The following is a 72,089-nucleotide window of genomic DNA, read 5'->3' as shown; positions in this document are numbered from 1 at the left end:
TCCCTGCATTTTTAAAGGTATAGTACCCAGGTATCCTTTAATCAAAATTCAATCTTCGGAACTGTAGGAAATTTCGAAATTATTGCGAAATCCCTACAGTCCCCCATCAGATACTAAAACTCACTTATAGTATCCTGTCCAGAAGTGAGCAATAATTTCTGACCCCCCACAAACAACCTTCCCTTATACTTATCTAAATCTATCTTTGATCCCCCGACAGCTCCATCTCCCCTGCCCAGAGAGAATCGTAGTACGGTAGGCATCTATTGACAGAAAACCTAAATTAATTAAATAATCAATACACGGAGGGGTCCAGTGCCCCTGCACCACTTATATTCACAGTAACTCAAGCATGGAGGGGGTCTGACACCCCTGCACCGCTTGTAACATAATTTTAATATGATACAACATCTTTAATGGGATTGTCACCCAGCCAACATATCTGAACAAGGTTTTGTAAATTCTTAATCTTAAATTGAATTTCCGGTAACAGTTTAAATGTTGTGGGCATCCGCCTCCTGCAGACCCCTTCCTTCACGGGCTGGGAGTGCTCCTTCCTTGAGCACTCCTCGACACGCTGGTCCTCTGTGCCTTCCGGAACTCTGAAAAAAAAAAAAAAACATCTCGCCAGGTCCCCTGGCTCGGGGAGGGGAGTGTAATCAGGTCCCGCAACCTCGATCCACAATACAATTTGGGACGGTACCACACTTAAAACTTATACACTAATATTAATTGCAATATAAAAACAAAAATTAACACGTTCTACCTTAATCCTATATACATTACTTGCCCAAAGCTATATACAAGCGCCGCCCATCTCCGGGCGGCCAGCCTAATCCCTGGTTGGGCTGCCACAGGCTGCTTCCTGCGGCGTGGCTGGACTGATTCCAGCTTCTAGTCCCTCACAGCTTATGGCTGCTGGTTGGGGACCTCTGCCTTTTGGCCTCTCCCTGACTCGGGAGTCCGCCCTACTCCACTGGAAAGTGGGTGACCATACTTTCTTGGGCTGGGGTACCCGAAGAGATCTCCTAGGGAGTGTTGCTGGTGGGGCTACCCTGGTGAGCAGACCCTTAGCTCAGGTCACACTCCCTGCTGGCTGGGGACCTCCTCCTTCGGGTCCCTCCCTTCCCAAACCTGGGCTGGGGACAGGCACTCCCTTGCCACTGGCTGCTGGTGGCCAAGAGCCTTCCCCTTCAGGTCTAAAACCTGGTTCAGGCTCCTCCCTGGAATCCCACAAGAGAGGGGGAATCGCTCAGGCCAAGTGCTGGGGAGCTTCTACAATCCCAGCTGCCTGTTCCCCTGCCCCCTGCTTAAACAACCCGCATTGTTTGATATAACTGGCTGCCTGCCAGTAATCCTGTTCAAAATCATGAATAGCTCTTCCCCTAACACAAGCCACAGTGCCTGCCTGTGCAGCTTGTGAGCTTCTACCTGCTGTGGGCTGGGGATTTCTATTCTCAGGTTCACTCCCAGCTGCCTGTTTCCCTGTGGGTCCCATTAAGCTAGATGGGACCCCGTTAGACCGAGGTGAATTGGTCAGTTCTTCCGAGTGGACCACCGTGCTGCAGGCTCCAGCGTCCACCGAATATCTCCCCTGCACCAATCCACCCCCATCTCAACTTAGGGCCTGCTCCCCTCAGCATTTTCGCGGGGACACAGGTCAACAGGCTGCGCTGGCTCTAGTCATTGCTGGGAGTGAGGTGGGGCAGACGGGGTTAAAACACCGGTGGTGGCTGCTACTCTCCCCTGGCCAGTCGGAAGAGACTGTAGGGACTGTAAAAATGACTCAATTGCTGCGGGAGGGAGGTCTGGCCCTGCCTTTTGGGCTGGAGCTGTGGAATCCTTTCCCTTGTCCTTCCAAGGATTTTTACAGTCTTTTCTCCAGTGACCATCTTTCCCGCACCCATAGCAATTTAACCTAGCCTGAGAGGGCTGGTTTTCCTCCTGGTGCCACTCTTTCTTACTCTGGCTCCCAGGTTTAACCTCATGGACTCTTCCCTTGGGTTGGGGAGCCTCAATACCCCTCATGTTCCTGGAGGCTACTGTGAGCTGGCGGATCACCGCTTCTTCGGTGGTCTGGGGGTTTCGGGGGTCAAACCAAGCCATGACCTGGGCTTGGATCTGGGGTAGGCTGTTTGTCATGAGTGTAGGGGTTCACAAAATTCCCCTATTTTCCCTGAAGATCGGGAAATATTGGTCCACATCGTGGATGAAGAATTATGTGTTTTGAATTGCCTCTGGGTTGGATCAATGTTTTTAAAGCATACTCAGAACCATGAAAGACTGCTCTGAGCTGGGCTGCGCATGGACAACACCGGAATCGAGGAAATTCGTGGAAATATTCGCACACATTAAGACAGTGCATTTGATTAAAATTTGTGCCCTTGAGCCTGGTCAATCACAAAGGTTTTAAAATGGCTGTCAGAAAGCATTGGCCCAGGGACAATGGGGCTTAGGAAAGCACCTCACAGTGTCTGTGTAAAGTGGGAGGGGCAAGCTGTGGCAGTTAGGTTCTGTCAATCAGAAGGGAATTTCCCGTGCCTTGCTGACAATCGATGTTTATTTACTTAAGAGATTAAGCCTCAGGCTGCGGTCTAGAGAGATCACAGCGTATTGGCTTCTGTTTACACAGTAGTTTCAACCCATTCAAACCCCCTACACACACAATGAGGCACATTGAAACTGTGGAAAGGACTTTTGATATGCAACAGTTTAGGAATGACTGGGTTTTGAATCACCCAATTCTGAACAATAGGGCAGTTGGATTCCCTTTTGTTTTAGCCCAGGTGAACTCCGGATGTGGGCGGGTACACTTTGGCCCCAGAGTGCAGACACATTAAATCACTCCAACCACTTTGAATCAGCCAATCACAGCCTTTCTTTTGTGTATTGGAACTTTTGGGCGCGAGTTTTGCACACAGACTTTTTCAGCGCCAAACAGAGGAGTTGGCAGGATATAAAAGATAGCTCCTGAGAAGCTCTCTCTCTCTTACTTCGCTGGACCCCAGGTGAGCAGGTTTCTGACTCCTCAGCAAGGCAACCTAGTAAGGAGTTAGGGGGTGGTAATTTAGGGGAAATTGCTAAGATTGTTTAATCAACATTGTAGCCATTAATCCCTCGTTTTTGCCATCTGCCTTCCCCCATTTAAGCAATTTTACTGTAATTACTGTGTTCGTGTGGTATAGTTTAAAATTTGATTATAGTTTCTTTAGTTTGAATAAAGTTTGACTTTCTCACACCCAGACCAGTTGTCCATTTTAATATATCATTAATTATAAGCCCTCCAGTCAGAACTGGGAGGTGGGGTAGCGATTCGAAACCGCTGTTTAAATTGGTTTACAGTGTAGCAGGTGAATTACCATAAACCACGGAAAAGATGCCCCCCTACATGAGACACCGGAGCCAGTGAGTCAATTGGACTGGGTCCAGTGCTGCCCGCCCTGGCATTCCCGGGCATGCACTCCGGTAGACTGGCCACAGCCTGTCTGCGAACGCCTGCGGGGACTCCCCTGGGAGCTGCACTGTTCTTTCCACCTGAGCGAACGGGCTACCATCATTGAGTCCCATGGCCTCCAATACCTCATTCTTGAGACCCTCATAATCCCTCTGCCCCCTTTTGCACTCACCAGATAGGGACTGGTGGAGATCACCTTCCAGGGAAAACAGCAGCATTTTTGCTTGCTCTGCCTCATCGCAGTCATTTACACAAGCTGCTTGCTCTATCTCCCTAAACTGCAGAGAGGGGTCTCCCTTTTTAGTGAGCTTGGGGATGTGGTTAACCATGTCCCTGAGCTGGTGGGTGCCATGCGGCACCAGAAACTGATTCTGGATGGCCCCTGGGTCATCTTCATCAACGGGCAGACCGTACCTCCATTGTCGGAGGGGGTACACTGGTCCTGGTCCCAGCCTATCTAGCGGGGCCTGCTGTGCTTCCTCTACCACCTCATCCTCCACCCACCTTTGCTGCCAGAGCTCCTGAAAGCTCGGGGCCATGGGTGGCGGTCGTGGGACCTCTGATTCCATGACCGACCTTTCCCTGGGTGTTGCCTGTGGGACGGTTTTACTTGGGCTGCCAGTAAAATCCAACTGACCTGCCTTCGGGCTGATCAGACATATCATCCCCTTTGCTCTTTTAAAGCCATATTCAAGCTTTCTATCTCTGCTCTACAGGGGCCATGATCTGCTTCCTCAAACCCTTGCTCGCAGGCCAGCTTATATGCTGCCTTTACCTCCCTAACCTTTCCCTCCTGCTCTTTTATTTCTTGTATGAGGCGAGCGTTCTCCTCCCGCACCCTCATCTCATTGCTCTTGGCCTCTGCAACTAGGCACTTCAGGTACTCTGACTCGTGCCTCGTGTGGCTTTTGCCCTCACTAAACTGAACTACCAGGTGCTCTACCTTGGCCTGGTATTCCTCAACCTCCTTTTCCCTATCCCAACTCTCTGCCCTGGCTTCCCTAAGCCTGCGGGCGACTTCCCCAAGCCTGCGGGAACCTAACCACAAACAAACCAGTGGGATAAAAAGAAACCCAATAACTGCTGCTCTCTCCAGACTCAAACCACTGTCTGCCACATTGCACACCGTGGCCGACGGTCCTGCCGCGGTCGCCATTTTGTAGGAATTAGCACACACGCTAGCGGGGTTGGGGTTATTGTCTCTGGCCAGTCAGAAGCCTCTGAGCTGCTCCAGGGACCCCCGTGCGGTTTTGAAGCACTCCCCTATTCCTGGTTCTGACCGCCGGACTTATTCGGTAGCGATGTAGACAGAAAACGTGACTCGTGGTTTGGGTGCAAAACAGACCAGCATTTATTGAAACAAAAAGAAAGAAACAACTTAAAATAATCGATACAGCACACCTGTGCCTGGTACGGCACTCTTGCTTAACGCAGTACACTTAGTGTCCACTAGAGCGCTCTTTGCTCAGTGCAACACTCCTTTATTTAATAGCACTTTTAATATAGAAACAGCTTGCTCACTACAGCACCTTTGCTTAGTGGCTTTTACTTAAAAAAACAGCACTTTAAAAACTGAACCCTTAGTGTCCACTGAAGCACTTCTCTGCTTAGTGCAACACCCTTTTAATGGCACTTTCAATATAGAAACACCTTGCTCACTACAGCACCTTTGCTTAGTGGCTTTTACTTAAAAACAGCACTTTAATACAGCTACTTAGTGTCCACTGAAGCACCTCCCTGCTTAGTGCAACACCCTTTTAATAGCACTTTCAATATAGAACTCTTAGCGTTCACTACAGCACTTATCTGCTAGTGCAACACTGTTACTTAAATAGGGGAGGAAAGAACAGACACAACGAGGGAAAATCGACTAAAATCACAGTTCTAACAAAATTCCCACTTAATTCCCACACCTATACCTATTCTAAGTTGCCTTGTAATGGGCCAGAAAAATACATGTTCACCAATGAAAACGCCTGCTCCGTGCCCTGCGATCTTTGATCTTCACTGCCCCGAAGTAAAAACACCCCAGTATTTTAAAAGTAAACTGCTGGTGTTCCACTCCTTTAGGCAGGCTCCCACATTGTAGAGGGCACGGAGGTGAGGCCACAGAGAGAGAGAGGCTTCTGAGAAGCTATCTTTTATACACCATTTGGGGCCGAACCCGTCCCGCCCAAATCTGGATGTATCTGGGCTAAACAAAAGGGATCCAAACTGTCCCCATTGTCTGTAATGGGTTTGGATGAATTACCCATTCATTTAAACTGTTTTTATTTCAGTTTAAATGTGTCCTCATTGTCTGTGATGGGCTTTGAATAAAGCTGCAGTTTAAATGTGTCCTTATTGTCTGTGATGGGTTTTGAATAAAGCTGCCGTGGTTTGAAAAAAAGCATGTCTATTTCCTTGATTGCTTGAGTAAACAGAAACAAAAGTCATTGTCCTTGTGGTCGGACTGAAACCGCAGTCTCAAGTGGTTAATCCTTTGTGTAAACATTGTAGCAGTTTCTGTAAACAGATCGATTGTCTGCTGCAGGGAGGGAAACTACCTGAACTGCCATTGATTGGCAGTTTGACTGCTCCATTGAACCTTTTTCACAGACACAGCGGGCTGCCTTGTCAAGTCCTTGTCTTCTGCCATGCGATCTGGTGGCCATTTTGATCCTTGCATTTTTAAAGGTATAGTACCCAGGTATTCTTTAATCAAAATTCAATCTTCGGAACAGTAGGAAATTTTGAAATTATTGTAAAATCCCTACAGCGTTGTCACGTTTAGTTAACATCGCGCCCCCTCAGTAAAGGGCACTGAGAGAACACAGGCTCACACAGCACCCGCACCGCTGGGGATGAGACGGCTGCAGGGAGATCACATTCAACTATACAGGGCGCTGGTGAGACCGCACCTGGAGTACTGTGTACAATTTTGGTCTCCATATTTAAGGAAAGATATACTTGCATTGGAAGCAGTGCAGAGGAGGTTCACTAGGTTGATTCCTGGGATGAAGGGGTTGACGTATGATGAAATGTTGAGCAGGTTGGGCCTATACTCATTGGAGTTTAGAAGAATGAGAGGTGCTCTTATTGAAACATATAAGATTCTGAGGGGGATTGACAGGGTGGATGCTGGGAGGATGTTTCCCCTGGTGGGGGAATCTAGAACTAGGGGGCATAGTTTCAGAATAAGGGGTCGCCCATTTAAGACAGAGATGAGGAGGAATTTCTTCACTCAGAGGGTCGTGAATCTTTGGATTTCTCTACCCCAGAGAGCTATGGAGGCGGAGTCATTGAATATATTCAAGGCGGAGATTGACAGACATTTGAACTACAAGAGAGTCAAGGGGTATGGGGAGAGAGCGGGAAAGTGTTGTCGAGGCCAAGATTAGATCAGCCATGATCTTATTGAATGGCGGAGCAGGCTCGAGGGGCCGATTGGCCTACTCCTGCTCCTATTCCTTATGTTCTTATGTTCTTATATTTAGTTACTGAGGTGATGAAGGAGCCAGGACATGAATAAAGAGCAACAAAGGTAAACAGCACAGAGGAAGGCTGGACAGGAAATAAGAGGGAGAAAAGAGACGGAAACAGGTTTACTTACTTACTTACAGTGAGTTGTTCAGAAGAGATATTTGCCACTAGCAGATTTGAAGTCACAGAATCATTGGAAACTAGGCGGGTGGGGCAGTTAATATGAGGGGAATGCCTTACCCTTTGTCATCCCGCTGTCATGTAGAATTAGAGGTGGAAGGATGAACACTTTTTTGTCAGTGTAGAATGGAAATTAGATGGATGAATACACTGGTGTTAGTGTAGAATGAGCAGAAATCTCCTCCAACTAAATATTGGGATGACCAACCATCAGTCCCCACCATAAACTTTGTTCCCTAGCCAACGACTCCATCCCTCTCCCTGGTCACTGTCTGAGGCTGAACCAAACCTTAGCATCCTATTTGACCCCGAGATGAGCTTCCGACCACATATCTGCTCCATCACCAAGACCGCCTACTTCTATCTCCGAAACATCGTCCGTCTCCGCCCCTGCCTCAGCTTATTTGCTGGTGTTACCTCCAGACGTGACTATTCCAACACACTCCTGTCCGGCCTCCCATCTTTCACCCTCCATAAACTTGAACTCATCCAAAACTCCGCTGCCCGTGTCCTAACTCGCACCAAGTCCCGTTTGCCCATCACCCCTGCGCTCGCTGACCTACATTGGCTCCCAGTCCGGCAATGCTTTGATTTTTAAATTCTCATCCTTGTTTACAAATTCCTCCAAGGCCTCGTCCCTCCCTATCTCTGTAACCTCCTCCAGTCCCGCAACCCCCGAGGTCTCTGGGCTCCTCCAATTCTGGCCTCTCGTGCATCCCTGATTTTAATCGCTCCACCATTGGCGGTCGTGCCTTCAGCTGTCTGGGCCCTAAGCTCTGGAATTCCCTCGCTAAACCTCTCCGCCTCTCTGCCTCTCTCTCCTCCTTTAAGACGCTCCTTAAAACCTACCTCTTTGACCAAGTTTATTGGTCAGCTGTTCTAATGGCCCAGAAATTCGGGTCCCAACGCGTGAGTACGGACGGAGTACTCACGCGTGGACCCGATGGAAGTGCCGGTTTCTTGCATGCACTACGCATGCGCGGGAAACCGGCATTTCCGATCCTCTGAACCAAGGGGTTCAGAGGTCGAACGCGTGCGCGCAGGAGTCTGCACGTGCGCGTTGAACTTCCTTTTTCTTTACAGGTTTGCCCGTGCATGAAGACCTATACTTTTTGCACATCTAAAAACCAGGCGTAAGGACTTCATTTTAAAAGGTAAGTGGTCAATTAATTAAAATTAGAACATTTTTTCCACAGGTTTATTATTTTTAAATACTTTACAGTAAGGTAAGTGTATTTTTAGCCCCGATTTTTTATAAAATTATTTTTTTCAAAAATTTAAATTATTGTTTAAAATAGTTATTTAATGTTATTTATAGTTGATTTAAATAGTGTGATTTTTTTCCCAAATTTATTTTAAGGTTAAGTACTGTTTTGGGCACCCGGAGTTTTCATGAGTTTGACAGTTCTTTCTGTCAAACTCATGAATGGGCTTTTCCCTCCTCCGATTGGTTGCCCGGTGCTCACGTGATCCCAGCGGATGCATCGCACTAAGTACGCCGCTGGGTCACGCAAGCACAGCGCGCCGGGAGCTGGACCGGGCCACAGAGAGGAAATCCACGCAGGCCCAGGCCTCAACTGCCGGCGCGCTAGGTAAGTGTAGGTCGGGAGCTTGCACCCGCGGGAAGCCCCCGACACGAATTTCTGGGCCAATATCTCCTTATGTGGCTCGGTGTCTGGTTACGCCCATGTGAAGCGCCTTGGGACGTTTTACTATGTTAAAGGTGCTATACAAATGCAAGTTGTTGTTGTTGAATTGGAGTTAGAGGGATAAACAGACTGGGGTTAGTGCAGAATTAGAGATGTAAAATATTTTTCGCAGGTTGGTGAATTTATTCTCTTTTTTGGAGCTCTTAAGTAAAACCGGCCCCTGTTTAGGTGGTGAGTGGAATTTCCCTGCATGGCTGTTCTTTCATCTTTCTGTCAAGGATTTGAATCCCGCCCTCCACTGTTGGACGAAAGTCTCCTCTCTCTATGGTGTCCATTACAAGCGTTGTATGCAATAAGCTTGACTAATCCAAGTGGAAATCCAGGTCCTAATGGTGAAGAATCAACCAATGATGACCATTTATGATGGAGACCATTGGCCCACCTGAGTTCCTCCATCTAGAGAAATATACAGCCTCCCATGGCAGCACCTAACTGTTGCTTAGATGGTTCCAGGATCTTTACTTGCGCTTCTCTATCCAGCATCCATTCCATGGTATAGAATTTCCACAGGGCTTCTCCTAATTGCCCGCCATACTTCCATTTCGCTGGGGTTTCCATGGATCTCCCATTGAAGTTATGCTTGACGATTGGATGAACCCCCGCAGAAATTCAACCCCTGAGTCTTTGGGTGAAGAACTTTCTGACGTCAGTCCTAAGTATGCCTTTTACTGGTTTGAACCTATATCCTCCTGTCACAGTTTAATGTAAAGTTCTAGATTTCCATTCTTGTATACCTCGGTGAGGTTCCCTCTCAATCTCCTCCTTTCAAAACTGAAAAGTTTCTCCAGCCTGTCATCCTCTAACACTCTTCTCGAATCTGCCTCCAAGATTTTCAGACGAGACGTTAAACTGAGGCCTTGTCTGCTCTCTCGGGTGGACGTAAAAGATCCCATGGCCCTATTTCGAAGAAGAGCAGGGGAGTTATCCCCGGTGTCCTGTCCAATATTTATCCCTCAATCAACATCACTAAAACAGATTATCTGGTCATTATCACATTGCTGTTTGTGGGAGCTTGCTGTGTGCAAATTGGCTGCCGCATTTCCCACATTACAACAGTGACTACACTCCAAAAGTACTTCATTGGCTGTAAAGCACTTTGAGACGTGAGTGGTCGTGAAAGGCGATATATAAATTCAAGTCTTTCTTTCTTTAGATTTGAATGTTCTTCTTGAGTGACCAGAATTGGACACAGTACTCCAGGTGTGCTCTGACCAGTTCAACCATGACTTTTTTTTTACATAGAAGATACAGCCCAGAAACAGGCCAAATACAAACACAAAATACAGCAGGTGCTGGAAATCATAGAATCATAGAATGGTTACATCACAGAAGGAGGTCATTCGGCCCGTCGAGCCCGTGCCAGCTCTCTGCAAGAGCACTTCAGCTAGTCCCACTCCCCCACCCTTTGCCCGTAGCCCTGCAAATGTTTTCCTTCAGGTACTTATCCAATTCCCTTTTGAAAGCCGTGACTGAGTCTGCCTCCACCACCCTTTCAGGCAGTGCATTCCAGATCTTAACCACTCGCTGAGTAAAAAAGTTTTTCCTCACATCGCCTTTTGGTTCTTCTGCCAATCACCTTAAATCTGTGTCCACTGGTTCTTGACCCTTTTGCCAATGGGAACAGTTTCTCTCTATCTACTCTGTCCAGGCCCCTCATGATTTTGAACACCTCTATCAAATCCCCTCTCAATCTTCTCTGCTCTAAGGAGAAGAACCCCAGCTTCTCCAGTCTATCCACGTAACTGAAGTCCCTCATCTCTGGAATCATTCTCGTAAATCTTTTCTGCACCCTCTCTAAGGCCTTCACATCCTTCCTAAAGTGCAGTGCCCAGAATTGGACACAATACTCCAGTTGAGGCCGAACCAGTGTTTTATAAAGGTTCATCATCATTTTCATACTTTTGTTCTCTGAAATAAAAACAGAAAATGCTGGAAATACTCAGCAGGTCAGGCAGCAGCTTTGGAGAGAGAAACGAGAGTTGACATTTGAGGTTGATTACCTCTCGTCCAAACTGGAAAAAGTTAAGAGTTGTAACAGGTTTTAAGCAAGTGCAGGGGCAGGGAAAGGGGGAAGGGAGGAAAGAACAAAGGGAAGATCTGTGATGGGGTGGAGGGCAGGAGAGATTAAATGACAAAAGGGATGATGGTTCAAGGCAGAAGGAGATGGTAATGGGACAAGTAAAGAAACAAAAGGTGGGTCTAGAAGAGGTGTACAAATGGGCCCAACTAGCCTGTGCTGGTCCACCTACCTCATCTCGGGATTTCAGCATATCTTTCTGTTCCCCTTTATCTCATGTACCTGTCTAGATTCCTTTTGAAAGCATCTAAGCTATTGGCCTCGATCACTTCCTGTGGTACAGGAAACTTTCGATTAACCGGCCCCTAAATAACCGGAAATGTCGGTTAATCGGCAAAATTCAGGAGTAGGTTCAGGTAACTTTTATTACTTGCCTTGCTCCATGTGTTGCTGTGCAAGGGTGTGGCTGCAGCTGTTGCTAAGCTACAGAGACGCTTGCAACTTGTGGACGTTGTTTTGAACCTGTTGCTAAGCAACAGGGTTTGTTGCTTTATGCGGAGCTCTCAGCTCCGTATCTTTTACTATAGCGTTCGGTTATCCGGAATTTTTAATGAACCGGCACCACGTCGGTCCCGTCGGTGCCGGATAAAAGAAAGTTTCCTGTAGCGAGTTTCACATTCTAACCACTCTCTGAGTAAAGAAATTTCTCCTTATTTCCCTATTAGTTATTATCTTGTATTTATGGCCTCTAGTTTTGGATTCTCCCGCAAGTGGAAATATTCTCTGCACATCTACCCTGTCCAACCCAGGCATAATTTTAAAGACCTCTATCAGGTCACCTCGAAATCTTCTCTTTTCTAAAGGAAAAAAGCGCCAACCTGTTCAATCTGTCCCGATAGCTGTAAATCTCAGTTCTGGTACCATCCTTGTTTTTCACTTTTTTCCCTCCAACTTGCACTCTCTTGTTTGGCTATATAGTTCAACTTCACAAGTCGCCCAAAGAAAATTAAACTAACAGGGAAATGAAAGAAAAGTTTTGCGACTGCGATATTTTAAGGCATGGTTTTTACACTTACCAAGAAAACCATATGTGAACATTACGATATGGGAGAAGGTTACAGTCAAATCTTTACGGCAGATGGAAAACTGGGACAGAAATCAACACCTTGTTCTCTCAATGACTATTAAAAAACCTTTGAAAAAAATAGGTGTTAAGTCATGTTTATTTTTTTCACAGCTGAACTTCAAAACTTGACTTTCCTTTCTTTACCGATTCTCCATCTTACATTTATTTTCATTTCATGCCCCTTCTAGATCCCCATGGCAGGACGATTCAGAGGATAAGGCGGGCGAGCTCCTTCCAGGCCCCTGTTCGGGGCTGGTGACTGTAACACATTCTCCTAACTCCGTTCCCTAGCCACTGACTCCACCCCTCTCCCTAACATCTGTCCGAGGCTGAACCACACTGTTCACAACCTTGGTGTCATATTTGACCCTGAAATGAACTTCCGACCACATATCTGCAACATAACAAAGACCGCCTACTTCCACCTCCGTAACATCGCCTGTCTCCGCCCTTTCCTCACCTCATCCGCTGCTGAATCCCTCATCCATGCCTTTGTTACCTCTACACTTGACGATTCCAACACACTCTTGGCTGGCCTCCCACATTCCACCCTACGTAAACTTGAGGTCATCTAAAACTCGGCTGCCTGTGTCCTAACTCGCACCAAGTCCCGTTCGTCCATCACCCCTATGCTCGCTGACCTACATTGGCTCCTGGTTAAGCAGCGCCTCGATTTCAAAATTCTCATCCTTGTTTTCAAATCCCTCCACGGCCTCACCCCTCCTGATCTCTGTAATCTCCTTCAGCCCGACAACTCCCCGAGGTATCTGCGCTCCTCTAATTCTGCCCTCTTGAGCATCCCTGATTATAATCGCTCAACCATTGGTGGCTGTGCCTTCTGTTGCTGAGGCCCTAAGCTCTGGAATTCCCTGCCTAAACCACTCTGCCTCGTTACCTCTCTTTCCTCCTTTAAGACCCTCCTTAAAACCTACCTCTTTGACCAAGCTTTTGGTCACCTGCCCTAATTTATCCTTATGTGGCTCGGTGTCAAATTATATTTCTTAAAATACTCCTGTGCAGCACCTTGGGACGTTTTACTACATTAAAGGCACTATATAAATACAAGTTGTTGTTGATAACTACGTAAAACTAATTTTAACTTTGCTTTTTTTCCCCCTCTCTAAATCTCTCCTTGCTTTGATTTTTTTCTCTTTCTTTCATGATCTCCTGCCCTTTGAGGCCCAGCCAACCTGGGGTTCATTGACATTCAAAACCACACATGGTTAAATGTCATCTCAACCCTTTGACGTGCTACTGCCTTATAACATGCTACCAAAAACGTGTTATCCTATTTTCTCGGTGACTTGTTTATATAATGTACATGGGACAATAAAATAGCTGATTCAGTCGTGAGGTCTTATTGAGATGAAAGGAGTTGGAAGGAAAGTTTACAAACAGCAACAGGATTCTGGGATTGAATTAGTGTTGAAGGAATTGACAAATTCCTATGAATAATTGAGATTGACACGGGAGAACAATCAAACAGGTCTTTACTCAACGGAGAAGCCACGAGGACTGCCTGGGCAGTCACGTGGTTTGCGACGTGACATCATCGCGTTTGCCCGCATTTTCCCGCGCTCTTAAAGGGGCCACGCCCCGTACATGCAAACTCTATATACAAAACACAGTAATGTCTAACACAATGGTACAGGTTTAGGTTGGTGTTAGAACATCGTTAAAGGGAATTATATACAGTTAGCCAGAGCCATTCAGTGGTTCTGCCACAGTGTCTGCATTATTTTAACTTTCATGTAGTGCTACCAAAGGAAGCAGCACCTTACACTCACATCTATTGTTGTCTCCTTCTGTGAATCCTTAGAACCCCAATCCCACTCCAGAGACTTGACTCCAGGCTGACACACCAGTGCCAATCCTGAAGGAGCGCTGCACTGTTGGAGGAGCCGTGTTTCAAATGAGACATTGAACCATGGTTATGTTTGCCTGCTCGGGTGGATGTAAAAGATCCCACGACACTATTCGGCAAAGAGCAGGGGGAGTTCTCCCCCGGTGTCCTGGCCAACATTTATCCTCAACCAACATCACTAAAACAGATTATTTGGCCATTATCACATCGCTGTTTATGGAATCTTGCTGTGCACAAAATTGGTGCTCATGTTTGCTTACATTACAACATTAACTACACGTACTTAATTGGCTGCAAAATACTTTGGGAAACTCTGAGGATGTGAAAGGCATTCTATAAATATATGTGTTGGCTGTGGCTCAGTGGGCAGCACTCTCTAGGTGGGAGGGGTTAGGAGTGAGTCAGGTGTGACTGGTTGCCTAATTGCAGCTGGGTGTTGGAGGGAGTTTTGTAAAAAGTTGGTGGAGGGTTTTGTTTTCAGGTTTTAGGGCCTTTTTGGCCCACAAAAAACAGCCAGATGGCTGCTGAGGGGTCCGGAGTGCCGGGCCCCTCAGAGGACAATATTCCCGAGAGGAATTTTATTAGGGAAGAAACTGTGGTGGGAAGGGGGAAAAAAAGGTCCAAAGATTTGGGCCGGGACCTCAGGAGGTTTGGTAAAGAAAATACAGTGATGGTGCAATGTGAAGATAAGAAGATTCGAGCCTGGGATATAATCCAGGCGGTTCATGAGGACTGTGGTGAGGGAAGCTGTTTTGCCTGCCGACCAAAACCAAATGTGGGATTTGAGGTGACGGTCAGTGGCCGTGAGGAGGTGGAAAAACTGCTGCTCAGTCTGAAAGTTGGGGAGAAATTTTTGGAGGTGACTCTGCTATATTCAGAGGAGGTGGTGGTTTCATTTTTGAACTTGCCTGTGTACATCGAGGATGAAGTGCTGAGCAAAAAGTTGGAGTCGTGGGACATTAAAATCTGTTCCGAAATAAAGAGGAGGTACTATCCGGGAACACGGGTAGCAGACGGAACCCGGTAAGTAAAGGTGCGGTTCCCAGAGGGGGTGAGGTCTTTGCCTTACAGTATGAAGTTCGAGACACTGGAAGGAGTACAGTACTTTTGTGTGCTGCACGATAACCAAGTAAAGGTGTGTTACTATTGTCTGGGACATGACCATCTCGTAAGAAACTGTCCTGATTTGTATTGTTACAATTGTGGTGAGTCGGGACATATCGCGCGGAGCTGCAAGGCGGAGAGCTGTGGGGTGTGTCGTAAAGGCCCCACCCGCTGTGAGTGTGTGGCAGACGGGAGCGAAATGAGTGATGAGGAGATGGGAGAAGGAGCAGGAGAGGCGTGTGGAACGGCCGGAGGTGTGGTGCAGTCGGAGGACACAGCCGGTAAAATGAAGGAAAAAGGTGCACAGGAAGAGGCAGAGGATGGCGGAGCGGAGATCGAGATGGAGATGGCAGAAAACACGGCGAGTGCTATGGAGGGGAACAAAGACAGCAGCGGGCAGCAAGGGTCGAGTGCAGACTCGAGCCTTAGTGCAGTTCGGCTCCCCCTGGGGAGTCTGGTGTCTGTGGGGGGAGAGGAGGCAGGAGCGGGGTGTGTGGTGGAAGTGAGTGCTCCGGGGAGAGGCGGGGAGTCGGATATTTTGGTGAGCGGGAGGTGGCAGGGCGGGGAGAGGGTGCAAGAGGCAGGAGCCTTAAAGGGACAGCAGAATGGGATCGGCGAGATAGAGACGTCAGAAGGGAACAATTTAGGTGCGCCATTGTCCCATGGAGTGAGGGAACAAGGTGCAAGGGTCAGAGGTAGAGACGTGGCCGAAGGGGGCGGCACAGTGGGAGAAACTGCGATAGCAGGAAGACTCTCAATGGGAGATGAAGTATCTGACGGGGAGCAGGATTATGTATCTGACGGGGAGCAGGCACAGGGGGTTGCAGAAGAGCTTGAGTGTGAGGAATTAGAGGGGGACAGAGACATGGAAGTCGGGGATGGGGTGGCATCATGTGGAAAGGGAAAGGTTAGTGAGGGGCAGAAGGAGGGAGAAAGGGCAGCTCCTGGGTCCAAACTTAAGGCAAGGAAGAGGCTGAAACAGCAGGGAGGGGTCAAACAGGAGGGGAAAAAGAGCCGGAGGCTGCAGGAAAAAGCAACAGCTGCCCGAAAAGTTGAGAAGGAGCATGAGAGGAGGGAAGAGCCAGAGATTAAATGATGGGGAGATTATTGGGCATACTTCCCTTCTTTGGAGCCATGATTACATTGGTCTCGATCAATGTGAATGGACTGAGGGGTGAGAAGAAATTGCAGCAGTTGTTGCAGGGTTTTAAAGGCACGGACTTGTGTCTACAAGAAACCTTTTGGGATGAGGATATTCTAGAAAGATTTCAGAAGGTTTGGAAGGGAGAGGTGTTTGCAAGTTGTGCAAACAATAACCGTAGAGGGGTTGCTGTTTTGGTGAGTCCGTCCATAGAAGAGAATGTTGCCTTGGTGGACAAGTACACTGAGGGGAGATTTTTACAGCTAAGGGTAAAATTGGAGGGATTTAATTGTGATCTTTTTAATGTCTATGCACCGAACGACCATTGCAAGCGTCGCGAGTTTTTTCGGGGGTTATTCACTGAAGTGGCAGAGGTGGAAAATCCTTGTATAGTGGGGGATTTTAATGTATTTTTATCTTGGATGGACATTTCAGCCCAGATGACCTTTAAAGAGGATAACTCCAGAGGGATGATGATAAAAATGATGGCAAATTTAAATTTGAGAGACTTATGGAGGGACCGGAACCCCATAAAAAGGGAGTTCTCCAGAGCAGGTTGGGTGGGTGATGTTTTAAAACAGAGCCGAATAGATTTTGTGTTAATGCGGGAAGGGTTAAGTTCGGAGGTGATGGAGATTTATTATAAAAAAGTATTTTTTAGTGATCACTCGGCTTTGGTTCTTAGAATTAGGAACAGCAGAGTTAAGATTGGTTCAGGGGTGTGGATTTTAAACAATCAATACCTGAAGGAAAGTGCTTATAAAGAAGGGATTATAAAAATAATAAAGAATGCTCGGAAGGAACTTCTGTTCTTGAAAGAAAGAAGAGTTTGGTGGGACAATTTCAAATATGATGTAAAAGTTTTTTCGGTACGTTATGGGAAAAAGAGGGCGGCAGCTAACCGGCATCGAGAAAGAGAATATAAACAAAAGGTTTACGGATGTCTGTAAAGCAGTTGACGGAGGGGATAAGGGAGCTGAGACTAAGTTCCGGGTGCTAAAGGAAGAGTGGGAATTATTGCAAGCTGAAAAATGCAAGGGGGCCATTCTCCGTGCAAAGGCTAGAGATGCATTGGAGGGCGAAAGATGCACTAGATATTTTCTAGAGCAAGAGAAGCTACGACAGAGATTATCGTTAATTGAGGAGTTGAAGGTTGGGGAGAAGATCATTCATGAAAGTGAGGAGATTTTGGAGGCGGCTAGCAGCTTTTATCAAGAGTTATATACAAAAGAAGACATTTCCAAATTGGAGATGGAGAAGGTTACTGCTTTTATTGAAAAGGGTTTAAAGGAGGAGGAGAGAAGCATGTGTGATAAAGAAGTAGGATTAGCGGAAATAAAAATAGCAATAAGTGGAATGAAGGGGGGGAAAAGCCCAGGGTCCGATGGACTAAGTGCAGAATTTTATAAGGAATTTTTCGAGATTTTAAGTCCATTGCTCTTAGGAGTTTTTAAGGAAATTAAAATTGAGGGCAGCCTGGCCCCATCTATGAGGAGAGGGATCATAAGCTTAGCTTATAAAAATAAAGGGGATAGACGGGATCTGAAGAATTGGAGGCCCATCACACTATTAAATGTGTATTATAAGATCTTGGTGAGGGTTATGGCAAATCGTTTGAAGGAGGTGTTACCGGAGATAGTTTGGCCCTCTCAGTCCTATGGAGTCATAGGCCGGGACATCGCAGACTCTGTGGTCTCAATCCGAGATGCGATAGAGCTCGTGGAAGAGAGTGGGAGGGAGGCTTATGTATTAAAGATAGATCAAGAGAAAGCCTTTGATCGGGTCTCTCATGAGTTTTTATTGAAGGTTTTGGAAGCATTTGGTTTCAAGGAAAATTTCATTCAGTGGATAAGGATTTTTTATTCAAACATATTTAGCTGTGTTAAATGTAATGGTTTTTTATCTAAGTATTTTCCGATACAGAGATCAGTGAGACAGGGTTGTCCCCTGTCCCCACTGCTGTACACATTGGTAGCAGAACCATTAGGTTACATGATGAGAAAGAAACAAGGTGTAGTTGGGATTGTGGTCCCCAGTTCTGGGCTGGTGTCGGTGATACACCAATATGCAGATGACACAACCTTAACATTGAGAAATGGGGAGTCAGTGAGGAAAGCTATGGAGGTAGTGGAGGAATATTGTAGAGCTTCAGGTGCCAGAGTGAATTATAGTAAGTCCCAATGCCTGGTTGCAGGGAGGGGTAGGGGGGAATGGTTGGGGGTATGTCCCTTTAAGGTGCTGGAGGTTTTGGAAGTTCTGGGGGTGCATATGGGGTGCAAGAAAGACAGGGAAGAAGTGGATCGATTAAATTGGGAACCGAAGGTTATGAAAATTAAAAAGATTTTGGGAAGATGGGAAAGAAGGTGGTTGAAAGTGCAAGGAAGAGCGACAGTGGTGTCTGCTCTCCTGCTATCTAAGCTATGGTACTTATTGACGGTGGACGATATTCCTGAGTGGGCAGAAAAGTCCATCCGAGAGGCTTGTGTGAGGTTTTTATGGGAAGGGAAACCAGCCTTGGTGGCTTACAATACCATCATTGGACGGAGAAATCAGGGAGGACTCAATTTCCCAGATATTGATTTGAAGAAAAAATCCTTTAGAATCAAATGGGTGAAGAGATTTCTTCAGAAGTCAAATTCAAGTTTTTGGAAGAGTTGTTTTGAGCATTTTTTAAAATGAAGTGGGATAGGAGGGCAGGGGATATTGTATATGGAATACAATAATATGTTTTTGAAATCGATTAACCTTCTCCCTAGGTTTTATAAGGGAGTTGTAGAGACTTGGGCTCAATTTTTTAAAAGTGTGCAGTTTACGCCCAAGGGGGCTGAGGAATTTTTAGAACAGCCCTTATTTTTGAATAGGTGGGTCAACATCGAAGGAGAGGTTTTATTTAATCAAGCTTTTATAAAAGCTGGGATTATATCGGTGAAAGATGTATTATACGAGGTGATTCCAGGTTGGTTGCCGGAAGCGATAGTGAGGGACATGGTGTGGGAGGAGGATCAGGAGGTAGAAGGAAAAGCAATAGGAATCATGTATGAGAAGATTGTGAGGGCAATACCACAGGATTGGATGGAAGAAATAAATGCGGAAATCTCCAAAGGAAGTAAAATGCGTCCTGCTTTTCCAAGCTTTGTACTGGAGAAAGGGGGAGAGTTAGTCCAATTTGACATCTGTAATACTCGAGATTTCTATGAGGTATTCAGAGAATGGAGATTCAAGACACCTGCTGGTCAGGAGTTTTGGCAGAGTATATACCCACAGTTGGACTTCAACAGGATTTGGAAGGGAGTGTGGGTGAATTTTAAATGCCCAGAATGGATTGAACTGGATTTCAAATTGGCTCATAACCGGATTTTTACCATGACGGTCTTGTGCAAGATTGGACGAGTGGAGGCGGCAACTTGCCCAATGTGTGGGACACAGGATGAGACTCTGTCCCATTTACTGGTGTTATGTCCGCAGTTAAATGACTTTAAGTACTATGCTCGACAGTTGTGTGAAGCTTTTTTGCTGGGTGGGGACCGAACAGCGAGAATGGGAATCCCGTGGGACTCAATTTTGAGATGGGGATTGCAGGAGAGTCTGCCAGAGTCTAGCGGAGCGGCAATTAATTTAATGTTCAGTTTGGCTAGATTCGTGATTGTGCAAAGAAGGAATGCTCTGTTTTTTAAGGGTAGGAGAATCAATCTAAAAGAGTATTTTAAATATAAGCTAAAAGACCATTATAAGGCTCTGTGGATGTTTTATTCAGAAAGGAATTTAAGGACAGTATTTTACAACCAATTTTTAAAGTACAATCGATTAATATATGTTACAGGTGATAAATTAAACTTCAGGGTTTGATGTTAAAATGTGGTGGCGGAATGGCTGTGCAGGGCAGTGGAATTGATTTGTATCATACAATGTAATGATCACGATGTTGTAAATGTTCTTAATGTTCAATAAAGTATCATTAAAAAAAATTTTAAAAAGTGGGCAGCACTCTCATCTCTGAATCAGAAGGTTGTGGGTTCAAGTCCCACTCCAGAGATTTGAATATAAAATCTAGGCTGACACTCCAGTGCGGTGCTGAGGGAGTGCTGTACTGTTGATGGTGTTGTCTTTCGGATGAGACAGAAACAGTGACCGGATCGGACAAAGTCAACATGGATTTACAAAAGGTAAATCGTGCTTGACTAATCTACTGGAATTTTTTGAGGATGTAACTGGTAAAATAGATAAGGGAGAACCAGTGGATGTGGTGTATTTGGACTTTCAAAAGGCTTTCGATAAGGTCCCGCATAAGAGATTAGCGTGTAAAGTTAAGGCACATGGGATTGGGGGCAAGGTATTGACTTGGATAGAGAACTGGTTGGCAGACAGAAAGCAAAGAGTTGGAATAAACGGGTCTTTTTCCAAGTGGCAGGCAGTGACTAGTGGGGTACCGCAGGGATCGGTCCTTGGACCCCAGCTATTCACAATATCTATTAATGATCTGGACAAGGGAACTAGATGTAATATCTCCAAATTTGCAGATGACACAAAGCTGGGTAGGCGTGTGTGTTGTGAGGAGGATGCCGAGAAACTCCAGTATGATTTGGACAGGTTGGGTGATTGGGCAGAAGCATGGCAGATGCAATATAACGTGGATAAATGCGAGGTTATCCACTTTGGTGTCAAAAACAAGAAGGCAGATTATTATCTGAATGGCAATAGATTGGGAGAAGGGGAAGTGCAACGAGACCTGGGTGTCCTTGTGCACCAGTCGCTGAAGGTAAGCATGCAGGTGCAGCAGGCGGTTAAGAAAGCAAATGGCCTTCGTAGCGAGAGGGTTTGAGTACAGGAACAAGGATGTCTTGCTGCAGTTGTACAGGGCCTTGGTGAGACCACACCTTGAGTATTGTGTGCAGTTTTGGTCGCCTTATCTGAGGAAGGATGTTCTTGCCATGGAAGGAGTGCAGTGAAGATTCACCAGGCTGATACCTGGGATTGCAGGAATGACATATGAGGAGAGGTTGGGTCGATTGGGCTTGTACTCGCTGGAGTTTAGAAGAATGAGAGGGGATCTCATTGAAACTTATAAAATTCTAACAGGACTAGACAGACTAGATGCAGGAAGGATGTTCCCGATGGTCGGGGAGTCCAGAACCAGGGGTCACAGTCTAAGGATAAGGGGTAAGCCATTTAGGACAGAGATGAGGAGGAATTTCTTCACCCAGAGAGTGGTGAACCTGTGGAATTCTCTTCCACAAAAGGCAGTAGAGGCCAATTCATTAAATATATTCAAGAAGGAGTTAGATATATTTCTTAAGGCTAAAGGGATCAAGGGATATGGGGAGAAGGCAGGGACAGGGTACTGAATTTGGATGATCAGCCATGATCGCATTGAATGGCGGAGCAGGCTCGAGGGGCCGAATGGCCTACTCCTGCTCCTATCTTCTATGTTTCTATGTATGTTAAACTGAGGCCCCGTCTGCTCTCTCAGGTGGATGTAAAAGATCCCATGGCACTATTTCTGAGAAGAGCAGGGGGAGTTATCCCTAGTGTCCTGGCCAATATTTATCCCTCAATCAACATCACTAAAACAGATTATCTGGTTATTATCACATTGCTGTTTGTGGGAGCTTGCTGTGCGCAAATTGGCTGCCACATTTCCTACATATAACAGTGACTGCACTTCAAAACTACTTCATTGGCTGTAAAGCACTTTGGGACGTCCTGAGGTCGTGAAAGGCGCTATATAAATGCAAGTCTTTCTTTCTTAGATTGCTGACCCCATCCAAGGAATTTTCTTTCTTCCTGGGCCGACTGGTTTTGTTAACAATAATACGATTCAAACAGAACAGGCAGGTCGCAGACCACTTGAATCAAATTCAATGACACAGACCCATTTCAACAGGGGTCAATCTACTTACAGCTGAGCAAGACAACTTCATAGCCCCCCAAGATGAGTATATTTCTGTTTCATGCACAGCAAAATATTAAATGCAGGAATATTTCTTAGCACAGAGCTTACGTACCCGGTAACGCCAAAAAAATCAAACAGTTCCTCCCTCCCTAAACCTCTCTACCTCGATACTTCTCTCTCCTCCTTAAAACCTACCTCTTTGACCAAGCTTTTGGTCATCTGTCCTAATATCTCCTTCTGTGGCTGTGTATGAAATTCTTCATTGGAGGGCCGTGTCTAGAGGGACTTCACAGCAGAGAGAGAGAGAGAGAGAAACTGAGCCAAACAGGAATTGACTGAAGAGTTAGAAGAGGCAACTGAAGGCAAGGTCGGTTTTGAAGAAGATTTGGAAGGTGGGAAGAGAGGATGCAAGGTGCTGGGGTGTAGGGAGAGAATTCCAGAGTGCGCAGTCACGATGGCTGCAGGACCTGGCATCGATGGTGGGATGGAGGGAGGGGGGAGTGGCGGGTGGGGGAAATGATGCACTGTAACCTCAACTCAGGAGCATGCTGGGCTATAGGGCTGAGGGAGGTTACAGAGGTAGGGTAGAGCAAGGCTGTGAAGAGATTTGTCGGTGAGAAGGAGGATTTTGAAATCAATGTATTAGGAGATGGGTTCGGTGACGACAGAACTGAGCTTGGCCCTGATACCCTCCACATTCAAAAAGCCTACAAACACTCACTGTCTAGGCTTAGACGTGAAGAATGGTCCTTTGGCTGATGTACTGGAGGGCTGCTAGAATCCAAGAATGCAGAGTGAGTCAGGGAGAGAATGGAAGAAATATTAGACCATTTAAAATAAACTTCACAAGTCTGAGAATGTTTTAGTCCACCCGAGTCACTGGCTGAGATCAGCCTGTTGGGGTCCTTCTAACACCTTGTAGTGCTCGGCACTCACACACGGCTCCTCCTGTGGTTCCTGTTCCGTAGCCGTGATTTCAGTTGCAAATCAAGATGATGAGGAGTGTCTCAGCATGTTAGAAACGTGGGCACACACACGCACAAACACACACTCACACACAAACACACACACAGGCTCACACACACACACAGACTCACACACACACACAGACTCACACACACACACATGCACACACACACACACACGCGCACGCACACGCACACGCGCACACGCGCACACACGTGCACACGCACACACGCACACGCACACACACACGCGCACACACACTCACGCACACGCACGCACACACACACCCACACACACACACACACACAGATACACTCATGCACACGCACATGCACACACGCGCACACACACACAGATACACACAGACACGCACAGACATGCACACACGCACCCACACACAGACACACACACACACACAGATACACTCACGCACACACATGCACACACACACACAGATACACACAGACACGCACACACACACAGACATGCACACACACGCGCACACACACAGATACACACATACACACACACAGACATGCACACACGCACGCATACACATACACGCACACATACACGCGCGCGCGCACACACACACGCGCACACACACGCACAAACACATGCGCACACATACACACGCACACACAGGCACAAACACATGCACACACATACACACTCACGCACATGCACACACACACACACACAGATACACACACACACGCACACACACACAGACATGCACGCACACACACACAGATACACGCACAGACATGCACACAGATACACTCACGCACACGCACATGCACACATGCACACACACACACAGATACACACAGACACGCACACACACACAGACATGCACACACACACACACACACACACACGCACACACACACACACAGAAACACACACTCACACACAAATACTTCCTCATTTCAGCTGCTGTTTTCTGTGTTAGTTGAATGGATATTCAAGATCAAAACAACTGAACAACAGCAACTGGACTGGGCAAAAATCACAACGTGTAAATCTGTGTTTAGAAGGAGTATGAAACATTTTGGAGATGTCCCTGGATAAATGGCTAATTGAAAGACAGATAGATAGATAGATAGAGTCAAACAGAGTGGTACAGAGATAGACAGAAGCAAAGAGAGAGAGGGAGCAAAATGAGTAAAATAGTCAGACAGAAAGAGCAAGGATTTCAAGGAGCACAGAGATCTGCAAACCATCGAGCGTAAGTCTCGGTCTTGAACTTCACCGCAAGACCGCCAAGGCCTCGGAGCCTTTTATAAATGTCTATCTGCAGTCAATACCCAAGGCAACCTCTCCCCTTCTCCCACTTCCTAGATGCTAAGCTCTCAGCAACAGATTGTTCGATATCCTGAGTGAAACAATCAGCAAGGAAAAAGATGTTACTGGCCCCTTGACCTCTTCATTCATCTGGGCACATTCATCTCATTGGAAAAGCTGCTCAAAAGCTAGACATCCTGCAGAACCCATCAATAGTCTTCAAGACCAGTGCGTCATCCAACAAAATAAATAGTTCCGAAGCTGCTGGGTCAAAACCACATGTCAACAGGCCAGAGGAATCTTCGTTGTTCTGAGAAAAGTGCAATAGTTCATTTGGAAAAGTTTCAAAGGGAATTGAATGTAATGATCTCTGTTGTTTTGAGGTCTCTGGAGGATATTGTAGTTCAGCACCTAATGCTGCTGACCCAGTGCTCCAAGCTCTTTAGAGCCAGGATGTAGACGGGCCAGACAACAGAAGGGAGATAGATTCACTTAGAGTCCATGGGGGAAAAATTCGGTTGCTTTGCACCTCCCGTTAGCGACCTAAGAGGGCGCGAACGGGGCGCAAAGCAAATAGCGCCCGGGTGCGGCGCCGCCAACGCCTCCCGCGAAATTCAGCGGGAGGTTAGCAGTGGCGCTAACCATTAGCACCCCGCGACGCTGCGCCACCAGCGATGACTCCATTGTCGTGCGCAGCGCCCCGCTCGCACCCCAGCCGCGATCTTCGTAGCGCCCCCTGACTTACAGCCGGACTCTATGTCTGACAGGGTCAGGGGGGCCTCCCTGCGGCCGGGGAGGCGCTATTTAAAGGCGAGGTACCGGGCGGCCATTTTTGTTGCTGGCCGCTTGCCAGCACCAGCCTCCGCGCCTGTCCCCGGCCTCCTGACCCGCCCCCCCCCCGCGGAGTGCCAGCTGCACTCCATGAGCCCAGCACTTCTCTTGAGTGCCGGGCTCTTTTGCTGGCACTCCGATCCCTGGCGCCCCAGCTGGGCCCCAGGTCACGCTGCGCAAGGTCCCTCCCCTTTAAGAAGGGGCGGAAGGCCTGCAATACCGTGGTGCGACGTGCCGCAGCGTGGCACCATGATATTCCCTCGCAGCGCCCCAAGAGGGAGACGGGGTGCTTCCAGTAGCGCCCCGCTGCCCTCTTGGGGTGCTACCACTCAATTTCAGCCGCGGGGGCGCTAATTTTTCTGGGGCACTAAAAGTTGCGCCCCGGCGAAGTTAGCACCCCAAAGGGGTGCGACTCAATTTCTCCCCCATAGAGTCATAACAGCACAGAAGGAGAAGGAGGCCATTAGGCCCATCGAGTCCGTGTCGGCTCTCTGTAGAGCAATTCAGTCCCATTCCTCCGCTCCATCCCCTTAGCCCTGCAAGTTTATTTCCCTCAAGTGCCTATCCAGTCTCCCCTTGAAAACATTGAGTGTCTCCGCTTCCACCACTTCCGTCAGCTGCGAATTCCAGGTCATCACCACTCGCCGCGTAGAAAGGTTTTTCCTCACATCCTCCCTGTATCTCTTGCCCAAAACCTTAAATCTGTGTCCCCTAATCCTTGTATCATCAACTAGTGGGAACAGCCTTTCCCCGTCTAGCCTCTCCAAACCCGTCATAATCTTGTACACCTCTATCAAATCACCCCTCAACCTCTTTTGCTCCAATGAAAACAAATCCAGCTTCCCCAACTTGTCCTTGTAGCTAAGATCCCCCATCCCTGGAACCATTCTGGTAAATCTCCTCTGCACCCTCTCAAGGGCCTTCACATCCTTCCTAAAGTGTGGTGACAAGAACTGGACGCAATACTCCAGTTGTGGCCTAACCAGCGCTTTATAAAGGTTCAGCATAACCTCTCTACTTTTGTACTCAATACCTCTATTTATGAAACCCAAGATCCCATATGCTTTGTTAACCACTCTCTCAATATGTCCCGCCACCTTCAGGGACCGATGCACATTAACTCTCAGATCCCTCTGTCCCTGCACACTCTTTAAAACTGTGCCATTAAGTGTATAGCACTTGCAAAACAAATTACAGCCCCCTCCCCCCCCCGCCAATATCTTTCTTCACACTATTCATTGAGAGCAGTAAAACGTGGTCTTGTTCAATGCAGAAATAATGCTGGCCTCAGCGGAGGGACTCTTTACCCTGTATTTCACCTGTACGTTGAAAGTTGCTTATCAAATGTAATCAGAGAGCACTCACAGGCTGATGCCGGGAAATAGATTTACTCACAAATGATACAGGCCTGTTAACATTTACTGCAAACCCGGACAGCTCGGCCCCTGACACGGAGAGAGAACCAGCACACCCACGTCTTTTGGTCTCCACATCACGATGTTTTGTTTCCTATTGTGGTCTCTGTGCAGGATCAGCGCCATCTCGATGCTCAGCGTCAGGGAAGGTCAGGTTGAAGTATTTGAGTCATTCTCTGCTCCTTCCTGGGCATTGTTTTAAAAACATTGGCCTTGTAGGGTTCGAAAATCCACAACCACGTTTTACCAAAAATTGGATTGCCCTATACAGTTTAAAACCAACATTTTCGGCCAAGGCAGAGGTCCCGACAAGCAGGCTGGGATATGCCTGGGACATCCGAATACAGGGGACTGTGGCTCAGAGGCGAGCCATAGATGTCGGCCAATCGAAGCAGAGTGCATTCTCAAAGGCCAATCAGGGGACCAAGTCAGACCTGAAGCGAGGAAACCCCCAGCCAATGGGGACCGCCCGGTCCGGGTTTGAATATGTGACTCACCCCTAATCGGGCTATGAATACAAGCCATCATCACCTTAATCAACTCGGACTAGGGACAATAGTCTTGGGATCACTACAGTTAAGAGGTGGCCCAAACTAATCAAGTCCCAGGACTGACACAATGGGGCAGCAGACTTGGAGGAGCCAATGTGCACTCAAAACAATACCCCTGTCTGTTGTGTATGTACCTTTAAGAGAATAACTGGTCTCAGACTGCAGTACCGGCAGTGACCACCCCTGTATAAAAGGTGCTAGTGAGCCTCTGTTGTTTCAGTTTCACTATTGACTTCCATCAGTAAAGACTTGTTTTGTTCAACTCCTGCTGTCCGTGTCTCAATCATTCACGGACGTAATACTGGCGACGAGCAGATACGAACCTACCTACAGTCTGCACCACCTCCTGGGATCCATTCCTACAGCGAAGTGAGCAGAGGTCGAGGCCAGAAAGAAAAGAAAGTAAGAAGCAGTAGAAACGGGCGTCGACCGTGGGCATCCGCCCCTGTGTTTGCGGAGTTGAAGAGTGCTGGAGAAGCTGTCGGAAGCGGGGCCTGGTTCCTGTCGACGGTGCTTCAGCTAATCGGGCTGGTGGCAGGTAGTGCACTGATCTTTCCTGGGCTGCAGCGGTCGCGAACTCGAGCGGGTGGTTTGCAACGGGGCCGAGCAGCGTTGTCGGGAAGAAGAGAGAGAGAGGGTGGAGCACACAGGGCGCGGCCGGTGCTACGAAGCCGGGCTGCGTATAGACCCGCGAAGAGGGAGGCAAGAGTCCCACTGGGTTGTTCCACGACGGGAAAATAATAAAAAAAGAAATATTAAACGCGCGAGAAACCGCGAGGAGCTGCAGGTTGCAACGGGAACCGCGGAAAGCAGCGCTAACAACAGCGGGGAAGAAGGCAAAGCGTGGGAGGCGCCATCTTAATCAGCGGGGAAGAAGGCAAAGCGCGGGAGGTGCCATTTTGTTAAATCGGGGAAGAAGGCAAAGCGCGGGAGGCGCCATTTTAGATTTGCAAGATGCTGAAGACTGGCTGTATCACTGCTTTTGATAATACAATAGAGGACTGGACCACGTATGTGGAAAGAGTCGAGGTATATTTCGAGGCAAACGAAATAGCGGAGGAGAAAAAGGCATCGATATTGCTAAACTTAATGGGCGCTAGAACGTACGGCCTATTGCGGGACCTGATTACTCCAGCCAAACCGAAGGCGAAGAGTTTTAACGAAATTGTTGCTGTCCTACAGGAACACCTAAACCCTGCACCGCTGTTGATAGCAGAAAGATTTAAATTCCACAGGAGAACTCAGCATAAAGATGAGAGCAATGCTGAGTACCTTACGGAACTACGCAAGCTATCAAAGCACTGCCAGTTCGGAGCAGGACTGGCAGATACCCTACGGGACAAATTTGTCTGTGGACTCCGGAGTGAAGGAACACAGAAGAAGTTACTCTCAGAGAAAGAGCTGACGCTAGATAAGGCTTTCAGCATGGCAGTATCGTATGAAGCAGCAGCCAGGGGAGCTGCAGAAATTCAACAAAAACCACAGGAATACGGCACCCACGAAATGACACGGGGATTTGCAAAATGTTATCGCTGCGGCAGAACTAACCATGACCAGAAGGACTGCTGGTCCAAAGACAAAATATGCAGGCAATGCGGGAAGATGGGACACATTGCATGTGTTTGCAGGTCTGGGAAGAAGACCAGCGACAACAAAAAGGCTACTAAGGAACCGTACAAGAAAGTACAAAAGATGACGGACAGTAGTTCCGAAGACCAGATGAGCGATAGTGAATCCGGGAACAGGAGACTAAGCTGTCTCAAACTTCACAATGTAATCGCAAAAGAGGATCACCGAACCATTTGGGTCACCCTCATGATAGCAGGGTCCCAAGTTAAAATGGAATTGGATACAGGATCAGCGCTAACCGTCATGAATCGACGAGACTACGAGCGGCTATTTTCACACATACCCTTGAAAGAGACATCCGTCGTCTTGACGATGTATACAGGGCAAAAAGGATACCCCAGAGGAAAAATAAGGGTGCCTGTCGAATACAACGGCAAGAAAATACGGAAATTGTATCTCTACATACTGCCAAATGGTGGACCACCGTTATTGGGATGGGAATGGATCAGGAAGATAAACTTAGATTGGCACTCCATTCATGCAATGACGGTGGACGGTAAAAAAGATGAAGACGTCACTCCTGGACGATTGTCAACAATCTTAGCTAACGCCAAAGAGGTATTTCAACAAGAACTGGGCACGCTTAAAGGCGTAACCGCCTCGATAAAAATAGAAGAGAATGCAGTTCCCAAGTTTTTCAAAGCAAGACCGGTACCATATGCAATTCGCCCAGCCGTCGAGGCAGAGCTGGAGAATCTGGAGAAGGCAGGCGTGTTGTCTAAGGTCGACTGGAGCGAGTGGGTGACACCCATCGTTCCTGTCATGAAGAAAACGTTAAGCAATAAGTCCGGGGAGCCAAGGAAGATTCGCATCTGTGGGGATTTCAAGGTGACGGTGAACCCAGTCCTTCACACAGTACAATATCCTCTTCCAAGGATAGAAGACATCTTCGCCTCACTGTCTGGAGGGAAGCGTTTTACAAAAATTGACCTAGCACAAGCATATTTGCAGATGGAGGTTGAAGAGTCCTCTAGGAAGTATCTCACGATAAACACTCACAAAGGTCTTTACCAGTATCATCGATTGGTATTCGGAGTAGCATCGGCTCTGGCGATATGGCAAAGAGCGATGGAACAAGTCCTGCAAGGGATTCCGGGGACTCAGTGTTACTTGGACGACATCCTTGTGACAGGTGAAGATGACAGTGAACACCTTAACAACCTAGAACAGGTGCTCACCTGCGGGAACATGGGCTGCGAGCCAACCGCCCCAAGTGCAAATTTTTTAAGAAACAGATATCGTATTGTGGCCACGTGATTGATGAAGAGGGGTTACATAAGCCCCCTGACAAAATTGAAGCGGTTGTTAAGGCCCCAGCGCCTGAAAATGTGTCGCAACTGAGGTCATTCCTCGGATTGGTGAATTACTACCATAAGTTTTTGCCGAATTTGTCGACAATTCTGCACCCACTGAATGCCCTGCTACGAACGGGGGTAGCATGAAAATGGAGCGATGATTGTAAGCGGGCCTTTCAGAAGAGTAAGGACTTAATCACTTCAAGGGAAGTATTGGCTCACTACAACCCAGCACTGCCGATCAGACTGGTGTGTGATGCGTCTCCCTACGGCATTGGGGCGGTACTGTCACATAAATTCCTTGATGGTTTAGAGAGGCCGATAGCTTTTGCGTCACGCTCGTTAACTTCTGCCGAGCGTAACTACGCCCAGATTGACAGGCCCTCAGCCTAGTGTGGGGGGTGAAGAAGTTCAATCACTACCTGCATGGTCAAAAATTTACTCTACCAACCGATCATCAACCTCTTGTCTCCATTTTCAACCCTCAGAAGGGCGTACCGATAATGACAGCACAACGGCTGCAGAGATGGTCCCTTTTCCTAGGGGCACACCAATATGACATCGAGTACAAAGGAACTAAACAGCATGGAAATGCTGATGGATTGTCACGCCTACCGTTGCCGATGGTGGAAGAAGAAGACCTTGCAGTGGATCCAATGGAGTTATTCCACTCGACCATAGTCGAATGTCTCCCTGTGACGAATGCAAACATAGAAAAGGAAACACGGAATGACCCGACACTATCACGGGTCTATGATTTAACGGTGAAGGGATGGCCAGCACATGGCGAACCACTGCTGCCAGCATTCTCGCCGAGAAGAGAACAGCTGTCAGTGTGCAGAGGAACCTTGATGTGTGGATCCAGAGTAGTAATTCCACCTAAGTTGACGGATAGAGTGCTCAATGAGCTTCATGAGGGTCATCTGGGTGGGGTAAAAATGAAGAACTTAGCCAGAGCATTTGTGTGGTGGCCAGGAATCGATAGAGAAATCGAAGAGATGACCAAGAGCTGTGCAGGATGCCAGAAGGTCCAAAACGCCCCACCACAAGCTCCTCTGCATCCATGGGAGTGGCCCTCATCTCCATGGCAAAGGGTGCACATTGATTTTGCTGGTCCCTTCATGGACTCGATGTATTTAATTGCGGTGGATGCACATTCAAAGTGGCCAGAGGTAATAAAAATGTCCTCAACCACCACGGAAAAACTATCACAGTTTTACGAACCATGTTCGCCAGGAATGGGCTGCCTGAACAGATTTGCTCTGACAATGGACCACAGTTTGTGTCTGAAGAGTTCCGGAGGTTCTTAAAGAACAATGGTGTTAAGCATTACACATCTGCCCCATATCATCCAGCCACTAATGGATTGGCCGAGAGGTTTGTCCAAACATTCAAGAAGGCTATCAAGGCAATGTGCAATGAAGATATACCCCTACAACGCAAGGTGGACAACTTCTTGTTTGCCTACCGGAATGCGACACATGCGGTTACCAACCAAACTCCAGCCATGATGTTCTTCAATCGAAGACTACGATGCCGCTTGGATTTGGTTAAGCCAAACGTCCGAAGAGATGTGGAGAACAGGCAGTTTCAGAATATGAATGAAAGGCCGACCAGGAGTTTTAAGATAGGTCAACCAGTTTTGGCCTGGGACTACCGCACTGAGAAATGGCAGCCAGGAACGATTTGTACACGACAAGGACCTCTCATGTATACCGTGGACGTTGGGGAGAGCATTGTAAGACGCCATGCTGACCAGATTCTAGAGTCACTGGAAAACGTCAACTCCACACCACGATCTGATACACCTGGTAATGAAATCGACGTTCCAATTGCAGCTACCGCAGAACCGGTGATATTGGAAGCAGATGAACCAAACAACGACATTGATCCCGACTCAACATTGCCAGAAGAACCTGATACCCCAAAGAGGCGTTATCCAGACAGAATCAGGAAGCCTCCTCAAAGACTGAACTTATAATTGCTTAAACTTAACCAATGTATCTAGCAACTGTAATTGTGATTGTAATTAGTTATCATTTAGCTGTTAAATGAATGTTGTGTACTGTTTATCTAAAAGGGGAGGAATTGTTGTGTATGTACCTTTAAGAGAATAACTGGTCTTAGACTGCAGTACCGGCAGTGACCACCCCTGCATAAAAGGCGCTAGTGAGCCTCTGTTGTTTCAGTTTCACTATTGACTTCCATCAGTAAAGACTTGTTTTGTTCAACTCCTGCTGTCCGTGTCTCAATCATTCACGGACGTAATACTGTCCTCACACCTACCTGTATAAATATGGAACACAAGAAGGACCAACGCTGAGAGAGAACTATTACCAGAAGAACGAACAGGAGAGCGAGTTAAGACGCTGAGGGAAAAGGTGAGCCCGGGAGGGACGAGCTGGGGCGAACTAACATCTAAAGAACTCCAACCACGCTGAGGAGAAGATCCACCATCAGGCCCCAGGCTCAATCGGTATACTGAAGGTTTACTCCGCTACCAGATGGCGCAACATCGCCGCAAGGAGCCGTACCGTATACCGACTCCCGTTCCGGGGACCTCGACAAGAAGGCACCAACGACCGAAGTGGCTGTGGAAGACGGCATTCACTCCAGTCATTTCGGGAACCTTTTCCATCAAGCACAAACCAACCAACAACAACCGACTGAAAGCGCAATCAACAAGGGGGGCACGGTGGCATAGTGGTTAGCACTGTTGCCTCACAGTGCCAGGGACCCGGGTTCAAATCTGGCCTCGGGCGACTGTCTGTGTGGAGTTTGCACATTCTCCCTGTGTCTGCGTGGGTTTCCTCCGGGTGCTCCGGTTTCCTCCCACAGTCAAAAGATGTGCAGGTTAGGTTGATTTGGCTATGATAAATTGACCCTTAGTGTTAGGGGATTAAATACGTGGGGTTACAGGGATAGGGTGGGATATGTGTCGGTGCAGGCTCGATGGGCCGAAATGGTCTCTATCTGCACTGGTGATTCTGTGATTCTGTGAAAACCAAACTTCGAGAAAACCCGACCAGACGCAGCAAGGTCCTCTCCGAGGTTCGGGGTACGGCGAACATAAGAACATAAGAAATAGGAGCAGGAGTAGGCCAATCTACTATCACAGAACCATCTCCTGAATCTAACAGAATTAGACACACGAAATAGGAGCAGGATCAGGCTACACGGCCCCTGGGCCCGCTCCGCTATCCACAGGGCCATGACCGATCCGAACCTAGACTCATGTCCAAATTCCTGCCCGCTCCCCGTAACCCTTAATTCCCTTTACTTCTAGGAAACTGTCTATTTCTGTTTTAAATTTATGTAATGATGTAGCTTCTACAGCTTTTTGGGGCAGCATATTCCATGGACCTACCACCCTCTGAGTGAAGTAGTTCATCCTCATCTCAGTTTTGAAAGAGCAGCCCCTTATTCTAAGCCTATGCCCCCTAGTTCTAGTTTCACCCACCATCGGAAACATCCTCCCCGCATCCACCCGATCCAACCCCTTCACAATCTTATATGTTTCAATAAGATTAGAACCCCGAGGCACAGGTCGAATTCCGACGACGACAGCAACAACAACAACCGCACTCAAAATTCCATCTGTCAAGGGAGGAGGCTGTGAGTATAATCCAAGGGCCTGCAACTGTCAGTCTAGTTTAGGTAGGAAAGTGGGTTGGTGTGATTGGACTTGGCAAAGATAAAATTGTGTAAACATTCTCGTTGTGTCCGTTCTCTCTCATATTTTATTTATCTATATATATAAATCGGTCCTTCTGCCTGTCCTTCTGTCTGTCCTTCTGTCTGTCCTTCTGCCTGTCCTTCTGTCTGTCTGCATGTGTGCGTCTGGGCGGCTATGCGCGCGAAAGTTACAGGGCGTACCTACGCGTGCGTTACGTCGAAAGAAAGCTTACCTTTCCAAAACGGTTTTAAGCGTATTTACATTTCGGCCGGGCTAAAATCGCGCCCGGGGTATCCGAAAAACCTTAACATTCCGCTCATTAGCATCTCATTATCTGCTCATTAGCGACAGAGTGACCTCGAGGTCGACCAGTCGTACGCCGGCTTGCTGCCGCGTGCGGCCGGGCCCTCCTACGGTCGAGTGACGGGACGATTGACCAATCCTACGCTTTGGTCACCTGACAGTCGACCAATCGGTGCGTGTGTGGGCGGGCCTTATCGTTCTGAACCGAGGTGAGTAGCCGCCATCTTGCTTCCATTCTTTTTCCTGCTTTCTGCGTCTTTCTTTTCAAATATACATTTCCACCAAAATAAAATTGAATTTATTAAATTCTTTTAAAATAAATCACTCATTTGTAAATATTTTATCTAACCTGAAGATTCTTTTTCCTACCTTTCCCCGTTTTTTTCTTAGGCCTGAAAGCCTGGGCCTTTCTTGCCCAGCCAGGCCTGAGCTAGGTAATTGGGCTGCTGCTAAGCTCCTCACCCCGCCCCCCCCCCGGTGTCACGTTACCCGGGGCAACGGCGTCAGCCACGAGGGCCAGGGTGCGCGCGCAGCAGGAGCAGGTGAGACTCTGTTCCGCGCTCGGCTCGGGCGGGGCTCTCGAGAGTGCGGATCTCGGCCTTGGTGAGCGGGAAGGGTTACCCTGGCAACGGGAGTGCGGGGCTCTCGGGAGTGCGGGGCGGGCTCGGAGAGCGGGGCTCTCGGGAGTGCGGGGCGGGGCGGCTGGGGCTTCGAGAGCGGGGCTCTCGGGAGTGTGGGGCTCTCGGGAGTGCGGGGCGGGGCGGCGCGGCAGTGTTACCCCGGCAACCGGGCGTGGCCGTGGCCGTCTCTCAGCCTCAAGCCCTCCCTTCCTCCCCCCTTCCCCTCCCCCTCCTTCCCCTCTCCCCTCCCCCCTCCCCCTTCCCCTCCCTCCCCCTCTCCCCCCTCCCGCCCCCTCCCCCCCCGCCCGCCCCCTCCCTCCCTCCCCCTCTTCCCCCCACCCGCCCTCTCTCCCCCCCAGTCGCGCTCTCTCTACCCCCCAGTCGCTCTCTCTCTACCCCCCCAGTCGCTCTCTCTCTTCCCCCCCAGTTGCGCTTTCTCTCTCTCTTTCCCCCCCCCCCCCAGTCGCGCTCTCTCTCTCTCTTCCAACAACAACATGCCCTCGAAAAAGCCTCGGCACCGCCGGGCACTTCAGCTAGTAGTTATATAAATGTGTGTGTGTGTTTATTACGTTTGTGGTAGAACTTACCTTGGCAAATAAAATTGGTTGTCACCTGTTCTTTTTCCAAGGACTACTTGTCTCCGTGTGTCTATTTAAAGTGCATTGTTCTCCACCCAAATTCTGGAGTTAGAACCAGCTAGGGGCATTAGGGCGCTTCGAACCCGCCAAACAAGGGAACAGCAGACTAGGGAAAAGAGAGAGGACTCCAGGAGCACTTGGGCTCAGGAGTACCCCACAGATTAGGTATAAACTGTGCGGGTCGCCACCGTATTTTAGTCCTCCTCTATAAGCTGTTGTTCTCTATCTCCTTAGAGGGTGTTTAGTGACACCCAACCTGCAGGCTAACATAAGCTGCAAGGGTATAAAGGAGACCGAGGCCCAATACATCAACAGGCACTAAAGACCCCTGCAATTGGGCAGAGCAGAGCCCCATCCCCCTACAGCCCAGAAATTCGGGTCGGGGGCTTCCCACGGGTGCAAGCCCCCGATCTGCACTTACCTAGCGTGCCTGCCGTTGAGCTGTGGGCTCCCGTGGAATTCCGATCCTGGGCCTGGTCCAGCTGCCAGCGCGCAGTGCTTGCGTATCCCAGGGGCGCAGTTAGTTCAAAGCGTCCCCTGGGATCACATGGGCCATGGGCAGCCAATCGGAGCAGGGAATGCTCCATTCATAAGTCTGACAGGAAGAGCTGTCAAGACTTATAAATACTACGGCCCCAAAATAGCACTAAATCTTCAAATAATTTTTTTTAAAACATTACATTTTTAAAATAAACTATAAATTACATGAAATAACTATTTTAAACAATAATTTAAATTTTTGAAAAAATAATTTTATTTTCTAACGGGGCTAAAAATCAACTTACCTTGCTTTAAAGTATTTAAAAATAATAAACCTATGGAAAAAATGTTTTAATTTTAATTAATTCACCACTTACCTTATAAAAAGCAGGCCTTACACCTGCTTTTTATATTTCTAAATTCTGCAGGCTTACCCTCCCGGGAAAACCTGCAAAAAAAACGAAGTTCGATGCGCACATGCAGCCTCTCCCGCGCACGCGTTCGACCTCTGAACCTCTTCGTTCAGAGGAACGGAAGTGCCAGTTTCCCGCGCATGCGCAGTGCATGCAGGAAACCGGCACTTCCATCGGGCCTACAGGTGAGTACCCCATGTGTACTCACCCGTGGAGACCCGAATTTCTGGGCCATTACTATTTCTATCTATTAGAAGTAGATGACGGTGTTTCACAAGTGAAGGAGAGTGTGCAATTCACCAGTGGCGAGACCATAATCGTGGTGCCACAACTTCTTTCAACAAAGGAACAGGCAAAGAGATCAACAGGCTCCGACAGCGTGCTCTATTTACACCAGTGGGTTTTCAAACTATTCTGTGCCTAAAATTTCCTGGAAATATTGGGCCGGAAATTTTCTCGCAGCAACTCTTTCTTCCAGGGACCTCCTGTAAATACTGACACACTCCTGGGGACCTCCTGTAAATACTGGCACACTCCCGGGGACAATCTGTAAATACTGACACACTCCTGGGGACCTCCTGTAAATACTGACACACTCCCGGGGACACTCTGTAAATACTGACACACTCCTGGGGACCTCTGTAAATACAGGAAACTTTGGTTTATCCGGAGGTTGTATGTCCGGAAACCTCGATCTACCGGCAGAAATCCGGAGCCGTTTTGTTAGGTTTTTTTTCTTCTCGTTGCTTTGTTTTCAACAGTCGGGCTCTGGAAAGTCTCTCTGAAGCTGTTGCTAAGCTACAGAGACGCTTCCAAGGTACGGGCCGACTGTTTACAAGCTGTTGCTAAGCAACAGTGTTTGTTGTCAGATACGGAGATGAAAACCTCCGTATGCTTCAACATTAACTTTGTATGTCCGGCAGTTTTGATAGATCGGCAACACGCCGGTCCCGTCGGTGCCGGATATAACAACGTTTCCTGTACTGACACACTCCCAGGGAACCCCTGTAAATACTGACACACTCCTGGGGACCTCCTGTAAATACGGACACACTCCTGGGGACCCCCTGTAAATACTGACACACTCCTGGGGACCCCCTGTAAATACTGACATACTCCCAGGGGCCCCCTGTAAATACTGACACACTCCTGGGGACCCCCTGTAAATACTGACACACTCCCGGGGACCCCCTGTAAATACTGACACATTCCCGGGGACCCCCTGTAAATACTGACACACTCCCGGGGAGTCCCTGTAAATACTGACACACTCCTGGGGACCTCCTGTAAATACTGACACACTCCTGGGGACCCCCTGTGAATACTGGCACACTCCCCGGGACCCCCTGTAAATACTGACACACTCCTGGGGACCTCCTGTAAATATTGACACACTCCCCGGGACCTCCTGTAGATACTGACACACTCCTGGAGACTCCCTGTAAATACTGACACACTCCTGGGGACCCCCTGTAAATACTGACACATTCCCGGGGAGCCCCTGTAAATACTGACACACTCCCGGGGACCCCCTGTAAATACTGACACACTCCCGGCGACCCCCTGTAAATACTGACACACTCCCGGGGAGTCCCTGTAAATACTGACACACTCCTGGGGACCTCCTGTAAATACTGACACACTCCTGGGGACCTCCTGTAAATACTGACACACCCCTGGGGACCCCCTGTAAATAATGACACACTCCCCGGGACCTCCTGTAGATACTGACACACTCCTGGAGACTCCCTGTAAATACTGACACACTCCTGGGGACCCCCTGTAAATACTGACACACTCCTGGGGAACCCCTGTAAATACTGACATACTCCCAGGGGCCCCCTGTAAATACTGACACACTCCTGGGGACCCCCTGTAAATATTGACACACTCCTGGGGACCTCCTGTAAATACTGACACACTCCTGGGAACCCCCTGTAAATACTGACACACTCCTGGGGACCTCTGTAAATACTGACACACTCTCAGGGAACCCCTGTAATTACTGACACACTCCCAGGGAACCCCTGTAAATACTGACACACTCCTGGGGAACCCCTGTAAATATTGACACACTCCTGGGGAACCCCTGTAAATACTGACACACTCCCAGGGAACCCCTGTAAATACTGACACACTCCTGGGGAACCCATGTAAATACTGACACAGTCCCGGGGACCCCCTGTAAATACTGACACACTCCCGGGGACTCCCTGTAAATACTGCCACACTCCCGGGGAGTCCCTGTAAATACTGACACACTCCTGGGGACCTCCTGTAAATACTGACACACTCCTGGGGACCCCCTGTAAATATTGGCACACTCCCCGGGACCCCCTGTAAATACTGACACACTCCTGGGGGCCTCCTGTAAATACTGACACACTCCCAGGGAACCCCTGTAAATACTGACACACTCCTGGGGAACCCCTGTAAATATTGACACACTCCTGCGGAACCCCTGTAAATACTGACACACTCCCGGGGACCCCCTGTAAATACTGACACACTCCCCGGGACCTCCTGTAGATACTGACACACTCCTGGAGACTCCCTGTAAATACTGACACACTCTGGGGACCCCCTGTAAATACTGACACATTCCCGGGGACCCCCTGTAAGTACTGACACACTCCCGGGGACCTCCTGTAAATACTGACACACTCCCGGGGACCCTCTGTAAATACTGACACACTCCCGGGGACCCCCTGTAAATACTGACACACTCCTGGGGACCCCCTGTAAATACTGACACACTCCTGGGGATCCCCTGTAAATACTGACACACTCCTGGGGACCCCCTGTAAATACTGACACATTCTCAGGGACCCCCTGTAAATACTGACACACTCCCGGGGACCCCCTGTAAATACTGACACACTCCCGGGGATCCCCTGTAAATACTGACACACACCCGGGGACCCCCTGTAAATACTGACACATTCTCAGGGACCCCCTGTAAATATTGACACACTCCTGGGGACCCCCTGTAAATACTGACACATTCTCAGGGACCCCCTGTAAATACTGACACATTCCCAGAGATCCCCAGTAAATACTGACACACTCCCAGATACCCCCTGTAAATACTGACACACTCCCAGAGACCCCCTGTAAATACTGACACACTCCCAGAGACCCCCTGTAAATACTGACACACTCCCAGGATGTCCCAAAGCACTTTACAGCCAATTGTAAGGGGTCGTTTTAACGAGCTTATGGTGTGCTAAATCGGTTTTGATTTTCGCACTACTCGTGAGCGGTTTCAAAGCGCTCCCCCCTCACGGTTTTAGACACTGGGCTTATTGCCAGACAACCTTTGTGTGTTGGCCCAACTCGTGACTCGGAAGACAAATGGTCAGATGAGACAGATTGAGTTTTAAATCAAAACGATCTTTATTTTTGAAAGAGAATGTACACAGAGAAAAATGGCAAGAATAAATGCAGACGAAAAATAACGTTTCTCACAGAGGACTAAATTATACACTGAGAAAAATAACTTTAAAGCATATAAACAGTTCTAAAATAGCGATAAGCTAAAAGCGGGGGTGAGGGAAGCGCACGGACACATCGAGGGATAAATCACACTCCTGACTTACAAATACCCTTAATGTTACAAACCCTCCCGTTACTGAATATACCTCAATTATGTCAGTTAGGTAGAGTTGGGCCTTTATGCTCACCAGAATTTCAAAACCCTTCTGGACCTTGGTACTTCTTGTTACGTCTGGAATTTCCGATCTTCCTTATGGGACCGGCTCCTGGACCCTGTTACTTGGTGTCGTCCGGGACCTCCGACCTTCCTTATGGGACCGGCTCCTGGACTCGCTCTCCTGTACAAACTTTAGAAGTCCTCCGAAATCCTCGAGCCATTTTCTGTTCCGCACGGTCCTCGAACTCCTGATGGTAACTGGACTTGGACTTCACGGTGTGAACCGTCTCCGGAGGAGTCTTCCTTACTCTGGTCGAATCTTAGACTGACTTGCTGACGATTTACCTGAACGGTTATACTCTTTTCTGGCCTTAATCTTGGCGCCAAATCAACCGTTTTCCTTTGTTAAGGTTGCTTTAACAAAAGTAAGCACATTAATTTTAACTGCTCGCAAATCGAACTAATGGGAATCCGATTAGTGTCCCTTCGTTTGTGTGTGCTCAGCGGTTTCTGAGATCGGTTACCGCTCTGCCAGCGATTAGCGCACCTCCAGGTGCTAATAGTTTTGTTTACTGCTGTAACCACATAACAATATCAAAAACAGTAAGGTTCTGGATTCTTCTAATCAATGATGACTCAGACTGCTGTTAGGTACTGTGTGTGTGTCCTTTTGAACTGGGCCATGAGAACTGCCAACTCCATTCTGTGTTCTCACAATGTGGCCACTTCAGGGGCCCTACCCGCATACTGTATTTCATGGATTTTTGCGGATCCTACAGTCCCCCCTGTGATACAATGAGCATCTTCAATCGTCTTTGTATCATAAAATGTCTTTGGGTGAGCACAAATCCGTTCCCTCCCCAACTGACCTTCCCCGTAATTTACCTTGCTAAGGAGTGTACCTTGCCCGCACTTTCCTCATTCCGAACAACGAAGTTTGAGAAAACATTTCCTATTGGAGACAAACCTTTAAACAATATACAGACTCACCTAGAGTCATAACAGAATAATCATAATACAATATAATGCAAAATCAAACAAGGTACAGAACAATCCAAAATATTACAAAACCATCCAATGTACAAAACAATCCAATGGAATACCTTATACATTCATTCTAAAATAACAAGAACTAAACCTTATTCTCCAAAACTATATATATCTATGTACATCTGCCGCCCGTCTCCGGACAGCCAGCTTATAATCTGCGGGGACTGTCGCAGGCCTCCCCCTGCGGCGTTCCCACATCAGTCTCAGCTGCTAGTCCCAGGCAGCCCGTGGCTGCTGGCTGTGGACTGTTTAAACTTCCCGCAGCTTTCTTACGGGGGTTTCCTTTTGTGAAACCCGGCGACCAGACCTTCTTCGGTTGCGGTTTTCTCTCTGACCGTCTGACGGTCACCACATATGAGGTTTCCTCATGGGTCGGACCCTTGGCTGGAGTTTTGGCCCTGGCTGCAGTTCGTGGCTTCCCCACGACTGCCGGCTGTGGGCTTCCTCCCGCAGGCTCCGCCTCCCTAGGCTCTGGGTCAGCGGCAGGCACCTCTTTGCTACCTGGGACTCCAGGTTGAGAGTCCCCGCCCCCAGACGCCACCTCTCTAATGCTACACTGAGGGGCAAGACCTAAAACCTCCGGCTCCTCCCCTTCGCCGCAGTCGGGGGCGGGACCTTAGTCCTCCAACTCGGCTTCATTATGACCAGGGACAGGACCTGGGACCTCCGGTTCCTCCCCTTCTGGGTGATCGGGGACAGGACCTGGGACCTCCGGCTCCTCCCCTTCTGGGTAACCAGGGACAGGACCTAAGACCTCCGGCTCCTCCCCTCCTGGGTCCCAGAACAATGGGGGAGTCTCCCGTTTAGATGAGACCACTCCTCCCCTCACGCAGGCTGCATGTCCAGCCTGTGTGACCTGTGGCTGCAGCTCCCCTACAGCGTTTAACTCTTTACTGGCCTTTTCAGCCCCTGCTGTCTGTTTCCCTGCCTCCGGCTTAAACAGCTTGCACTGTTTAATATACCTGGCAGCTAGCCAGTAACCTAGTTTTATCTCCTCTTCCCTACCCACTCCTGTACTGGGGGCAGGTATCCCCTCACCACCCACTGCTGGTGGCTGAAAATCTTCATGAACCATTTTAAAAACCTTTAGCTGACCCTCTAAACTGCCAGCCCTCGCTGTTAACCTAGCGTTCTCCTCCCTTAAAGCCTGCTCAACTAACTTAGCCTCCGCAACCTGGCACCGCAGGTATTCCTCCATTTTACTGGAGGTCTTTTCCTGTGCATGTCTTTCTGGGGGCACAGGTCGACAGGCTGCACTGGCTCTAGTCATTGTGGGGGGGCAGAGGTGGGGGAGGGAACTACAGCAGCTGTACTTCCCTGGCCAGTCAGAAGAGACCGCATGGCCTCTAAAAATGACTCGATCCCAGCGGGAGCAATTTCTGTCTCTGCCTTTTGGACTGGGGCTGTGGGAACCTTTTCCCTTGTGTCCTTCCAGGGATTCTTACAGCCCCTGCGCCAATGCCCCTCCTTCCCGCAACCGTAGCACGTTTGCCTGCTTTGGTTGGGAAGGCTCCCTTCCTGGCGCCACTCTTTACGGGGCTGGTCACCAGGCCTGACCTCACAAACCTCCCCTTTTTGCTGGGGTGTCTCACTATCCCTCCCGTTTCTAAAGGTGACAGTGAGTTGGCGGATTACCGTCGCCTCCGTGGTCAGAGGGTTTCGGGGGTCGAACCAGGCCATTGCCTGCATTCGAACGCGGGGCAGGGAGTTGTTCATAAGGCACCTTAGCCAGTGAACTAACTGTTCCCCGTTCAGGCGCGCTCGCGCCGGCATTCCCGGGCACGCATCCTGATAGACCGGCCACAGCCTGTCCGCGAACGCCTGCGGGAATTCCCCGGGGAGCTGGACTGTTTTCTCTACCCGGGAGAACGGACTCCCCTCATTCATCCCCATGGCCTCCAGGATCTCTTCCTTGAGCTTGCCATAATTCTCCTGACCCCTCTTACGCTCATCGGATAGCGTCTGGAGGAGATCGCTACCCAGGGAGAACAGCATCATTTTGGCCTTTTCTGCCTCGTCGCAGTCATTCACACAGGCCGCCTGCTCTATCTCCCTAAAGTGCAGGGAAGGGTCCCCCCTCATGGTGAGCTTGGGGATGTAGCTCACCATGGAACGCAATTGTTACGTACCTTGTGGAATCTGGAATTGGTTCTGGATGTCCCCAGTTTCCCCGTCGTTACCGGGTGGTCCGTACCTCCGCTGTATAACGGGGTACACCGGTCCCGGTCCCTGACTCTCTCTTGGGCTAGCCTGGTCTACCTGGGGTTCTTCATCCCCCACCTGCTCCTGTTCCCAGACCTCTGGAAAACTAGGGACTAGGGGTGGTGGCTGTGCAACCTCAGGTTCCCTAACCCGTTTAGTTCTAGGGGCTGCCTGCGGGACTGCCCTGACTGGGTTGCCGTTAAATTCGGCCTGGCCGATTTTTGGGCTAATGAGACATATCATCCCCTTTGCTTTGGCCAACTCCATACGTAGGCTTTCAATTTCCTGCCTACAGGGGCTGTGGTCTGCTTCCTCAAACCCCTGAGCGCAAGCCACCTTATAAGCTGCTTTTACCTCGGCTACTTTCTCCTCCTGTACCTTAAGTTCCCCCATGAGACTGCTAATTTCCGCCTTTAACTTCCTTTCTCTTTCCCTAGATTCTGTTGCTTGGTACTCAACATGTTCTACCCTAAAACTAGCACTCCCCTCTAACTCAGCTATCTTGCCCTTTAGCCTTTCTACCCTGGCTTGGTGCTCACGCTGTACTTCAGCGGCCTGCGAGTGCAGTGAGCAGCGACGCCCGACCAGAGCGGACCTGCGTGAGGTAGAGGCAGCGCGGCAACTTTAAAAGGAGGGGCGAGGCAAGGCCCGACCACAGCGGCTGACCTGGGAGTGCAGTGAGCAGCGACGCCCGACCAGAGCGGACCTGCGTGAGGTAGAGGCAGCGCGGCAACTTTAAAAGGAGGGGCGAGGCGAGGCCCGACCACAGCGGCTGACCTGGGAGTGCAGTGAGCAGCGACGCCCGACCAGAGCGGACCTGCGTGAGGTAGAGGCAGCGCGGCAACTTTAAAAGGAGGGGCGAGGCGAGGCATACCAATTCAACAGCAGGGGAGAGAGGTAAAAAGTAATCGAAGTGTGACGTCACCAGGAAGGAGGTAAGTGATTGGTTGGTGAGTATTTCTTCTTTTTATTACAATCTTAAATTCTGCAGTTTTTTTCTAGGGTCTCTGTGCTGTAGTGGAGGCAGTTGGTAAACCATTTAACTGGCGTAATTAGAGGGATTGATTTAATTTAAATCCAATTAATTAAAGGGGATACTAGCATCTATAATCGGGAAGAGGGTGTCCATAACTAACAATAAATTTTTTAAAAATTAATTACATAGAATGGAGCAGGTGATGTGTTACTGTTGCGAGATGTGGGAGCCGGTAGACCCCATTGAGGCTAACGGTGAGTACATCTGTGACAAGTGTCTGCTGCTACAGGATCTCCAGCTCCGTGTTGATGAGCTGGAGTCTGAGCTTCAGATACTGCGACACATCAGGGAGGGGGAGAAGTACCTGGACTCTGTGTATCAGGAGGTGGTCACACCTATGAAGTTAATTAATTCAGATGTAGCCCATGGCCAGGGTCAGGACGGTGTGACTACGAGTGAGGCAGGTACGGGGAACCAGGAGGTAGTGTTGGAGGAGCCGCAGCCCTTGCTCTTGACCAACAGGTTCGAGGTTCTTACTCCCTGTGGGGACGGGAGCAGGGGCTGCAGGGAGGATGAGCAACCTGGCCACAGCACCGTGGAATGGGGGGCCATTCAAGAGGGGGGAGTAAATAGAAATGTTGTAGTGGTAGGGGATAGTATTATTAGGGGGATAGATAGAGTTCTCTGCAGCCAAGAGCGAGAGTCCCGTAGGCTGTGTTGCCTACCCGGTGCCAGGGTTAAGGACATCTCCTCTGGGCTGGAAAGAAACTTGCAGTGGGAGGGGCTGGATCCAGTTGTCGTGGTCCATGTTGGTACAAACGACATAGATAGGACTAGGAAGCCGGTTCTGTTAAAGGAGTATGAGCAGCTAGGGGTCAAATTAAAAAACAGAACCTCAAGGGTAATAATCTCTGGATTATTACCTGAGCCACGAGCGAATTTGGCTAGGACAAATAAAATCAGAGAGTTAAGTGCGTGGCTCAAAGACTGGTGTGGGAGAAATGGGTTTTGCTTCCTGGGACACTGGCACCAGTACTGGGGCAGGAGGGAGCTGTTCCGTTGGGATGGGCTTCACTTGGCCAGTGCTGGGACTAGGGTCCTGGCGGATCATATAATTAGGGCTGTGGAGAGGGCTTTAAACTAACTAGTGGGGGGGAGGTTCCTAGAGAACAAATAATAAAAATGACAACAGAGAAGGTCATAGACTTAGGTAGCAGTGGGGAAATGAAAAACCAGAGCGTGTCAGGAAGGGGCAGAAGATATGGAGTAAAAGGTAAAGTAATAAAAAGGGCAAAAGCAGGAACTAAGTGTCAAAAAACACATTTGAAAGTTCTCTATCTGAATGCACGTAGCATTCGTAACAAAATAGATGAGTTAATGGCACAAATAGCTACATATGGGTATGATCTTGTGGCCATTACAGAAACATGGCTGCAGGGTGACAATGCCTGGGAATTAAACATACCAGGTTATTTAACGATCAGGAAGGACAGGCAGGAAGGGGAGGTGGGGTGGCTATGTTAATAAAGGAAGGAATCACTGTCATACAGAGAAATGATATTGGGTCAAAAGATCAGGATAATGAAACAGTTTGGGTGGAGATAAGGAATAATAAGGGGAAAAAAACACTAGTGGTTGTAGTCTATAGGCCTCCGAACAGTTGCAACTCGGTTGGACGGAGTATCAATCAGGAAATAGTTGAGGCTTGTAATAAGGGAACATCTATAATTATGGGGGATTTTAACTATCATATTAACTGGACAAATCAAATTGGGCAGGGCTGCCTTGAGGATGAGTTCATTGAGTGTATTAGGGATGGGTTTCTTGAGCAGTATGTAACTGAACCGACCAGGGGGCAAGCAACCTTAGATTTGGTCCTGTGTAACGAGACAGGATTAATTAAAAATGTCCTAGTAAAGGATCCCCTTGGAATGAGTGACCATAACATGGTTGAATTCCATGTTCAATTAGAGGGTGAGGAGGTTGTATCTCAAACAAGCGTGCTAAGCTTGAATAAAGGAGACTATGAAGGTATGAGAGCAGAATTGAGCAAAGTGGATTGGAAAAATAGATTAAAGGGTAGGACGATACATGATCAGTGGTGTACATTTAAGGAGTTATTTTACAACTTCCAAAAAAAGTATATTCCACTGAGAAGAAAAGGGTGTAAAAGAAAAGACAGCCATCCATGGCTAAGTAAAGAAATTAAGGATAGTATTCGACTAAAAACAAGGGCATATAAGGTAGCCAAATCTAGTGGGAGGATAGAGGATTGGGAAAACTTTAAAAGACAGCAAAAAATAACAAAAAGATTGATTAGGAAAGGGAAGATAGATTATGAAAGTAAATTAGCAAAAAATATAAAAACAGATAGTAAGAGTTTTTATAGTTATATAAAAAGAAAAAGGGTGGCTAAAGTAAATGTTGGTCCCTTAGAGGATGAGACCGGGAAATTAATGGTGGGAAATATGGAGATGGCAAAAACACTGAATGAATATTTTGTATCAGTCTTTACAGTAGAGGACACCAAGAATATCCCAACACTGGACAAGCAGGGGGCTATAGGGGGGGAGGAGATAAACACGATCAAAATCACTAAGGAAGTGGTACTCGGTAAAATAATGGGACTCAAGGCGGATAAATCGCCTGGACCTGATGGCTTACATCCAAGGGTCTTGAGGGAAGTGGCGGTAGGGATTGTGGATGCATTGGTAATAATCTTCCAAAACTCCCTGGACTCAGCAAAGGTCCCAGCAGACTGGAAAACTGCTAATGTAACACCCTTATTTAAAAAGGGCAGTAGACAGAAGGCTGGAAACTATAGACCGGTTAGCCTAACATCTGTGGTAGGTAAAATTTTGGAGTCCATTATTAAGGAGACAGTAACAGGACATTTGGATAATCATAGTTTAATAAGACAAAGTCAGCATGGTTTTATGAAGGGGAAGTCATGTTTGACAAATTTGCTGGAGTTCTTTGAGGAAGTAACATACAGGGTGGATAAAGGTGAACCAGTGGACATATTTAGACTTCCAAAAGGCATTTGACAAGGTGCCACACAAAAGATTATTGCTTAAGATAAAAAATCACGGGATTGCGGGTAATATTCTGGCATGGATAGAGGATTGGCTATCTAACAGAAGGCAGAGAGTTGGGATAAATGGTTCATTCTCAGACTGGCAATCAGTAACCAGTGGTGTTCCGCAGGGGTCAGTGCTGGGTCCCCAACTCTTTACAATCTATATTAACGATTTGGAGGAGGGGACCGAGTGTAACATATCAAAGTTTGCAGATGATACTAAGATGGGAGGGAAAGTAGTGAGAGAGGAGGACATAAAAAACCTGCAAGGGGACATAGACAGGCTAAGTAAGTGGGCAGAGACTTGGCAGATGGAATACAATACTGGAAAGTGTGAGGTTATGCACTTTGGCAGGAAAAATCGTAGAGCAAGTTATTATCTTAATGGCAAGAAACTGGAAAGTACTGAAGTACAAAGGGATCTGGGGGTCCTGGTGCACGAAACTCAAAAGGTTAGTATGCAGGTGCAGCAAGTGATTAAGAAGGCCAATGGAATGTTGGCTTTCATTGCTAGGGGGATAGAATATAAAAATAGGGAGGTATTGCTTCAGTTGTACAAGGTATTGGTGAGACCGCACCTGGAATACTGCATACAGTTTTGGTGTCCATACTTAAGAAAAGACATACTTGCTCTCGAGTCAGTACAAAGAAGGTTCACTCGGTTAATCCCGGGGATGAGGGGATGGACATATGAGGAGAGGTTGAGTAGATTGGGACTCTACTCATTGGAGTTCAGAAGAATGAGAGGCGATCTTATTGAAACATATAAGATTGTGAAGGTGTTGGATCGGGTGGATGCGGGGAGGATGTTCCAGATGATGGGTGAAACTAGAACTAGGGGGCATAGTCTTAGAATAAGGGGCTGCTCTTTCAAAACTGAGATGAGGAGGAACTACTTCACTCAGAGGGTGGTAGGTCCATGGAATATGCTGCCCCAAAAAGCTGTCGAAGCTACATCATTACATAAATTTAAAACAGAAATAGACAGTTTCCTAGAAGAAAAGGGAATTAAGGGTTACAGGGAGCGGGCAGGAATTTGGACATGAGTTTAGGTGCGGATCGGTCATGGCCCTGTGGGTAGCGGAGCGGGCCCAGGGGCCGTGTAGCCTGATCCTGCTCCTGTTTCGTGTGTCTAATTCTGTTAGATTCAGGAGATAGTCCTGTCATAGTGGATTGGCGGTTAGGATCAGATCAGCCATGATCTTATTGAATGGCGGAGCAGGCTCGAGGGGCCGGTTGGCCTACTCCTGCTCCTATTTCTTATGTTCTTATGTTCTTATGTTCTTTCCATGTGCTCTACTTTCCCCCGATGATCCCGGACCATCGCTGCCCTCTCTTGGCTTATTGCTTCCAGGGCCACTAGCACTTTCCCTTCTGCTGCAACCTTTTCCTGCAGTTCTTGGGACAAATGCCTAATCTTAGATTCTTTACTGGCCACCGCATGGTCCAGTACCAGAACCTGCTTTTTGTAACACATGAGCCATACCGCTTTCTCAATGCCCTTGCGGTGCTTTTTACTAGCCGTCCACTGAGCGGCTGCCTTTAGGGGACGCTCGGCTCCTAACATGTCATACACCCATTTTTTCGGTACATTGACTTTCCCACACATGTAGGAAGCTAACTTATCTTCCATCGCATCTGTCTCACCCGAGTCTTTGTCCACCACACAAGATTTCTGTAGCCAGTGTCCTGCCGCGGTCGCCATTCTGTAAGGGGTCGTTTTAACGAGCTTATGTTGTGCTAAATCGGTTTTGATTTTCGCACTACTCGTGAGCGGTTTCGAAGCGCTCCCCCCTCACGGTTCTAGACACTGGGCTTATTGCCAGACAAACTTTGTGTGTTGGCCCAACTCATGACTCGGAAGACAAATGGTCAGATGAGACAGATTGAGTTTTAAATCAAAACGATCTTTATTTTTGAAAGAGAATGTACACAGAGAAAAATGGCAAGAATAAATGCAGATGAAAAATAAAGTTTCTCACAGAGGACTAAATTATACACTGAGAAAAATAACTTTAAAGCATATAAACAGTTCTAAAATAGCGATAAGCTAAAAGCGGGGGTGAGGGAAGTGCACGGACACATCGAGGGATATATCACACTCCTGACTTACAAATACCCTTAATGTTACAAACCCTCCCGTTACTGAATATACCTCAATTATGTCAGTTAGGTAGAGTTGGGCCTTTATGCTCACCAGAATTTCAAAACCCTTCTGGACCTTGGTACTTCTTGTTACGTCTGGAATTTCCGATCTTCCTTATGGGACCGGCTCCTGGACCCTGTTACTTGGTGTCGTCTGGGACCTCCGACCTTCCTTATGGGACCGGCTCCTGGACTCGCTCTCCTGTACAAACTTTAGAAGTCCTCCGAAATCCTCGAGCCGTTTTCTGTTCCGCACGGTCCTCGAACTCCTGATGGTAAGTGGACTTGGACTTCAAGGTGTGAACCGTCTCCGGAGGAGTCTTTCTTACTCTGGTCAAATCTTAGACTGACTTGCTGACGATTTACCTGAACGGTTATACTCTTTTCTGGCCCTAATCTTGGCGCCAAATCAACCGCTTTCCTTTGTTAAGGTTGCTTTAACAAAAGCAAGCACATTAATTTTAACTGCTCGCAAATCGAACTAATGGGAATCCGATTAGTGTCCCTTCATTTGTGTGTGCTCAGCAGTTTCTGAGATCGGTTACTGCTTTGCCATAATGGGAATCCGTTTAGTGTCCCTCCGTTTGTGTGTGCTCAGCGGTTTCTGAGATCGGTTACCGTTCTGCCAGCGATTAGCGCACCTCCAGGTGCTAATAGTTTTGTTTACCGCTGTAACCACATTACAATATCAAAAACAGTAAGGTTCTGGCTTCTTCTAATCGATGATGACTCAGACTGCTGTTAGGTACTGTGTGTGTGTCCTTTTGAACTGGGCCATGAGAACTGCCAACTCCATTCTGTGTTCTCACAATATGGCCACTTCAGGGGCCCTACCCGTATACTGTATTTCATGGATTTTTGCGGATCCTACACAATGAAGTACTTTTTGAAGTGCAGTCACTATTGTAATGTAGGAAACGCTGCAGCCGATTTGCGCACAGCAAGCTCCCACAAACAGCAATCTGATAATGACAAGATAATCAGTTTTTCTTACATTGATTGAGTGATAAATATTGTGCCAGGACACTGGGGAGAACTCCCCTGCTCTTCTTCAAAATAGTACCATGGGATCTTTTACATCCACCTGAGAGAGAGAGCAGACGGGGCCTCGGTTTAACGTCTCAGCCGAAAGACGGCACCTCCAACAGTGCAGCACTCCCTCAGCGCTGCACTGGAGTGTCAGCCTGGATTTTTGTGCTCAAGTCTCTGGAGTGGGACTTGAACCCACAACCTTCTGACACAGAAGCAAGTGGGTGGCCCACTGAGCCACGGCTGATACGATAGCGATTGTCACTTATTATCAGCCCCCCAAACATGTGCATAGATTGCAGTGACAGAAAATAATACACTGACACTTGTGATAAGGGCTTCAGATCTCCTCCTGACCCGAGCCACTGGTTCACAGCACTGCAGCAAAATGGCACGATGATCTTTAAAAGCGCAGTTTTTTAAAATACCTTTAATAACTATAAACTGTTATATCCGTAGCAAGAAATTAGATCTGAATGTCCTTACAAATCCACCAGCTGATGACATCATTCACCTCCTCTCTTCTTGTATGCTGTTATTTGCAATGTCAGTTCCACTCGAACTTCTATTTGACTTCCAAAATACGCCACTTCAATATTTGGAGTCGGATAATTTTAACCGTTTAAGTAGACATTAACTCGGGGAGTAGGAGGAGTCTCTGGGATATAACAGATGGCCCTTTTAATAAACAGATATTTCATAAATAAATAACCCTCTGTGAAAGTTCTCTCAAGACAGTTTTCCAGCGTGTCGTGCCTTACATTGCATGATTATTTATTTTTCTCTCTGCGTCAGCTCAGTTCCGCCGCAGCGCTCTCACTCCTGAATCAGGAGGTTGTGGGTTTCAAGCCACACTCCACGCCTTGATGTTTGCCATCTAGACTGACACTTCATAGGAACATAGGAGGAGGCCACGTGGCCCCTTGGGCCTGCTCCGCCATTCAATTAGGTCATAGTTGGTCTTAACTCAATTTACCCGCCTTGGTTCCGTAACCCTTAACACCCTTGCCTAACAAAAATCTACCAATCTCCATTTTGAAATTTTCAATTGATCCCCTAGCCTCAACTGCTATTTGGGGGAGAGAGTTCCAGATTTCCGCTAGAGTCATAGGCCGCGATTTTGCCAGTGCTCAGAGGGCGGGTTTGGAGGTGGGTCAGAGGTTAAAGTTGTTTTGATTGACGGCGGGTTCCGCACCCGCCGTCAAACCGCCTCCACGCGACCTTCCCAAGTGTCGGTTCCCCGATTTGCGAATGGAAACAGATTAAAGGCAATTAACTGCCAATTAACAGGTACTTGTGAGCAGTTTTCAGGCTCTTTTTCGATTTTCCAGCTTCTGGGTCAGGTTTTACGACGTTGTAAGATTCGCAAAATTTCCACATTCCCCCAAAGTTATTAATAAAAGGGACCCTGCATGGTCATTTTAAAAAGGGTACCCAAAAGATGGCGTCCGCACCTCGTGACCAAAAGCCTGCGAGATTTTAAAGGCTTGAACTCTGTGGCAGCACAAGCTGCTTTGGGAAATCGAAACTTAAAATGCAGTTTCTGTGAAAAAGGACTTTGTATTTTGAAAAGCAGACAGCAAACATTGAATATGCATTAAGCCAGATCGTAGACAGATCAGAACTAGTTAGGCCTAAGCATGAGGCCATTAGTTTGTCCGCATAAATAATCGGAAACTGCTTAAGGAAGCCATCGAGGCTGGACACGCCGATTAAAATGCATTACTGACAATACAACGGACATCAGGCCATTAGGTGCGATAATACGGCCATCTAAAAACAGTTAGTTTAGATTGCTATAATCATTTAAAACAGCCCGCCAAAAATGAAACAATGGACTGACCTGATTTGGCGCGCAGATAAGGGCCTTCGACAGGAGTATAATTGTAGGCCCATTCTCTTCCACATTCTCTTCCTCCTGCGCTTGCTACCTGGCCACTGCCCGTGTCTTCCCCAAATCCATCAGGGACGCCCGGTACAGCACCAGGCAAACATGGGCAGACCAGGCCAGACGAGACGAGACGAGACGAGACGAGACGAGACGAGATGAGATGAGACGAATTGGGAGGAGATTGAAGAACGCTTCGAATAATCGGGCCTTCAATTCAGCCAACCTACGACTATCTTCATGCAAACTCCAACTGCTGCCCGAGGAAGAGGAACCTTCATCCCTGCGAGGTAAAGTACCCAAGCAAAGACTTTAACCTTGGGGTACTTTTACCTGGACAACGCCCTTGCAGCGCCCCAAGACCACGTGACGATGGCAGGCCCCAGAGAGCACAAAGAGCGAACCCCAAGCCCCACCGTTGTTTGAGCTTAGCAGATTTTGACTCGGTGAGCATGAATTCTGGCCCCTCATAGCTTAATCTAGTTAGGTATAGGGGGTGGGATAAGGATAAGGGGATTGTTAATATAGTTTGTTTTCCCTCGATGTGCCGTGTGTTCCCCATTCCCTGTATAAGCATAGTTATTTTGTATTTGCCTGTATTTCATGCTAGTAATTTCTCATAAGACTGTGTTGATTTCTGTTTTAATAAAATCTTGGTTTTGCTTACATCCAAACCACCTGTCTACTCGAGTTTTCTGTATCGCTGCCTGTACCTAAGTCCGGTGTCTAGAACCCAGGGGCGTGGGAGCGATTCGAACCGCTCAGTCAGGGGCATAACTGACTGGGCGCATGTGCCACACCCGCCACCCCCTACAACATCCGGACAACACGCCAGGTAAGTGTGGCGTGTTGAGAGTCTGGTCTGATGTTTGTGGAATGATGACAGCTGCAGAAGTGGTGTCAAGGATGCCATGTTGCACATGGTGAGTTTCAGAGCAAAGAAAATGTTGGTTACTGCATTTTTAATACATATACAGATTTCTTTAGCTTACAAGTTTTTAAATCCAACTGTATGTCCAGTGCCACCTCATTGGGAGAACCTCTCTCACCAGGGACAGGTCGCTTCTGTCATCTCACCTGCAGCTGCCATCTATTCCAGCAACATCGGAGCCAATGAAACAATCAGACCTTGGTCCTCCCAATCCTTCCACAATCAGCCCCAACACCAACATCACCACCCTTAACACCAACCTTCGTCGCCATCACCTGATGCTACACTGGACACAGGGCATCAGCCCCTGACAAAATTGCTGGCCGGGAGGCCAGTGATGGCATCACTTTCTTCACTTGATGCTGTAAACACTGGCAGCCACATGATGCGCCAGGTTGACACCATCCTACACCAGCACCATGAAGCATCCCTTTAATGTCCAAGCCATTCCATGCACACACATCACGATAGCGGGGCGGGAGGGAGTGGGGGGGGGGGGCGGGTGGGTGCGGGGAGTTATGACTGTACAATCACTGGAACTCAGTAAAACACTTCTCAATGTACGCTCAGATCTGTCCAATAAGGGGCACATTTTGAAAAAGAGATTTCACTGAATGACAACACATTACCAGAAACTTCACATGGACATTGGCTAAACCTCTCACGTGCCCACCCTTGTGTGTTGTTAGTTGTTATGCTTGCAGTAGAATGAGGGTGAGTGTGAGGGGTGGCTAGTGAGATGGGGAAGCGATAAAGTAGATAGAGAGCGTTGGGTGGAGGTGCAAGGTAAGTTGGTCTCCTGGGGAGGTCTCTTCCGCCCTTGGAAGGGAAGAGAACCTCCCTGCGAACAGTGACGCCCTCCATAAGCATATTTTTTTTAATTCGTTTTTATGGGATGTGGGCGTCGCTGGCAAGGTCAGCATTTATTGCCCATCCCTAGTTGCCCTTGAGAAGGTGGTGGTGAGCTGCCTTCTTGAACCGCTGCAGTCCGTGTGGTGAAGGTACCCCCACAGTGCTGTTAGGTAGGGAGTTCCAGGATTTTGACCCAGTGATGATGAAGGATCGGCGATATACTTCTAAGTCAGGATGGTGCGTGACTTGGAGGGGAACTTGGAGATGATGGTGTTACCATGTGTCTGCTGCCCTTGTCCTTTTAGGTGGAAGAGGTTGCAGGTTTGGGAGGTGCTGCCGAAGAAGCCTTGGCGAGTTGCTGCAGTACATCTTGTAGATGGTACACACTGCAGCCACGGTACGCTGGTGGTGGAGGGAGTGAATGTTTAAGGTGGTGGATGGGGTGCCAATCAAGCGGGCTATTTTGTCCTGGATGGTGTCGAGCTTCTTGAGTGTTGTTGCAGCTGCACTCATCCAGGCAGTATTTCATCACACTCCTGACTTGTGCTTTGTAGATGGTAGAAAGGTTTTGGGGAGTCAGGAGGTGAGACACTTGCTGCAGAATACCCAGCCTCTGACCTGCTCCTGTGGCCACGTTATTTATGTGGCTGGTCCAGTTAAGTTTATGGTCAATGGTGACCCCCAGGATGTTGATGGTGGGGGATTCGGCAATGATAATCCCGTTGAATGTCAGGGGAGGTGGTTAGTCTCTCGCTTATTGGAGATAGTCATTGCCTGGCACTTCTGTGGTGCGAATGTTACCTGCCACTTATCAGCCCAAGCCTGAACGTCGTCCAAGTCTTGTTGCATGCAGGCATGGACTGCTTCATTATCTGTGGAGTTGTGAATGGCACTGAACACTGTGCAGTCATCAGCGAACATCCCCATTTCTGACTTTATGTTGGAGGGCAGGTCATTGATGAAGCAGTTGAAGATGGTTGGGCCTAGGACACTGCCCTGAGGAACTCCTGCAGCCATGTCCTGGGGCTGTGATGATTGACCTTCAATCACCACAACCATCTTCCTTTGTGCTAGGTATGACTCCAGCCAGTGGAGTGTTTTCCCCCGATTCCCATTGACTTCAGTTTTACTAAGGCTCCTTGATGCCACACTCAGTCAAATGCTGCCTTGATGTCAAGGGCAGTCACTCTCACCTCACCTCTAGAATTCATCTCCTTTGTCCATGTTTGGACCAAGGCTGTAATGAGGTCGGGAGCTGAGTGGTCTTGTCGGAACCCAAACTGAGTATCAGTGAGCAGGTTATTGGTGAGTAAGTGCTGCTTGATAGCATTGTCGATGACACCTTCCTGATGTCACTTTGCTGATGATTGAGAGTAGACTGATGGGGCGGTAATTGGCCAGATTGGATTTGTCCTGCTTTTTGTGGACAGGACATACCTGGGCAGTTTTCCACATTGTCAGATAGATGCCAGTGTTGTAGCTGCACTGGAACAGATATGGAGAGAGTCATTGGAGAGTCTGGGTGCAAGAGTTCACCTTTGTGCAGTGATTGTCAGTGTTTTCAGCTCCTCAATGCTGTCAAACACTGAAAAATCAACTGTCAAAATAAAATTGTGCATGGTCCCTTTAAGGAAGCCGGCAGATGACGTGTCAGCAAATGATGTCATCAGACCCGCTTCCTGTTAATTGGCCGGCTTAACAAGGCCAATCAAGGGAAAATCACGTCTGCAGAGCGGAGGAAGCTGGGGGCGGGACTGGAACCCGGAAACCAGCTGAGCTGCCCCCATCTCGACAACGAGGAGAAAATTGCAGCCATAGGGTCACGGAGTCATAGGGGGGAAAATGTGGTTGGTTAGCACCTCCCGTTAGCTCCTCTGGGGCCGCTAACGGGGCGCTAGGAACTTAGCGCCCAAGCGCGGCGATTTTAGCACCGCTCGTGAAATTGACCAGTCGTTTTGTGACGGTGCTAAACACTACCACCACGATCTCCTGCACCTGCAGATTGTGACATCAGTCAAGCATGCAATGCCCCGGTAGCGCCCCAGACCATGACCGGATATTGAGTCGCATCCGCTGCCTTAGAGCCTGCCGCTAGGAACGACAGGTAGCGGGGAACGTTTTCAAGTTGGGAAGGGGCTGGGGGAGCACTATTTAAAGGCGGGCGCTTCCTGCCTTTTCTTGTCGGCAAAAGTTTTGGTTTTAACGTTGTCCTAAGGAGTTTTGGCCCTCAGCACCACTTTTGAGGTTCCTAAGTGCCGAGCTCTTTCCCATGGGCCTATCCATTAGTGCTTCCAACACAATTGCTTTTGAGGCCTCTCCAGGCTGAGATTCAAGGCTGCAATGAGCAGGGAGTGGCTGGCCAGCAAGATGGCCCCTCCCCTTTAAGAACTGGACGACACCAGTCTGTCTGGAGTCCATGGTAATTGGCTTATGTAGCGTTCTGAGGTAGTGCCTCGCTCCCTGACGTTTGCGCCTTGAGGTGCGTAGCACCTGATTTAGCACTCAAATCACCTCCAGGGGCGATAGAGGTGAATTTTGCAGTTGGAGGGGATAATTAACGCCGGGCGCTAAACTTTGCGCCCGGACGATATTAGCGCCCCAAAATGGGCGATACCGATTTTCTCATACCATCATAACGGCACAGAAGGAGGCCATTCGGCCCACCGAGTCCGTGCCAGCTTTCTGTAGAGCAATCCAGTCAGTCCCATTCCCCCGCTCTACCCCCATAACCCTGCAAATTTATTTCCCTCAAGTGCCTATCCAGTCTCCCCTTGGGGGAGAAATTGTGTATCGCCCCGTTTGGGGCGCCAGTCCTGGCGATGTGCAAAGTTTAGCGCCAGGCGCAATTTAGCGCCACCTGGCGCGATATTGGGTTGCAGCGCCCCTGAAGGTGATTGCGGTGCTAAGTCAGGCACTGCACGATACTCCTAAGGTGCTAACCCAGCGGCGCAACCCAATTTCGCCGCGGCGGGGCGCAGCGCAGGTGGTGTCAATAATCACTTTCCCCGAGACACACTGGCGCCGGCCAGCTCTTAAAGGGGCGGGTCATCAGCCACGGGCACAGAGGATAGCCCTTGTCCCCGAGAAGCCAGCCTCCTGGGTGAGCTGGGGCCTCGAAAAGGTCTGCAACAGAAGTCTGGCGCAGGATGAAGGCGTCGTGGCTGCTGCCTGGGAACTGCGCATTCACTGCGAGGATCAGCTGTCGGTGGTCACAGACCAGCTGGACATTCAAGGAATGGAACCCCTTGTGGTTGTGAAACTCCTCCGGATTCTCTACAGGCGCCCACAAAGCCACGTGCGTGCAGTCAATGGCACCCTGCACCATGGGGAAGTCCGCTATTGCAGCGAAGCCCTCTGCGCACTCCCGCTGCTTGTCCGGGGTCATTGGGAAGGAGATGTACTGCCGCCTCCTTTTAAACAGGGCATCAGTCACTTGACGGATGCAGCAATGCACCGCAAACTGCGAGATGTTGGCTATGTCCCCAGTTGCGGCCTGAAAGGAGCCGCTCGCATAGAAGTTTAGGGCAACAGTCATCCTCACAGCCACCGACAGAGATGTCCTGCACCTTATCTGAGGCTGCAGATCTGGCGGAAGCAGGTGGCACAGCTCAGTCACCACCTCCTTTCTAAAGCGCAGCCTTCTGATACACTGCTCCTCCGACATGTTCATGTAGGAAAACTGCTGTCGGAAAACCCTGGCAGCGTAAGGTCTGGTGTGGCGACGTCTGCTGGTCCTCCTCCATCTGGCCATGCCTGCCCCTCTCTCCCTGCGTCTCTGTGCCCTTTCCAGATGATTCAGCAGCAGGATGTTCCCCTCCAATGCAGCCCCCATAATGAGTGCGCAAAGAAAGTTTTGCTGTTGGAAATCGTCACCAACAGCAAGGTTATGGTCAGGAGGCTGAAGTTCCTCTGCCAGCGCTGGCTCAGTGGTGAAATGGCTCGCAGTATGCAGCCCAGCAACTCTCTGTAACTCTCGAAGAAGTTGTGAGCCAAAAAGGCTGCCGCTTTTAAACCACACCAGTGCCCTTTAAATAACGCCCCCCCCCCCAGCCCGAGAGCGACTGGGGAACGTTCCAGGTAAGCTGTCCTTATTAGCGCCAGGCACTACGGAGGGGGGCGCCACTGAATTTCCAGTCCGGAGCGCCCAAAAGGCGTTGCACACTCAAATGACATCAAGATCTGCCTGCGCCCGTGAGCGGGCGCTAAGATTTAGCGCCGGCGCTAAATGTATGTTCAATATGAGGCAAGGCGCTGGGTTCACTGCCCCCGGCCGAAAATTGGCTAACGCCCCACTTCTCGGCCTCTTTAGGCGCTAATTGGAGGCGATACCAACCGAATTTCTCCCTGAGTGTTTCCACTTAAACCACTTCCGTCGGCAGCGAGTTCCAGGTCCTCACCACTCCCTGCGTAAAAAAGTTTTTCCTCACATCCCCCCCATATCTCTTGCCCAAAACCATAAATCTGTGTCCCCTAGTCCTTGTACCATCAACTAGTGGGAACAGCCTTTCCCCGTCTAGCCTATCCAAACCCGTCATAATCTTGTACACCTCTATCAAATCACCCCTCAACCTCCTTTGCTCTAATGAAAACAAATCCAGCTTCTCCAACCTGTCCTTGTAGCCAAGATCCCCCATCCCCGGAACCATTCTGGTAAATCTCCTCTGCATCCTCTCAAGGGCCTTCACATCCTTCCTAAAGTGTGGTGACCAGAACTAGCCGCAATACTACCCTTTGTGTGAGGAAGTGCTTCCTGATATCACCTCTGAACGGCTGAGCTCTAATTTTAAGGTTATGCCCCCCTTGTCCTGGACTCCCCCACCAGAGGAAATAGTTTCTCTCTCTCTACCCTATCGATTCCTTTACTCATCTTAAACACCTCAATTAGATCACCCCTTAATCTTCTATCTATAAGAGAATACAAGCCTTGTCTATGCAACCTGTCCTCCTAATTGAACACTTTTAGCCCCGGTACTGCAGTACTGAGGGAGTATTACACTGCTGGAGGTGCTGCCATTTGCCATGAGATGTTGAACTGAATCTGCTTGCTCAGGTGTATAGCAAAGACCCCATGGCACTTCTTTAAAAAAAAGAACAGAGTGGCGTCCTGGCCAGCACTTATCCTTCAACCAGCACCACCAAAACCAGATTACTTGGTCACCTTTGAAGGAGCCTCCACACCCGAAACATAGACTGTTGGCTCTCTCCACAGGGACTGACTTGACCTGCTGAGTCTTTCCAACTTTTCCCGTTTTGTTTCAGGTGTCAAGGACCTGCAGGCATTTTTGGCGGGGGGGGGGGCTTTTTGTTTATCTGGACGTATCTCCGCTGTGAACAACACGGGCCGGAGCTCACCTTGTACGAAAGACAGGTACAGAATAACATTAATCAGGGCCAGAGTGGTCTCCTGGACCAGCTTTGATCGGCTAAAGCGGTCGGAGAGGAATTTTCCAGATTTTATTTCTCCCTCATTGGCCTGGGCTTTTTAAGATCCAGTTTTTTCCCCCACCTCTCCCAGGAGATTACACGGCTCTCGGGTGGGGGGTGGGGGGTGGGGAGTGTATATATTGTGATCCACAGTTGTGCGGGACAGGCTGGACGGACCCGTGGGTCTTTTCCTGTCTGTCGTATGTTCGTACAACAGCGACTGCACTTTAGAAGTAACCCACTGGTTATAAAGGGGGAGAAATTCAGTTGCTAGCGCCAGCCGTTATCGCTTTAAGAGGGCGATAAGTGGGGCATGAAGCGGCTAGCGCCCGGGCGCAGCGAGACCTGCACCTCTCGCGAAATTGAGCGGACATTTAGCGGCGGCGCAAAACCGCAACGCCCGCTCAGCTGTGTGCGCAGATCCTTACATCATTTCATGGTTCAACGCCCTTGGTGCGCCCCGAACCGGAACTTCAGTGGCGCCCCTGTGGTATCTTGAAGTGGCCATAGATGGAGACAGACACAGGTTAACTCCTTAACATGGTTTAATCAACACTTGCACATAAAAGCTTCTGCCATGAGGCAGCAAAAACAAAGAGTACCACCAGTACAGATCAGACTTAACTCAGGAGAGCAATTGCCACAGCACCACCTGGTGGATCAGGTTACTCATAACCTCCCAGGTTACTACACTCCTCCCCCCTTAAGATTGCCGTATGCAATTCTTAAACAATAACCCTTACTAGGTACTACGTTTTAATTAACCAGTATGCTCTAACCATGGTTAACCCCTGACTAATTTAACAGGTTTGTATAAGTCTTTCTGGTTGCTTGCGAATCCTTTGTGAACGTCTTAATTCCACTTGTGGTGGATTCTCAGATTCATTCGCACTTGAGGTTGGAGTAGTCTCTGATGTTGGTTTTACTCTGTCCCGCTGTGGCCTGGCAGTACCAGTGTCCACTGGCACCTTATAAGCCATGCTGGGTCCTGGAACAGCCTCCTCTACTGCCCTTTGTTCCATCTGAGGCAGTTCCCCCTGCTGCCGGCTGAAAAGCTGATCCACATGCCGACAAACCCCTCGACCATCCCCTAGTAACACGGAGTACGACACAGGTCCTGTAATGTCCTGGATTAGTCCTGGTATCCATTTAGGGCCATAACCAAAGTTCCGGGTGTACACAGAGTCACCTATGGTGAAATGGCGAGCTTTAGTATGTTTGTCATGGTACGCTTTTTGGTTTGTTTGTTTTGTCTCAACCTTGCTTTTGAGATCTGGGTGTATCAGGTCTAACGTGCACCGTAACTTTCTCCCCATCATCAACTCGGCCGGAGAAAGCCCCGTGGTAGCTTGGGGTGTTATACGATAACTAAACAAGGCTCTATTGAGCTTGGTCTCCAGGGTGTCACCTGAGCTCTTCCTCATGAGCTCCTTAAAAGTCTGCACGGCTCGCTCGGCTAACCCATTTGAGGCTGGGTGATATGGAGCCGAGGTGACATGTGTGATTCCATTCCTTACCATGAATTCTTTGCTCCCTTCACTAACAAAACACTGTGCATTGTCGGATACAATCATTTCTGGAATACCATGCGTGCTGAAGCTGTTCCTGAGACAATTCAGTGTGGCATCAGTCGTTGCAGAGCTCACTGGATAAACGTCGATCCACTTTGAGTGAGCGTCTACCAGCACCAAAAACATTTTGCCCATAAAAGGTCCCGCATAGTCTATGTGAATTCTCCTCCAGGGTTTGCTGGGCCACTCCCAGGGATGGAGTGGTGCCCCGGCAGGTGCTTTCCTCTGTTCCTGACATATAGTGCATGACTTTACCTTTGACTCAATTTCAGCATCCAAGTTAGGCCACCACAGGTAGCTCCTAGCCAGTCCTTTCATTCTAGTCATTCCTGGGTGCGATTGATGCAACTGTTCCATCAAAGTAGAGCGTCCCCGCTCTGGGACTATGATGCGTGCTCCCCATAGCACACATCCATCTTGGACACTGAGCTCGTGCTGTCTCCGTCTGTACGGCGCGAACTCTGGTCCCTCACGGTGATCTGGCCAACCTTTCAACACATACTCATGGACCCTTGACAGAACGGGGTCCTTGGCTGTCCAGCCCTAGATTTGCACTGAAGTCATCAGGGGACTGGTCTCCTGATCCAGCATCAGGACGTGCTCCTCAGGGGAAGTACTGCGAGGAGATTTTGAGAGGGGCAGGCGGCTGAGAGCATCCGCGTTCCCGTTTTCCTTGCCGGCTCTGTACGTGATCACATATTCATAGGCTCTTAGTATTACTGCCCATCTCATTATTCTCTGTGATGCCATTTGAGGCACCGCTTTCATCTCATTCAGTGAGCTAATAAGAGGCTTGTGGTCAGTACTGATTACGAACTTCCTCCCATATATGTACTTATGGAATTCCTTTACTCCAAATATAATGGCCAACCCCTCTTTATCAAGCTGTGAATAGTTCTTTTCCGCAGCTGTGAGCGTGCGTGAAACAAACCCGATGGGCCTTTCCGCTCCATCTGGCATGCGGTGGGCCAACACTGCCCCCACTCCATAGAGTGATGCGTCGCAGGACATTATCAGCTCCTTCTTCTCGTCGTAATGCACTAACACTCTGCTGGACTGAAGTAGCTCCTTTGACTGCTGAAACGCTTTCGCTTGCTCTGGCCCCCAACGCCATGGCTCCTCCTTTCTCAGCAGTTTGTGCAGGGGTGCCAGCAGCATCGATAAGTTTGGAAGAAACCGGTTATAATAATTCAGGAGCCCTAGATAAGCTTTCAGTTCAGTCACTGGGGTGGGTGCCGGTGCATCCTGCACTGCCCACACTTTCCCTGGTAATGGATGGAGGCCTGTGGCATCCACCCGATGTCCCAGGAATGTAACTTCCTTCTCCATGAAACTACACTTACTCCATTTCAGGCATAGCCCCGCCTCTTCCAGCCGCTGTAGCACTTTGTCCAGTGTTTTTAAGTGATCCTGATCATCACTTCCTGTTAGCAGAATATCATCTAAGTACACGGCCACCTTTGGAATGCCCTGCAGAATGCCCTCCATAGTCCGTTGGAATATTGCTGGGCTAGAACTGACACCAAATGGTAACCTGGCATATGTGAACAGCCCCTTGTGCGTGTTCACCGTGACAAACTTTTTTGATTCTTCATCTAGCAATATCTGCTGATACACATGACTCATGTCCAGTTTGCTGAATCTTTCTCCCCCAGCGAGCGATGTTAACATGTCCTCCATTCTCGGAATGGGGTACTGTTCCAGTGATGATACTCTGTTCACTGTTAACTTATAGTCACCACACACCCTTACGTTACCGTCGGGCTTCAATACCGGGACTATTGGTGCCGCCCAGTCTGAAAATTTCACTGGTTCTATTACTTTGTCCTTTAGCAGGCGATCTAGTTCCGCCTCAACCTTGGTTTTCATTGCAAAAGGTACCGACCTTGGTTTAAAGAAACGAGGCGTGGCATCACTGGCTACATGAATCTTGGCTGTGGCTCCCCTTAAGGTGCCCAGTTCGTCCTTGAACACTAACTCATGCTTCATCAGCACTTCTTGCAGTGCCTCTGTACTGTCCTCCATTTTATTCATTGCCTGCCAGTCCACACTCAACTCACTGATCCACCCTCGCCCTAACAGGTTTGGCCCTGACCCTGCTACCACTACCACCGTAAGCTCTTTGGTGACTCCTTTGTGTTCCACTTGTACTTCGGCCGCCCCCAAAATGTCCACCTTCTGTCCTGTGTAGGTTTTGAGACTAATGGGGCATGTACCTAGCTCTGGTACTTTTGCTTCCCCCCATAGCTTGGCGTACTCAGTCTGCGACATTATGGTTACACTACATCCGGTGTCAATCTCAAACTTTACTTGACCTCCGTTCACTATCAAATACTGAGTGAGAGGGGGTACGTTGGGCCTTGAAGTGTCTATACTGTATATAGTGAAAACCTCCTCACTAGACTCACTAGACTCTTCCTCCTCTTGTATGTAATTTGCCTGCTTTGTGTACTTCTCCCTCCCCCCTTTAGCATGCTTTGCCCCTTTAGCACTGCTTCTCTCACTCACTGCCCTTTTACAGACTTTCTTTAAGTGCCCTATTTTTCCACAATTGTGGCACTTTGTCTTTGCAAACCTGCAGCCCTTTGCATAATGGCTCATCCCGCCACATCGGTAGCAATCCCCAACCCCGACTGGTGGACTTTTCACGCCAGCTTCCATCTTGAAAACAGCTCCTCCCACTGGTTTACTCCATTTCTCCTTGCTCATACTGTTTAAGTCCTTAATGTCCTTGTTAGCCATCTCCATGGCTTGTGCTTTTTTAAGTGCCGTCTCAAACGTTAATCCTTCTTCTGACAGCAACTTTTGCTGTATACTGTCGTCGTTAACTCCGCATACTAGTCTGTCCCTTAACATGACTGTGAGCGCATTTCCAAAATTACAGTCCTGTGCGAGCTTCCGAAGCTCCTCCACATACTCAGTAACGCTTTCTTCCGGCCTCCTAATCCTCAAATTGAATTTCCATCTCTGTACTATTTCACTAGGTTTCGGATTGAAATGATTCTTTAGTAGACTCACCAACTTGTCAAAAGATTTTTCTCCTGGCCGCTCCGGGCTCAGCAGATTCCTCATCCATGTATAGGTTTGCGCTCCCACACAACTCAGTAAAATGGCCCTTTTCTTTTCAGCACTGTCCACCTCGTTTGCCATAAAGAAATGGCCCAGTATTTCACAATACTCCTCCCAAGACTGCGACTTGCTGTCAAAAGGTGCCACGGAGCCTACCGTTCCTGCCATCCTTGGAGTCCGGTCACTTCAGCCAAAAAATCAAACTCCGTTTCGACTCCCGCGGCCTAGCCTCGTGCTTTTCCGACTAGTTTGCTAACCAACCCGAGCACCTCTTCCGAATACTCCAAAACTCTTCCGTCCTTTATTCTCGTCACCATATGTGGTATCTTGAAGTGGCCATAGATGGAGACAGACACAGGTTAACTCCTTAACATGGTTTAATCAACACTTGCACATAAAAGCTTCGGCCATGAGGCAGCAAAAACAAAGAGTACCACCAGTACAGATCAGACTTAACTCAGGAGAGCAATTGCCACAGCACCACCTGGTGGATCAGGTTACTCATAACCTCCCAGGTTACTACAGCCCCCCTTCTTTCCGCCTGGCGCTCCCAGCGATTAGTTGACTGGAACGGTTCCCAGTCGCTGTGGGGTTGGGGGGGCACTATTTAAAGGGGGCTCTTCCTGGCTTCTTAGTGGTAGCCATTTTGGACCACTCCTTCTGTGTGAGAGAGAGAGATTTGCAGAGAGACAAAGGAAGAGAGCTTTCTGCATTGAGTCAGCGCTCGCACAGGTACTTCTGGCTTCAGCCCAGAACTTTGCAGTTGGATTGATTTTTCAGTGCCATAGCCTTGAGTGGCCACATATTATGGGGGCTGCAATGGGTGGAAACGTTGGGTTTCTCCATTGCATTGAGAGGGCTCAGAGACGCCGAGAGAGAGTGCCAATCATGGCCAGACAGAGGAGGGCCAACAGGCGTCGGCACAGGAAACCTTACCCTCCCAGGGTGTGGAGATGCCGGAGTTGGACTGGGGTGGACAAATGTATGAAGTCACACAACACCAGGTTATAGTCCAACAGCTTTATTTGAAATCGTAAGCTTTCGGAGCGCTGCTCCTTTGCCCGACGAAGGAGCAGCGCTCTGAAAGCTTGTGATTTCAAATAAAGCTGTTGGACTATAACCTGGTGTTGTGTGACTTCTTACATTTACCCTCCCAGGGTATACTGCCAGCAGTTCTCCTACCTCAACATGTCTGAGGAGCAGTGTATTTGGAGGCTTCGGTTCAGCAGGGAGGTGGTCACTGAGCTCTGCCACCTGCTTCAGACAGATCTGCAGCCTCAGCTGAGGAGCAGGACGTCTCTGTCGGTGGCAGTGAAGGTGACAGTGGCTCTCAACTTCTATGCCACTGGCTCCTTCCAATCCGCTACTGGGGACATTGCCAATGTCTCCCAGTTTGCGGTGCATTGCTGCATCCGCCAAGTCACGAATGCCCTCTTCAAAAGGAGACTTAGAGGGTGCAGAATTCTTAAAGTGCATCCAGGAGAGCTTTTTGAGCCAGCATGTAGAAAGTCCTACAAGAGAGGGGGCGGTACTGGACCTAATTCTAGGGAATGTGGCTGGGCAAGTGGTAGAAGTGTTAGTAGGTGACCACTTTGGTGACAGTGACCATAATTCGGTGAGATTTAAGGTAGTCATGGAAAAGGACAGAGATGGACCGGAAATAAAGGTTCTAAATTGGGGGAAGGCAGGATCTGGCCAAAGTGGACTGGGATCAGCTACTTGTAGGAAAATCCACATCGGAGCAATGGGAGTCTTTCAGAAAGGAAATTGAGAGAGTACAATGGCAACATGTTCCCGTAAAGGTCAAGGGTGGGACCAACAAGCCCAGGGAACCTTAGATGTCAAGGGATATACGAGAATGGATTAAGAAAAAAAGGGGGGCTTTTGGCAGATACAAAGGACTAAAGACAGAGGAAGCCCTAGAGGAGTATAAAAAGTGCAGGGGGGTACATAAAAAAGAAATTAGGAGAGCGAGGAGAGGCCATGAAATAACACTGGCGAGCAAAATAAAGGAAAATCCTAAGGTGTTTTATAAGTATATTAAGGGCAAGAGGATAACTAGGGAAAGAGTAGGGGCCATTAGGGACCAAAGTGGCAATCTGTGTGTGGAGCCAGAAGATGTAGGTGGGGTTTTAAATTAATTTTTTGCATCTGTGTTCACTATGGAGAAGGACAATGTAGACATAGAAATTGGGCAAGGGGACTGTGATATACTTGAACATATTAGCATCGAGAGGGAGCAGGTACTAGCAGTTTTAGCAGGCTTAAAAGTGGATAAATCCCCAGGCCCAGACGAGATGTATCCCAGGCTGCTGTGTGAGGCAAAGGAGGAGATTGCAGGGGCTCTGACACAAACTTTCAAAACCTCTCTGGCCACAGGGGATGTGCCAGAGGACTGGAGAACAGCTAACGTAGTACTGTGGCGTTGCCACATTGGGGAAACACTGTGTGTATGTAGATAAACCTGTATAATCCCCTTTTAACTGCTGTATTCCCCTCCCCCCGCAAGACAGTTGCAAGCTGAGAGGAATAAGGCATGTTCAGACTTGCCTGCTGCTGAGAGAAGGAAAACCAATCAGGTTCCAGCAGGTGACCAATCCGTGAGTCATCACAGGTTCGCAGGCTTTACGAATTCAGTACTGTATTGTGAGAGTTGGAGTAAAGACCTATTTCTTGTAGCTCGCTGTGTTGCCTATTTCTTTACGCGGGAGACTGTAGTCTCCCACATTGGTGACCCCGAATGTCGGCGGCCGAAGCCCCCGACTCACGTAGCCCTACAGAGGCCAGCAACGACCCGACGGCAACCAGCAGCAGCCCGATGTCGGCCGGCGCCGCGTCCTTGAAGCTCCCCACCTTCTGGGAACACCAAGCACTAGCTTGGTTCGCGCACACGGAGGCCCAATTCACCCTTCGCAGGGTTCAAGACGATGAAGAAAGGTACCTCCACGTAGTCTCAGCACTAGCAAGCTCCACCGCCGCCGAAGTTCTCGACCTGCTGGGGAACCCACCACAGACCGGCAAGTACTCAACCATTAAGGGCCGCTTGCTGCAGGCTTATGGCCTGTCCGGGGAGGAGAGGGCCCGTAGGCTTCTTTCACTACCAGGCCTCGGCGACTCTACCCTGACCCAGTTGATGAGCCGGATGCTTGCGCTCCTGGGCTCTGAACCGCAGTGCTTCTTGTTTCGGGCCCTTTTCCTCAGCCTGCTTCCTCAGCAGGTACAGACTGCCCTCGCGGGGTCCCCGATCACGGACTGCGTACAACTGGCAGCCGCCGCGGACAAAGTCTTCACCGTCGCCCAACTCGGCTGTGCAGCCGCGAGGCTCCCCGATACCACCGAGCGCGCGCCGCCACGCCAGGCCGCAGAACTATGCTACTACCACGCGCGTTTCGGCCACAAGGCCCAACGCTGCAGAGCACCCTGCTCTTTCGATCAAACCAAGATGGCCGCCCGGCCCAACGCACCAGCCCCGCGCCGCCGTCTAGGCCCGCTCGACCGCACCCCCACCGCCACGATGGCCATCAGCACCGCAGGTAAACTGCTGTACATAACCGACTCCCTTTCAGGGCGCAGATTCCTTTGCGACACCGGAGCCCAATGCAGCATAATTCCCGCCTCCCAGCTCGACATCCAGGCAGGCTGCAGCGGCCCACCCCTCGTGGCGGCAAATGGCGCAGCCATCGCTACTTTTGGAAAGCGACGGGCCGAGGTTTGTTTCAACGGCCAGCGATTTACGTGGGATTTCGTGACGGCCTCGGTGGCACATCCCTTGCTGGGCGCCGATTTTCTTTGCACCCACGGACTCCTGGTCGACATCCGCGACAGGCGCCTGATCGACACAGCAACTTTCGCTTCACTGGCCTGCCAGCAGTGCAACAGCCCGGCCCTCGTCGGGTCCTGCTCTGCCCCGGCGGATGACGACTGCGCCCACCTACTCGCAGATTTCCCGAGGCTCACACAGCCGACCTTCTCAGCCGCAGCAGCCAAGCATGGTGTCGAGCACCACATCGCCACTATGGGACCACCAGTGTTCGCCCGAGCCAGACGCCTGGACCCAGCCAAGATGGCGGTGGCCAAGGAAGAATTCACCACGATGGAGAAACTGGGCATCATCCGCCGCTCGAACAGCCCCTGGTCGTCCCCCCTCCACATTGTGCCCAAGCCGGGCGGTGGCTGGCGCCCCTGCGGCGACTACAGACGGCTCAACGACGCCACCACGCCCAATAGATACCCCATTCCGCACATCCAAGACTTCTCGGCACACCTAGCAGGAAAGTCCGTCTTTTCCAAGGTCGACCTGATTCGCGGCTACCATCAGGTCCCCGTCCACCACGCAGACGTCCAGAAGACGGTGGTCATCACCCCCTTTGGACTGTTCGAGTTCCTGCGCATGCCCTTCGGGCTCAAGAACGCTGCACAGGCCATCCAACGGCTCATGGACTCCGTCCTACGGGACCTGAGCTTCCTGTTCGTCTATCTGGACGATATCCTCGTGGCCAGCGCCAGCAAGGCCGAGCACATCGCGCATTTGCGCTCTCTTTTCCAGCGCCTCAGCCAACACGGGCTAATCGTCAACCTGGCCAAATGCCAGTTCGGAGCAGACCAAATTGACTTTCTCGGCCACAGCCATTCCCCTACCTTCCAAGGTGCAGGCAGTGGCGGACTTTCCCCAGCCCACCTCGGTCAAGGCGCTGCAGGAATTTTTGGGGATGGTCAATTTCTATCACCATTTCGTGCCCAAGGCCGCCTCACTCATGCGCCCCCTCTACGAAGCCACCAGGGGCAAAACGGGCAAAGAGCAACTCACCTGGTCCAGCGAGATGGCGACAGCCTTCCACCAGACCAAAAGCGCCTTGGCCAACGCCACACTACTGGCCCAGCCCATTCCGGGCGCCAAGACCGCCCTCACCACGGACGCCTTGGATTACGCCATTGGCGCTGTCCAGCAACAGTGGGTCGAAGGCGCATGGCAGCCACTGGCATTTTTCAGCCGACAGCTGCGCAAGAACGAGCAGGCCTACAGCACGTTCGACAGAGAGCTCCTGGCCCTGTTCCTGGCAATCCGGCACTTCCGTTTCCTCCTGGAAGGCCGGCCGTTCACCGCATTCGTGGACCACAAGCCGCTCACTTTCGCCATGGCCAAAGTAACCGAACCCTGGTCCGCGCGCCAACAGCGCCAACTCAACTTCATCTTGGAGTTCACCACGGACATCCGCCACGTCGCCAGCAAGGACAATTTGGTGGCCGACTGCCTCTCAAGACCCTCGCTCCACGCAGTGCACCTGGACGTCGACTACGCCAGCATGGCGAGAGACCAGGCTGCCGACGCGGAGATCCAGGCCCTCAGGACGTCAACCACCAGCCTCACTCTGGCCGACATCCACTTCCACGCAGCCGGCACAACCCTCCTGTGCGACGTCTCAGTCCCCTCGCCTAGGCCGGTCGTCCCATCTGCCTGGCGCAAGCGAGTTTTCGACATCATCCACGGCCTCTCACATCCAGGGATGCGTGCGTCTCAGAAACTCATGTCCGCCAAGTTCATCTGGCCTGGACTCCACAAGGATGTGAGAGACTGGACCAACACATGCGTGGCGTGACAGCGCGCTAAGGTCCAGCAGCACACCAAGGCGCCATTGGAGTGTTTCCCGGTGCCCAAGAGGCGTTTCGACCACGTCCACGTCGATCTGGTAGGCCCCTTGCCGCCGTCGCACGGTTTCACACACCTGCTCACGATCGTCGACCGCACCACCAGATGGCCCGAGGCGGTTCCCCTCGCCTCCACCACCACGACCGACGTCGCGCGAGCATTCGTCTCGACATGGGTTCGGTGTGCCGACCGACATATCCTCGGACAGAGGCCCCCAGTTCACCTCCCGCTTGTGGAATGCCATCATCGCCGGCCTCGGCACCAAGTTGCACAGGACAACAGCCTACCACCCGCAGGCCAACGGGCTCTGCGAGCGCTTTCATCGTTCCTTGAAAGCCTCCCTCCACGCCAGCCTGGCCGACACCAGCTGGATCGACAAACTACCCTGGGTCCTCCTGGGATTGCGCACCGCGCCCAAAAGAGGACCTCCGCGCCTCCGCGGCCGAGATGGTCTACGGCCAACCGCTCAGAGTACCAGGCAACTTCCTCCCCCTGACAACGGAGCCGTGGTCGGCCGCCAGACAGCTTTCCCTGCACCAGGACACGGCCCAGCAATTCCGTCCAGTGCCCACTTCGCAACACGGACCGCCGCCGTCCTACGTGCCTCGGGACTTATGACATGCGGAGTTCGTCTTCGTGCGCCGGGACGCGCACAGAGGCCTGCTGCAGGCACCATACACCGGCCCCTTCTCAGTATTGGAGACGGGGGACAAAGCTTTTCTTATCGACGTCGGTAGGAAGCCGGACCTTATTTCAGTAGACCGCCTCAAACCGGCGCACCTGGACCTCAGCTTCCCGTTTCGTCCGGCTCTTCCCCTACGGCGGGGCAGACCTCCCGTGTTGGCGGCGGCCCCACAAGAGGACCAAGACACGCCAGAACCTTACTTCCCGGCCGCCGCCTCACCTTCGCCGGCAGCCCGTCCAGCCAGCCCACCGGCAGACCAGCCGCCAGACCAGCCGACGAACCAACCGGTCGACCTCCCAGACAGCCCTCCTCACACGCCAGATGGCTACTACAGCCGCTACGGCCGTTTGGTCAAACCTCTGCAGAGACTGACTTTTACAGTTAACGAGGATTCTGGGGGGGCGTATGTGGCGTTGCCACATTGGGGAAACACTGTGTGTATGTAGATAAACCTGTATAATCCCCTTTTAACTGCTGTATTCCCCTCCCCCCGCAAGACAGTTGCAAGCTGAGAGGAATAAGGCATGTTCAGACTTGCCTGCTGCTGAGAGAAGGAAAACCAATCAGGTTCCAGCAGGTGACCAATCCGTGAGTCATCACAGGTTCGCAGGCTTTATGAATTCAGTACTGTATTGTGAGAGTTGGAGTAAAGACCTATTTCTTGTAGCTCGCTGTGTTGCCTATTTCTTTACGTGGGAGACTGTAGTCTCCCACAGTACCATTATTCAAGAAGGGTAGTAGGGATAAACCAGGGAATTACAGGCCAGTGAGCCTAACATCAGTGGTAGGGAAATTATTGGAAAAAATTCTGAGGGACAGAATTAGTCTCCACTTGGAGAGGCAAGGATTAATCAGGGATAGTCAGCATGGCTTTGTCAAGGGAAGATCATGTCTGACCAATTTGATTGAATTTTTCGAGGGGGTGACTAGGTGTGTGGATGAGGGTAGCGCAGTGAATGTGGTTTACATGGATTTCAGTAAGGCTTTCGATAAAGTCCCGCACAGGAGACTGGTCAAGAAGGTAAGAGCCCATGGGATCCAGGGTGCCTTGGCACATTGGATCCAAAACTGGCTTAGTGGCAGAAGGCAGAGGGTGATGGTCGAAGGTTGTTTTTGTGACTGGAAGCCTGTGTCCAGTGGGGTACCGCAGGGATCGGTGCTGGGTCCCTTGCTGTTTGTGGTCTACATTAATGATTTGGATGTGAATGTAAAATGTATGATCAGTAAGTTCGCAGATGACACAAAAATTGGTGGGGTGGTAAATAGCGAGGAGGGTAGCCTCAGTCTGCAGGACGATATAGATGGGTTGGTCAGATGGGCGGAACAGTGGCTAATGGAATTTAACCCTGAAAAGTGTGAGGTGATGCATTTTGGAGGGACTAACAAAGCAAGGGAATACACAATGAATGGTAAGACCCTAGGAAAGACAGAGGATCAGAGGGACCTTGGTGTGCATGTACATAGATCCCTGAAGGCAGCAGAACAGGCAGGTGGATAAGATGGTTAAAAAGGCATATGGGATACTTGCTTTCATTAGCCGAGGCATAGAATATAAGAGCAGGGAGGTTATGATGGAGCTGTACAAAACGCTGGTTAGGCCACAGCTGGAATACCGTGTGCAGTTCTGGTCGCCACACTATAGGAAGGATGTGATTGCTTTGGAGAGGGTGCAGAGGAGATTCACCAGGATGTTACCTCTGCTGGAGCGCTTTAGCTATGAAGAAAGACTGGACAGGCTGGGGTTGTTTTCCTTGGAGCAGAGAAGGCTGAGGGGGGACCTGATTGAGGTGTACAAAATTATGAGGGGCATAGATAGGGTAGATAGAAAGGAACTTTTT

This window comes from Somniosus microcephalus, chromosome 12 (genome assembly GCF_052327205.1).
Source record: "Somniosus microcephalus isolate GS21.2 chromosome 12, FLI_Smic_1.0, whole genome shotgun sequence".
Lineage (NCBI taxonomy): Eukaryota > Metazoa > Chordata > Chondrichthyes > Squaliformes > Somniosidae > Somniosus > Somniosus microcephalus.
Note: the sequence above shows the minus strand (reverse complement) of the source record.